Source organism: Phragmites australis, chromosome 17 (genome assembly GCF_958298935.1).
Source record: "Phragmites australis chromosome 17, lpPhrAust1.1, whole genome shotgun sequence".
In the NCBI taxonomy this organism is placed as follows: domain Eukaryota; kingdom Viridiplantae; phylum Streptophyta; class Magnoliopsida; order Poales; family Poaceae; genus Phragmites; species Phragmites australis.
In genome coordinates this window covers 26,624,803-26,685,750 of record NC_084937.1, presented here as the reverse complement: position 1 = coordinate 26,685,750, position 60,948 = coordinate 26,624,803, and the positions used below count along the sequence as shown (strand labels likewise).

Here is a 60,948-nt window from a genome sequence, read left to right as displayed (position 1 = left end):
TGGAATAATATATCTCTGGCTGCAATCAACAAAGATAATTCAAATACCATATCTGATCTAACAGTTTGCACAATGTGAAGAGTGCTGAACAAGATATACCATAAGTGTCATGATGCTGACACTGATCACTGAGTCGGTTTGTACTGGGGCTAGGGAGAGCAAATAAGGCCAAGAAGGGAACCTGGGACAAGCCATAAGGAGTGCAAAATAGAAGTAATAGGTGGTTAGATAGAAATAGAAATAACATATTGGGATCCATAATAGATTCAAGTTATGATTAAATTGATCTGATAAGAGCTTATATATTTAGAATATGAGAGAATTCGCTAAGAATCATAGGGTGTGTTTAGTTGCCCGAATTTGCCCTAGCCTAGTCTGTTGATGCGTATAATCTTTGGGAGAAGCATGTTTAGTTGCTCGTATCTACTGTTCTAACCTGGTCTAGCGGATGCAAATATACGTCTTTAGTCTAGCCCGAGAGTAAAGCTCGATTTTCACAGTCTGGTCCGACGGATGCAAGCTCATACATCTGCTCATACAGTTAGGCCTCACTTATCAGTGTCACAAAACCATCTTTATACGAGTAACCAATCACAATCTTAACTCTTGCATCAGCTCATACAGCCTCAAATTCGGTCAACTAAATAGAAACTCAGCTAAGCCTGTCCAGACAGATATAACCAACCAAACAATCTTCTTTTCAATAAATATAACTCCGCTCAAACTGCTTCCTCTCAGACCGCATATATGATATAGCTCTACGAAACCTCATCCGGGGAACCAAACACACCCATAGGAGTAGATCTAGACACATCTTCATTGTAATTATCTTGTTTTGATATTAATTAAGATAATACATGGGATAGGGCTATTATTTAAAAAAGATCTGACCCTGTATAAAATCTCATATCCACATCTTCGATACGTACAATTAATAACAAGATATCTCTACTTTAAATAAGTATTTGTATAATCTACTTTTACTCACCATTAACAACGCCATATTTTAGCAAATATACAGTCGACTAAATTTATCAATCTCTAGTTCATTTTGCCGGCCCGACTTCCGCGTGCTAATTTTTGGCTTGTTTCCCTTACCACCGTCCTCACATTGTTCTGTAACTCAGCACCTTGGGTGACACCTCATGATCTATGAAACATACAGCGTGGGGATGCAAGGATAAACTATATATTCCTTATTTAACTAAATATTTTTTCTGATTATCTCGCTAATCAGTTGACATATTTTCAAATACTTTTTTTTATAACAAGGATATGACACGTGCACGTACTATCACACCCGCAAGGACGTCTCCTGTCATGGGCTTACCAATAAATCATTTTATATACTCTCTGGGTCAAAAATATATGATTTTTAATTTTTCACGGTCTTCAACGTGCAACTTTGATCACTATTTTTTATTAGAATATAATTATAATATCTAATAAAAATAATATTATGAAAGTATTTTTAAGATAAATCTACATATATGATTTTTATATTTTCAAACTAAATATTTTGAAAACTATTGATAATCAGAGTTTTAAAAGTTTGACCAGAACTTGATTAAAGTATCTAAGTATTTATAAGCCGAGGGAGTAATTATTTTACTAAGGCCCCGTGACCCGAGCATGCAACCTCCATTTGATGCCTTCCAACCAAGGTTTCATTTACCGACCGGAGCTCGGTTACCGAGCTCCGGCGGTAACCGAAAATGCGCGATAACCGCGGTTACCGGTCAAAAATTCAAAAAAATTCAGAGAAAATTCATTCGGCAAATTTTAAATTTTTGCGAAAAAATCATGTTTTTGCCCTCTCGGTAACCGAGCGGTTTGGGTCGGTTACCGAGCGGTTTGGGTCGGTTACCGAGAGATTTTCTCGCATTTTTGGTTCGGTCGGTTACCGAGCAGTTTGGGTCGGTAACCGCTCGGTTTTCTCGATTTATCGAGCAGTTTTATCGAATTTCAGCGCAGTTCAACAAAAAACCTAAAAAAGGTTCAATCTTGTAAAATCAATAACTAATTCATCCGAGCTTCAAATCAAGTGAAACAAATTTTGTTGGCTTCCTTGTAACATGATCTACATGATAAAAGTATTTATACTCATAAAAAAGTTCAAAATTTTCTGTGAGAAATTTTATTTGTTAAACCAAGGTAAATGCATAGTTTACTCTTTGCTAATCCAAAAATCATGAAACTAATTTTGTTAGTCTTCTTACATGATCCTATATCTTTTAAAAATATATGAACTCATGAATTAGTTATTGTAACATGCATGATTGTGTAAATGTGTTGCGACTAGATTAATTCATAACTGACCCATCACACCTTAAAAATTAGTGAAACCACTTTAATTAGCTTATTTATATTATGATTTACGTAGAAAAAATAATAGTAGACATGAAAAAATTAATTACAATGATGTTTCTTAACATATTCACTTTATGCTTGTGAACTTTGTAAAAATCATAGAGAATTTAATAAAACTCTAAATAAAGTGAAATCAATTTTAAAGATTCTCTTAAAATACGTTTTATACAAGAAAAATATGTGTTTGCATGTTACACTTTTCCTTAACGTGAGTTAATAATTGAGCCGCGCGCTTCAATTTTTTTTCATTTTTTTCAAACTTCCTCCCTATAGAATATGATGCAAACGACATTATTTTTGAAATTGTTTTTCACAGAAGTTCTTAGAATTATGTCTAGTTTTTTTTGAATTTTTTTATTTTTTCAAATTTTTTGAATTCAAATTTCGGTTACCGAGCGGTTTTTGAAATCGGACCGGACCGGGAAGGTCGGTAACCGCGATTTTTGAGCGGTTACCGACGGTTTTTTAACCCTGCCTCCAACCTGCAGACCCGGATGGGTGAAATGGCAGGACCGTTGCCATATCTACCATGAGTTCTCCTCTTTGCCCAGTCTGTATTCAGCACCATTAGCTCCAATCGTCCTGAGTTAGTGTGGTGGCAGCGAGGGAAAGAGGAGATAGCGCAGGCCACACTATGGAAATGAGTATTTTTTTAAGATAATAGAAAGAGTTTTGGCTTTTTTATCCTCTGATACATACCCTATATTCAACATTACATAATTGATTCATCATTAAAGAAACAAGGGAGCCCAAACCTTCTTCGACGAGAGAGAGAGAGAGAGAGAGCCCAAACATGTATAGGTTTATCATGTATAGATTTGCTGCAATATTAAAAAAAATGAAGTGAAGAACTTTGAACGAAACCTTTCGTTCCATCCCGAGTCTCTGAGGGTTCCTGGAACTTTCGGTACCTCCGTTCTTGTTCTGCAAGTCAATGCTAGAAACGATTCGGTCCTAGACACTTTACAATCAGATTTGAGCCGATCAGAAGAAACGAATCACGAATAAGCCATACCAAACCACGAACTAAATGGGTGACGAGGCGGTCACACGACTTTTCGATCTCGTCGTCGTTATAGAGGAGTCGATCGAGTAAATTTACCAACTGAACGAACGAAACGAACGAACCCAAGAGCTGTTCAACACATCCGATTTCCAAAAAACTGATCGAAAATCCCTGTGTACATATACTAACACCGACTCTTGAACTCATAGGCCACAGCAACCTCTCATTTTTGGGCAAAATCAAATACGCATGCGCCCAAATCGATAACACGACACGACCGCTTACAATTGGAAACAACTTGCGTACGTATTTTCCAAGTCCAATCGCCCACCTTAGCTCTTGACTCGCCCACCAAACCGCCCACTACTGCAGAAAAGCAGAACTATATAAATACACACACACACCAAAATTACAAGTGGCAATTGTGTTCGTACCCCTGTTTTGAAGTGCCATTTAACGGTGTGAATTTAGCTGTAAAAAGATATATATATATATATATATATATATATATATATATATATATATATATATATATGTCCTTATACCATTGCCCCTACTTTTCTTGGTACTTTGTGATTTTGCTCCTATTTTGACATCAAGCATTTTGAAAGAATTTTAACAGCAAAACTTGATCAAATTTGCATATATTTTAAATCTAATGGAATTTTGACAGCATTTTAACAAAACTTGATAGCGTTTTGACACAATTTGCATATATTCAATTCTCAAGTCTCAGGTCAGAATCCTTCACTACTTAGTGTCATTTTGCATTTTTTTTTCTTCTAATTGCAAGTCCCCAACTGAGACTCGAGGAAATCCCCACAGGCACTGCATCAGGCCTATTGTTCTTGTCCTCTTGGACATCTACTGAAAAAATCCCCAAAACCTCTTCATAGTATGAATTCTGCATACAATCGAGATGATGTAATTCCAAGAATTGACCCACACATCAACACCTCCCAACACGTTTCATCAAACAGAGGCAGCGCAGCACCAAAGTCACCGTTTCATGCAAATCCGAACACCAGCGTGTTGCAAGGAATATGTCCGGTGTAGCATCTAGGCCCCTAGGTAAGTAGTAAGAGTTTCGGCGATTAATGACAACCGTATCATTGTGACTAACATATGTGTTTTGAACGGTATCAAAGAAAAAGAAAAACTTAGTTCACAATGATGTTTTGATACTCTTGGCCCTTTAAGCGCTTATATGGACGATCAAAGGATATATGCATGAAGATTAAGGATCTTCTAGTTCTAAGTGTCACAAGGAGATGAAGGACACTTAGAGTAGTATAGGTTCTATTTCTTTTTAGTTTTTTGACCGTACTATAAAGGGGGTTAAGAGTTGTAGCTTGACCTAGGTGAGTCTAGACATAGTTGATGCACACTTGTGAAGTTCTAGAGCTAGGTAGCTCATACAAGCTTTTGGTCGAGTGTCCAAGAAGTTAGAACTCAAGATTGTTTGAATTGGATGAATTCAGCGAAAATGCAACACACCGGATGATCCTCTGTATGAAGAGTGTACTCACCGGAGTTTATTTTGGTCGAGGACAGCAAAGTTCTTTAGCTTGGTCAGGTTGGTCCGACGCTAAAATTGTTGTCAGCACCGGAGCAATTTCCTAAGAGTTTTGAGTTGAAAAATTGTTGAAGTCCACGTCGGATGGTCCGGCGTTCGAGTGGTGAGATCGCCGGAGCAATCTTTGCAGTGCAGTCTCGACGTGATTCTACACGCCGGATGGTCCGGCGTACTGAAGAGTATTCGCCAAAGTTTCTTTTACACAGAGAGAGTCGGCGTATATGCACCGGATGGTCCGGCGTATGGTCGGATAAACGCCGGATGTTTTTATACAGAAAGGTTGCAAACGATCATCTGGCCGATTTCAATGCGCCAGATGATCCGGCGTTAGTCCGGATGAAACGCCGGAGCTTTAACGGCTAATGGAACAGTTAACGGTTATTCTATCAGGGGTATTAGCACCGGATATTCCGGTATGGAGAGAGTTATTCACACTGGACCTTCTGACGTTAAGAAAAATTCTGGGTTGTTAGGCAACGGCTAATTCTTGATGCTTAGCCTATAAATACCTACTCATTTGGTCTCATATGGTGCTCTTGCGACCCTGTAGCAGCTCATACACTTGGTATGTCATTTAGAAGCAAGAGAGAGCACTTGTGTTAATTTCAAGTTCTTAGTTGAATATTAAGGACATCTTTAGTGCTTGGAGAGTAACAATTGTGCATCTAGCTGTTGTCTAGGCTTGGTCTTTGTCAAGTGAAGCTTGAAGCTTGTTACTCTTGGTGGTTGGCAACACCTAGACGGTTTTGGTGATCGGAGGTGTTCTCGGTGAGCTCTTGGAGGACTTGTGGGAGCCCCGGGAAGAGATGATGTACTTGGTTTGATGCCCGCCAATCCGGAGATGGAGAAAGGGCAATCAAGAGGGAGCACTTGAGTCTTGGTGACTCAAGGGGGAGCTATATCCTTGGTGGATGCTCCAACGAGGACTATGGGGAAGTGCCAACTTATCGAAACCTCGGGAAAAAATTAGTGTTCTCTCCTCCAACTATTTACATTCCCGCATTTTACTTTGAGTATCTTTGTTCTTGCGAGTCTTTCTTTACCGTTCTCTCTCTTAGTTATCTTGTTTGTTTAGTTGTCTTATCCTAGTTTAAATCACATAGTTGCATTTACTTTTATATAGGCTAAGGTTGTTATTTGTTTTAGAAAGCGGTAGAAATTTTAATTAGCGCCCAATTCACTCTCCTCTTGGGTCATTCGATCCTTTCATCCGGCCGCGTCCAGCTTCCCGGTGCTGGCCTTCTCCCCGCGTGGTGCTGCATCCAACTCCCGGAGAGGAAACACATTGGCCTTCTCCGCGCGGGCTGCTCTGACCAACTCCGGCCCTCCATCGCCTGCCTCGTCGTGCCTCCTGTGGTGGGGAGTTAAAAGTAGGAGCAAACGGTTCTTTCGTTCCGAAAAAGGAGGGGCAAAATCACAAAGTCTAAAATATAGGGGTAAAATCACAGTTGCACTCTAAAATCGGGGTATGACGTAATTGCCCCAAATTACAACTAGTCGTGGTCTCAGACTGATAGTCACTACAGATTAGCTTTTAACACTTTTCATCCTTGAAGTCTTTCATTATATCTTTGTAGCTATACTTATTTACAATTTGACTCGCAATCCGTACTAACAAGCTATTGACAAGAAAATCATTTTCTATTTTATTCCGTAGCTAGCCGCGCTTGTTCATAGATAGTTTGAGTGAGCTAAACAAAATTAGACTACATGAGCTACATACCCGATGTTAATTTTTTTTAGCAAAAAGGCTAGGGGGCCACAACCCCTGTTGGCCTGTCCTAAGCTCCGTCTCTGCGGGTACCAAGATATGTCTCACTCCAAAACTACGTACTCCACGCTATATTCCTCTCCTAATCTCGTCAGATCTGTCAGAGTAGAGAGTACAAACGAGAGATTGAACTCGAGAATAGAGTGAATTAGATTGTTCTTATTGCATTGTGATGTTTTGAATATATACAAGTTCAATGGTGCCGTAGAGAAGATATCCCTCCTCCAACGAACACGAACACACAACTGTCACAGACAGTTAGGAAAATAATCCATTTGTTACAGCGCTATATTCCTCACTCCAAAACTGCGTACTCCACCTTATATTCCTCTCGTAGTCTCGGTCAGATCGACGCGCTTACACGGCTTCCCTTCCTCCTTTTCCACCGCGGCGGCACCAACCAACCGTTCCACGCTCCCGACATCAGCAAACGCGTCAGGCTCCACCCGACCCTTCCACCGACCGACCAGACCGGCCACGCCTCTATAAGTGCCGCGCCGCGCACCACCCGAACCCTCGCAAACTCGCACAAACTCGCGTGCGTTTCAGCCAAAAACACACCGCGCGCGCGTGCACGCCCGCTCTCGGTTTTCTTGGAGGACGCGACGCGACGCGCGGCGGCTCAGGCTTCGGTTGATCATGGGCTCGTCCACGACGCGGCGCGCGATTCTCGCGGCTCTCGCCGTGCTCGCGGCCGTCTTCCTTGCGGGCGCGAGCGTTGCTGGCGCCGCGAGGCCGGCGCCGACGACGGCAGCGCGGAGTGGTGCAAGTGGCGGGGAGGCCGCGGCCGCGGCCGCGCACCTGGCGATGTACTCGGAGGTGGTGGAGAAGGCGAGAGAGACGGTGGAGATGTTCATGGCGAGGCTGCCGGCCGGGCCCAGCCCCAAGGGACCCGGGCACTAGCCAAGCTAGCCTGGATACATTGGTTATTGGACCAGTATGTGGGTTAATTCGTTTAGACATTGACTACAGAAAAATGATTAGTGAGTGCAGATGCATGTATTGGGTGTTGTTGTTTATGATGGTAATATACCTACTAATTGTATATATTCTGCTGAGGCATGTACTTGATTACATGATTCTTTCATACTTCCATTTGGGAAAATGCTACACATACGTAAAGGTGCTACAAAACTTCTACATGCTGATGGGAACTGACAAATGAATGAGTCTCACGACGTGGATATGCAATGCGTCCTTGGCAATCGTAACTTCTTCCGGATGAGGCATTGGTCTGTGTAGCTGAGTCAGCACGTAAGATTTTTATAGATATTTACGTATGTGTAGCATCGCTCTTTCAATTGTACTAGATTATGATGATATTACGAATTGACGGTGCAAATTTTCTAGAACACGGAGGCGCAATTCTTTTTAAGTGATGCATGCCTCGGTTTCTTCTCTGTTCCTCAAAAAGATAAACTGCTGATCTGACCAACACAACAAGGACGATCTTCCGAGAGCGAGATGCTAAATTGTCAATGTTAATCTTTCTACAATTGCTGGCATGTTAGTTTCTGAATGTTGATGCTGCGCAACTCGCAATTACATGTGAAATTTGAGTAGATGGTGAATGATGAGTACATGAATGATGCATGGCATTGTGGCATGAAAGGAACAATGAAGTTAGCCACCGAAACCGGCGAGGTACTCACATCTAGTACATGTGCTCTGCCTGACTGCCTGTGCTCTGGTTAAGCTCTCCATGTCGATGGTGAGTGCAGTACCTTCCTCTCCCATTTTTCTTCAGGACGTCAAATCTATCTGCCCAATTCAGCAACTTAAAAAGATGAAAATTAGTATCATCTCGCCAAAATTAAAATGTGCTTTTGAACCTGGGCTAGCTTATGGTCAACAGCAGCTAGATGCAGAATTCCACACGCACCCTCCAACGATAAAATGCGTGCCTTACCTCATGCCCCTTCCCACTAACCGACGGTGACACATCCCATGCTACGCGAGTCAAGCGCATATGTTCGAGTCCTCTTCGTCTCAAACTTTTTTTAAAGACACTTTGTACAAACATACCTAGGATTGGCATGTAACGAGAGCATCTTTGAATTTGCGTGTTTTCATACACGAGCATCGATGCCATGTCATATTTATTTTGAGAAAATACTTGCATAAGGAAATATATGTAAATCCGGCGGAATTATATACTTGCACGACCGAAAAATTATGATAATATAAGTTACAAGTCTGAAGATCAGAAAATTATAGGTTACTACCGCATGCACGTACCAATAATGGCAATACAATGAGTTTGGTGAAAGGAAAATATCATCTTCCCCCATCGCCTTCCCTTTAACCTTCTCACTGATCCCAAATTAAACCCATTTTCTCCTTCCATTATCGTTGAACAAATTAACGCTTTGCCATGAGTTTACGTGTAGGTGTGAATTGTGATGATCTCATGACCGGCCACCAGAATCCTACGACGTAAAGCCGCAACACTTTTGTTCGAGTCGGCGCAATCTGGACCGTCCAATCGCAGAAAAGACACGTCTGCCGACCATTACTTTCGGAGAAAAACCAGACGAAATTAGTCTGATGGTATCTACGCCGAGATGACGGAAAAGATTAAACGACCTTAGCTGCAACGTTCCCACCATCACGCAGGGTTTAAAAAATCATTTGACAACCGAAATGCAGAGGTCAGCGAATTCATGAAATTTAGAAAATTTGGTCGAAATTCGATTAAATTCACTTGGTCAAACTGGTTTGACCACGGCAAAAAACGACCGTATCAACTGAGCGAAAAGCGACCGCATTTTCTGGTTATCAACCGCATTTCGATCGAATTAGTCAAAAACCATTCGAATTTCTAGATTTACTGAGAGCATTAGTTGAATTTCAATAAAGTTGAAGAAAAACAACAAAAAATCACAAAAAATCAGAAAAAATAGAAACAAATATGACTTGACATTTTCTATATTTTGTTTAATCTTTACCATCTACTCCACGCATATATCATACATACATTGTCGTTCTATTGTTAATCTTTTTCTATTCAATGAATGTCAAATTTTCATTTCTATTTTGTATGATTCGATATGTGTATTTGGAATCAATTTTCTAATTCAAAAATCATGAAACCAATTATGTGTAAAAAAGAAATAAGTTTGACAACAATAAAATTCAAAAATCATGATTTACAAACTTTATCACTCACCCCATCCAGCTAGGCCGAAACAGGCCGTTTGCATTGTGCATACGGCCCGTTTCAGCCTTTTAAATTTTTTGTCTTTTTTTCAATCCATCAATATTTGAGCACATATTTCCTGATAAGAACGAGATGTTTTTTGATTTTTTTTACAGATAGTCTTATAATTGTTTCTAGTTTTATGGATTTTTTTATTTTTATTTTAAATTTGATTTGAATTTTTTGAATTCTAATACGAATTTCAGTTGTATTACAAAATTGGATCGCACCGAATTGATCAAATTTCGTGGTTTTTGACCGGTTTTCGTCGAATTTGCGAACCTTGCCATCACGTCGATATCTTTTTTCGACAATAATATAACTCGTAAACCCATGCATACACTCACACTATCACACATACGCACTTACATAATCTCTACTGAAGATAAGAGATACAGAACTTAAAGATTAATAAAAAAAATTATATCTCAATGAAACATATAAAGAGCAAATCTGAAGTTTAACCCTGGTAAATAAGAAATACAATACTTCCACCGACCATGCAAGCCAAAGCTTAGACTCTCATTACGTCGATATCCAAGGGGCATGGGATGTCAACAACTTTCGAGGCATAATCTTTGACCAATATCTACAAACGCATACGGCCATCCGCACCATTAGTAGTGCGGTGCCAGTAGCTCCTTGTCGTCCTTGCAGTGCACACGTGTTACACTGTACCGTTCGTTGCGCTACACGCTATAAAAATAGCGGCAGTGACAGTCCAACCAGACCTTCGCTTCTATAAATGGCAGCCAAAGCAAGCAGCGCTGCGACCACACAGTCACGAAGGCAGCGCACCAAGTCACCACGCGGCAGTAGTAGTCGTCGCCGTCGCCGGCTCATCGGCCCGTGTCCTCGCCGTGTCACCGATGGCCACGTTGGGAAGTTGGTCGCTTCATTTCGTGCTTGCTCTCGTGCTTGCCGTCATCGTCGTCGTGCCCGCGGGCATGAACTGCGGCGCCGACGCGGCGAGGGCGGCGCCCTGCGACGGTGCCTGCTTGACGCCGGTGGTGAAGGCGAGGGAGGCGGTGGCGATGCTGGTGTCGAGGCTGCCGGCCGGGTCTAGCCCCCGTGGCGCGGGGCACTGAGATACAATGCTTTGAGATACATAAGTTTGGATGATTGTTCAGGAGATCGAAAGTTTATCACTTGTCAGATCAGAACACTCCTGATTCAATTTGCTCTTGTTGTATTGATTTGTTGTTCATACATGAGAACAAAAATATAATATCATTATTTGTGACATTTGATAAATCATGCCTCCAACCAGTCACTCACATGATATTTCGTTCACTACTGGTTACTCTGAATTCTGAAAACATTTCTTGTTTTTTCTCGAACACGAAGACATTTCTTGTTGCTAATACTAAAATAAATCCTTAGTTTTCAAGAATACAGATTTTTAGATAATGCTTTCAAAATACAGATAACCTGATACTTGCCCTGTGCATTGAACAGCGTGTGCTACGATTATCATTGAGAAACAAAATAATGAGATTGTAGCAGTGGAAAAATCAGCAGCTACAAAATCAAGGCGCAGTTCAAGTGTCTCCTTGCAGAGGTAATCTCTAGTGGCACTACCCTTGCTGCATCAGCTTATTGTAAATGAACAGCTGCATCAAAGCAGAACTCTTTTCCTGGTTCAAATGCTGCTTCAAGCTCTTCGTAGCTTTGCTGAACTTTCAGATTTTTCGATGCATTCAGGCCCTCCTGTAATATAGCAACGGAAAACAGGTTTTCTTTAGTATAGCGCTTGCTAGCCTGACATTGCCATGATTGAACATATAATGGAATATATCTCCAAAGGCTGTAGTTTGATGCTTAATAAAAACTCTATCCTGTAATACATTTTTTCCCCAAGAATCCATCCAGTGTAAAGTTGCTTGCTTTAAGTCACTACAAAAATTGCTATGACATTTGGGGGAAAAAAATAACAAAACAGTTATGTGACCTGTAATAAAGAATGTCTACATGAAGTCCAGAAATGACTACAGCAATAATAAGATGCTACCCCCCCCCCCCCCCCACCACCTAAAAAAAAAGAGAGAGAGAGAGAACAGAAATGACCTTGCGTAGCACTACTTCAAGAAAGCATCTCATCAGAGAAAACTCTCTTAGGATATTAGCCTATTAAATATTGAAATTTCCAAGCATTTTAGTATAGATAACAAATATGTGCTTAGCATCATATTGAAGCTATCATAAAATGTCCTCAAGGACGCATAGCAAACAACTTCACATTTACAATCAGGAAAGTTATGGAATACTAGTTACCTTTTGAACATACTCAGCAATTGTGCAATTAATAATTTTCTTGATGGTTTCTTTCTTCACTTTTGATGGCCCAATTAAGTGTAGAACGACTTCTTTTGGTATCTTCAGCACCACAAAAGAGTATGGGTTAAGTCAGAACTCAGAACACTATCTGCCTATGTGCAAATGAGTTCAAGCAGCTATAAAATGAAAGCATACTTTTGAATTGTCACATGGTTTGTACAAATTAGTTTTAGCATCAAGAACAGGAACTTACATCTGGGGTTTTCCCTGAGCAATTCAAGTAGCACCACGTGGAACACAATGTCAACAAAGGTAACCAGTGTTAGCTTCATATAACAAATTGAAGGAGCTGTATAGGGGCAAAATTAGGATCTGAAAAGGCTTTTAAACAGGGCAAAGTATAATATACAGTTATAACATTAGCAACTTTTATGTTGCTTAACCTAAATTGTTCATTAGTGACCATCAAGACATTTGACACATCACGAGAATATCAAGAAGGCAACCTGCTCCAATTTTTCTTTTTAAAGGCAATCTGCTCCAAAAATGCTGATATGAAAATACTGAACTGATGTGCCTACTTCCAAGGCGAACTCAGAGTTTGGAATGTGCAAGAACAAATCAAACAAGCATAGTTGCAGGCAATACTATATCAATTTTTCAACAGAGATGGATAGAAATTAGGGTTTGTAAAATTATAAGAGCAGACCTCCTTTCATTCGTCGAAAGCCAGGAAGTGGTTGTGCTGCAGCAACATTCTTTGTGAAAACTTTATCAAAGATAGAACCGGTCAGTGTTCCGTCTACATTTACTCGTATCTGCATTTTGTAAGAAACATAATGGAAAGACATAAAATTAAGAAGATATTGGTCAAAAGTGCTAAGACGCTTCGTTGAGAGTAAAATGCTAACTAACCTTTACGACACCTTCCTCTTCAGTACACAGTGAAACACAGAAGTCTTTGAAAGATACTGATGACTGCGTGGGATTTTCTGTACCTGATATCTCAAATGATAAGCCAAAATACCCAAATATTTTTGGAACATACACAGCTTCGAGGAATCATAAGAGGAGAAGCCGTACATTGTACTGGAGATACTGCCTGAAGCGAACTGCAACCTTTACGGTTAGTTCTGCAAAAGAAATTATATAAGCAATTCCAAAGTAACTCATTAGCATTAAGCAGTATATATCACTTCCATAATATGATTTAGCATAAGACAAACAACATTAGGCCAACTGCCACTGATTTGATCATCGGTAAGTCATCCCCAACTACAGTTTTAAGCATAAAACAATTGTATCCATAGGGAAAGTGATAAGCCACCGAAAACAACCAACCGTTGTGCAGGTTGTGTGTTTAACATCATCGAACAAGCTACAGATGGTAATGTATGAGAAAACTGAAGTTGAGGTCGCAGTCCCCTGGGACATTTTTGATTGGTCATCTGCAGGACAACACACATATTCAGATTTTAATCCTCAAGAGATGAGCTAAAGTAGGAAACGTAATACTGAGAGATGAAAATCTGGATGATGCATCATCAATGTTGATTTATCCCTTCCTTCAGTAATCTTCTCAAGAAATTAATTTGCAACAACGTTTTTGCCTCGCTGGACATGTTGGCTTGTAAAAATTTCATTGTGCCGAACAAAACAATATCAGATAGGACATTCCGAGTTAACTGTGCTAGATTTTTAATGCCAAATCTGGGGGAATGACAAAAGAAAGTCAGAACACAATTGAACACCTCCCAGTTGTTCCTTGAGCTCTTGAGCACACACTCCCACGAGTAATATAAGGAATCACTGAACCCAAATTTTCTTCACAAGTCCGAGGAAGAAAATAGGAAAGAAAGCGCCTAACCCAAAATCAAAACTTGCCTGCAGACAAGACCAAGAAATGCCCAAAAGTATTTTATCCTAGTCTGAACCATTCTAGCAGAATTGCCCAGAAAGTCGTACTACAACCGCACAGGATTTTCACAAGATTATCCCCTTGCAACCACGAAGAGAAAGCGCCGGCTTCAAGAGGCGGTATCCGATGGAGGGTGTAGTTCACCTTGGGGTTGGCGCTGACGAGGGCCATGGCCGCAGGCGTAGCACAGGAGCTCCGGATGGGAGTGGATAACTCCATTGCTCCTCCTCGGAGGTCGCAGCCAGCAGCAGGCCTCAACTCCCAAGTCCCAACTCCCCTTCCCAGCTCTGAGCGTGTCCGTACGATCGGCGTTCGGACGGTCGATATAGATCCGAGCAAGAAGAAGATGTCTGACTCCTGTTCCATCTCAGCCGTGAGTTCCGTATCATACGGAGAAAACATCTCATATTTTCTCCATTTCGTTTATTTTCAGATCCCCTCTTCGATTCTATATCTTTTATTTTTTTTATTTTAATTTTTTTTAAAAGAAATTTATGAAAAAAAATGAGAAAGAATAATATAAAAGGAATAGAAGAGAGATTATTTTGCAGAAGAAACCATGAAAAAACCCTTTATAGTGTTTGAAGTGAACAGGAATACTTTAACAAAACTTTACGAATGGTTTTAAGTCTATTAGTACTTTAAAAATTTATCACTATAATACTATTACAGTATCCTTTAATATTATTACAATATCTTTTATTTTTTATCTCTAACAATTATCATATTCCTTGCCATTCATTACTTTACTCCATCCAAACCTACAGTTATCCGCTCCTCCGAACAAACAGCAAATTTTTCGTTCTCGTGCTACAGTGATGGATACAATTAGCAGAGCGGCATTCGCATAGGCACAGTGATGCGGCTGGCGTTCGCCGCCTTGCTGAAGCTGGCCTAAACTGCTTCCCACTTCTAGTGTGGCCCGTTCCGCGACGCCGATAGCGAGGGTGGCGGCGGCGGCAGTGGAGGCGGGGGCGTACGAGGAGATGCTGCCTGTGGTGGAAGTTTGTGCGACGCGCATGCGGTGGCGCCTCCGCCCCGGCTCCATGCGCCGGCTCCTCAACGGTCGGTGCCCGCTCACATGCTCTCAGGGAGTCAGGGGTCGTCTCTCTAGTTCCGATCTGCTGCTCGGATGTCCCATTTCTTGCTTAATTCAGTAGCTCCACAGTATCTTGCTGATTTCTGTTGGTAAAACTTGTTTTTTTTTTTTTGTTGATGAATCATGAATGGTTAAGTCCACCCAATTGTAGAAGCCAGTTCATCCACTAGACCATTGCATGGTGGTACAGCTTGGTACTTCAATTCAAGCTTGGTTTCAACCACTGTAGCTATAGCTCATTGAGGCAGTAGCTGCAATAGTTTTGAGGTCTGGTGATCATTGATTGGTTCTAAAGTTACGGACTAGTGCGGAGTGAGTGTTGACGTATGGAATTGTGTTTGGCACCGGATTGCGGTCTGTGGTGCTGATGGAGTATGGTGGAACAATGCCTCAACTGCAAGAGAATCTCTGCAGCCAGCTGCATCACGCTCGGAAGGTGATGGTTCGATTTCGATGTATTAAATTATCTGCACTAGTGTAACACATAGAATTAGCAATTGTCAGTCGTCACCACCTCACAATGGAATGCTTGATAGAAATAATGATGCCATGCGTAACATAAACTCCTCGCATGTTGAGAAGCTATGTTCCCACAATCTCACTCACTGCTGAAATTTCACACGCATAAGCATTGATGTGATTATTGCCTTAGGTCATCTCCAATAGATACTTAAAAATTTATTTTCTGTAACACTATTATAATATTCTCTTTTTTTCTCCGAATCCACAGTCATCCACTCGATACAGTAATACAGCTCCCTCAATCGATCGGCATATTTGCCGCTTCTTGTGCTACAGTAACCGACGGGCTCCGTTGAAAGTTGAGGTGAGCAGTCAGTACAGTATTTTACCGGATCGATTTCAATTCCGTTGGAGATACTCTTAGGCTAGCAGGCAAGCATGTATCACTGTTGATCTTGATACGGGCTCCGTTGAAAGTTGAGGCGAGCAGTCAGTACAGTATTTTACCGGATCGATTTCAATTTCGTTGGAGATACTCTTAGGCTAGCAGGCAAGCTCTTGTTGTTCCATTGGAAAGTTGTGCCTCTGTATCACGAGACATAAGTTGGATGGATCTTATTAAGTGGCTAGACAAGGTATTTTGCATTGCCATCAAATTGTTACATTCAGGACTTCTGTTTCTTAAATATTCTTCGTTCTCGAATTTTATTTTTCATGGATACTTGAGAAATGCAATCTTAATTAATATCGCGTTGAAGATTATGTAAGTGCCCTGCGTCCAGGATTGCTGCTGTTTTGCTTACCTGGTGGCCTTTTCGTTTTCTTTTGTTTCGGCTCGATTTTGGGGTAATGTACTGAGGGATTGGAAATTGGAACTGCCTTTAAACCGACGAAAACATTTTTTTAGGGAACTTGTCCTTGATTTTTCTTATTCATATGACTGTATGGTCGTAATATAAGGTACTGTATTACGCCTTTTGCTATAAGTTGTTTCCCCAGTGTTGGAGCCTTGCAGGGACCCAAGCATAGTTCTTTTTTTTTTTTAAAAGCTTTATTAACTCTCATGGAGCCGTCTTTGATTGAGCATAGCACATTGCAAATTGCAGCGCGTGCTTCTTCCGGCACCAATGCGCGGCGGCCGGCGGCCATGGGCTAGGCGCTGCCGCAGGCGAACCAGAAGGTGATAGAACCAGGCGGCGCCGTTGTCGGCTCTCAGGGAATGGGATTTTTTATCTTTATATTTTTTAAATCGAAAAATTATAAAAATAAACATCCGTTTGGAAAAGCTGCACATCTAGACTAATATCGCTGTTGAAAGGAATGACATTACAAAGAGCGATAGGTTTAAAAATAAAAAAAATGTTATGTTTCATTGCTCTCAAAATTCAAAATACTAACAAATTGTCATAAAAAATCTAAAAAAATAGTATAGAAGATACTATAACCTAAATTAAAAAATTAGATAAAAATATGATATGTACAATAAGAGAAAAAACAAATTTCATCGTATAGAACCTGAAACTAAAAACAAAGTTCAGTGACAGGTGGGTACTAAACCAGGCCACGGGCCCAACGTCTCAGAGAAAAGCGGGCCAGAATCCGGTTCGGGTCGGAACCAACTCCGGCCCAACCCGGGGGCTTCTCCCTCTCGTCGTCGTCTTCGACTGCAAGAAAGAAAAGAAACAAGGCAGACCCTTCTCGTAAAGACGGCGAGAACTCAGGGCTCGAGCTCAGATCGTAAGTACTCGACCCCGACTGAGCGAGGGGGGAAAAATCGAACTTGGCGACGGAATCGGTGAGCGGCCTCCTGTTGGACCCCTCCCGCCGATTGATTCATCTTCGCTTTTCCTGATTTTTTTTTTAAAGTTTTGACACCCTTTTTGTGGGATTTCTGCTGTGGCAGCCAACAATGGAGGGATCCCACGCAAGCCAGGCGGCGGGAGGAGGGGAGAGTCAGCGGACGCAGTACGCTTTGAATCCCTTCGTCTATTTTCTCGAACATGTTTCCGTGCTCTGGGGGTGGTGTGTTGGTGCAGATCTCGATTCGTGGGAGCGAAAGTTTGCCCCTTTTCCGGGTGAAGGTGGTAGCAAGTTTATTGTTCGTTGGTGGCGTTGGTTTGGGCACTGGGGGGCAAATTTGATCGTTTAGTTGTCAGTTGGGTTTCTCTATTTGGTTTCCCCCCTGATGAAATCGTCTTGGAGAAATAGGGTTTTTTCAATTGGAGCCATGTGGGTTGTTGCTGATTAGGGTTAATAATTCGAGGTGCTGTTCGAATTCGGGAAGTGAGATGCTCAAAGTTGTTGGCGAGGATGTTTACGAGATTCTGTTGGAAATACCTGGATTTAACCTTTACCATCAGATGCCGATTAGCTTGTAGTGATTACTTGTCACTTGCATATGGTTGAGTAGTATTTAACTCTTCCAACGACATGGGTCGGAGTACCAAAGGAGTAGAAAATTGAGGATTTGTAAGCCTGTGGGTACTCGTTCTTTTTTCTTTCTTTCTGTCCAGTTATTGATCCAACATAGAATTGGTAAGTTAAATTCTTGTATATCAAACCGTAGTGTGAGCTAAAGTTCCTTACTGTGTGGGAGTTGAACTTTCCATCAGAACTTTTAATGGTCTGTATGCTTTCGGTAGAATAAATGCAAAATAGGATTCATCTAGTATGCCATTCTTGATAGCAGTCTTCACTAGTCTCAGATGTCAATTAACCATGCCTACATTTCGAATAGCTTTTCTGACGGGGCAATATAATTGTAGCATTAGTTGTGTGCTTGTTATATTTTTCAAAATACCTTTAATTTCCAAGCTTCCTTGTAATCAGGCATTTATATTCAGCTTTCTTATGGTGCTTCGCTTTTGATATATTTTATCGATTCACATGATCTACTCCTACCATTGTATCACATCAACAGGTATCCTTATGTGACTGGTACTTCGGTCATCGCCTTGAAATACAAGGATGGTGTCATCATGGCATGTGACACTGGAGGTCAGTTGCCATTTTTGCTGCACAGCTAAATATTTTATCACAATGAGGAACTTAGTCTTACCTTCTTTTGCAGCCTCCTATGGGTCAACATTGCGATACAAGAGTGTGGAACGCATTAAGGCAGTTGGTAAGCATAGCCTTATTGGAGCAAGTGGAGAGTTCAGTGACTTCCAGGAGATTTTGCGCTATTTGGATGAACTAACGTAAGTTCCCTCACTAGTCAGTGGATATGAAACTTCATAATAATTATATGGTGAACTCATGTTTTTGTTTGTATTGCTATATGGAAGTTTAAAAATCTTCATTCTCCCTGCCTTCTCAGTTTGTCTGATCACATGTGGGATGATGGAAACTCTTTGGGCCCCAAAGAGATCCACAGCTATCTGACTAGAGTGATGTACAACAGACGCAACAAGTTTGATCCTCTCTGGAACTCGCTTGTACTTGGTGGAGTTAAAAAGGGTCCGAAGGGTGAAGAGAAGTATCTTGGCATGGTATATTCTTCTTTCAAACAACAGTATCTTCTTTTTCACTGGTTGTTTTGTCGACATCTTAGGCCTAATTTTTTACCTGTTCAGGTTAACATGATTGGTACACACTTTGAGGAAAACCATATCGCCACTGGATTTGGAAATCATCTGGCTATCCCAATACTTCGTGCTGAATGGCGTGAGGATATGACTTTTGAAGAAGCTGTTAAGCTGGTTGAGAAGTGCTTGCTGGTCTTGCTGTACCGTGACAGATCATCCATTAACAAATTCCAGGTATGAACTTTATGACCCTGGTAATTTTGCATAGCTTTCTGATATTCAATGTACAGTTACTGGACTGCTGTATCCAATTCTTAATTTGACAGATTGCCAAGATCACTACTGAAGGAGCAACCGTCTACCCGCCATACTCCTTGAAGACTTACTGGGGCTTCTCCCACTTTGAAAACCCAGCTCAGGGCGCTGTAGGGTCATGGTAGGTTTACGCTTCAGCGCATGCATGTCAGGCCATGGGCTGGGAGGAAACAAACCCTGCTGCTGAAACTCTTTCAGCCCTTGTGAACGTTTGTTCTGAACATCACCAGAACTCTGCATTTGCTTTGTATGACGGTTCTGATTGAGCAAGTTTAATTCATACTTTCGATCGTTTGTTGCGAACAGTAAAATGTGGATTATGGGATCGACTTCTCTGGTGCCGTCATTATCATATTTCTTGGTCTGGAATGCTAGCTCAATACGGGTATGTAGGGCCTTTTGGTGTCTCCATTCGTAAGCATGCCTGGTTGCCATGTTTTGTACTAGCAACTAACTTCGAGAGAAGTGTGTTCGCTCGGTCACTACCACGAAAGAAGAGGGAGGTGCTTGTATTTCTGTGTGCCCGTGCTGACGGCGGAAGAGATGTTCCATTATCGCTGATCACGGAACCGATTGGTGGCAAACTCTTAGGCAGCTAAAAACACAGGCTATCAGCCTCCCGGCCGAAGCGTGAGCCTGCTACAGAGTTGCTGCTACCAGGATAGAAAACAACTGAAACCAACGATGCCATTGCCCGGCCCCTCTCCCGGAATGGAACGTCTCAACAACCATCACGAGAGTTCAAAGCCCAGGAAGGATCTCTTCTCTTAATGAACATCACGACCCCGGTGATATCAAAGCCTAATGAGAAACATAACCGGCACATGTGAAAAGAGTTCAACGAGAACCATAATTGGCACGTTATGCTGAGAAATCCTTCACATAAAGCCGTGAAGCTGAGTTCTACAAGTGCTGATCAATGTTACATGACAAATCTACAAAGGCTGCATTTGCTACACCATTCAGGGCAAAACTGTGTCACTGACACTTGTGCATTTGGCACATTTTGTTACAGGGCATGGAACGGGGATAACTCCCAAGATGGTTCACTATTCTTTCGTTCCAAAGAGAATGTACACAGGGAACAAGAATCTTATTACCCGCCGGAGTTAAAAATTGTCACTGTTCTCAACAAATGTCAACAAATACCTAATAACTAACTGCCTATGATCCTCATTGCTTTCCTTACCTGTCAACTCTATCACACCTTTCATTATCCGGGAATACAGCCTTTCGAGCTGCGGCACGCCATAACCTGCAGTGAGCTCCATAAAGCGTTGCTTTACAGTATCTAGCTGTCCGAGTAAGTCATCCCCAGTAGTCGTGATGGCAATTTCACCATTGTCAGTCTCCATGGGTTCAGGAGGAGGTTCTGGTGCTTCAGCTGCTGAAGTGTCGGTTTCTTTCAGTGTGCCATTTGAATCAGGTTCTTTTGGAGCTTCTTCTGGGGAAGTTGGCTTTGACAAATCTTCATCTTCGGGGGACTTTTCATCTCTTGATGTCTCGTCTTTATTCATGCCTGAAACAAACAACAGCTCAATAATTTCCATAATCACTACTATCACAACTGGATACACAAGTAAGATGGTTATAGTCAAGGATGAAAAACAAATCATGAGAACCAACCCTGTTCATTTTCGGCACTTCTCTTTTGCCGCTTTAGCACTTCATAACTTTGTGACAGGTTTACATCTGGCTGTACATTACGAAGCCTTGCACTCATTCTAGGTACAGAAACCAGCTGAGCAACAGGTGCCGCTTGAAGAATAGAGCTATCTTCATCATCCACAACCTGCAGTGGTCCCCCCTGTGAAGCAATTTTATCACAAAAGGACACCAAAGATGGGTCCATCTGTGACAACATACCATGCACCTGACCAAAGGGGTCCGTTAGACACAACAATCTAGTGGTGTAGCCAACAATCCAATATAGCCGAAAGTGATGGAACAAACAACATACCACATCTCGGAGTTCACACGCTCTACTGACGATCCTAGATCCATTGTAGTCATCCCCATTATAAGTCTGTAAAGGCAATACACTGGTTAGCAACAAACTATAATTAAGTGAGCAAAAAAAGAAACTATAAATGCAATAGTTGCGGAATTTGGTGATTATTTCAGCTGTCATTAGTAGAAGGCTCAGCAACGAATTGTAATGTATTTCTTACAAAATGCAGGACCAGACATGTAACATGAGTCGAAGAACTAAATTCCCCAACAGAAAATATGTACCTTCGCATTCGAGACAATAAGATCAACGTCCTTCATAAATGTTGCCCTAGTAAGGTATTGTCCAGAGTCCACCCGCTGCAAGACAGTAGCCATATCCATGGGATTGTGAACTACTGATCGATAGTCAGGCACCTCCTCTTCTGATACCGGGAAGTGAAATACATTGAACCTTTTGTTGTACAAAATGCTGAAAAGACGAGCAGTGACACCATTATTTCTATCAGGTTTTGAAAACCAAATGAGCAATACTGTCTGACAAGATACTAGTGATTTTTTGCGTATGCTACAGATGATGAAGTATGAGTGGTCTATCGAAAACATGGTATATTCAAGGCAAGAGTATAACGGAAAAGGTTTTAAAAGCCCTCTCAAATCACAGAACAGTGTATATATGGAAACAAAATTTGAAAGATAGAGTTAGATGTTTTTGGTACCAAGGAAGTATTAAACAAGTTCGCCAACATGCGCTTGCATATTTATGATTTTGAAATTTCAGAACAAATCTTTAACTTCTTTATTCGGCTGAAAATAAACTGCTAAGCTGAGTTTAAACTAGCATTCCTTGAATCACTAGATATGTACTTGAATTTTGGAACTAAGCATATATTGGCGAACCAACAAGGGTCAGTAACAGTGTGGCGTTTACTGTAGAATACAATTGCGATTTTTTCTCATTGTTCTTTAATGAAATGGTCAAGCCTATTCCTAATAACTCCATAGTTAATTGGTGAGCACAAAGTGATAAAGCTGAATAAAGGAGTAAACTGCAGACCGGTTACAAATATCTCGGAGACACATCCTCATTCGACGAACAGCATGTTGCTCAGCCTCTGCCTTAGCTTTTAGCTCAGAAGCCTTAGGGCCCTCCACTTCCTTTGGAGCTTTGGGAAGATCAATTGCAGACTTCTGTTTCTTTGACTTGCTTCTTGACTCCTCCGTTTGGAGGGACAACAATGACTCAAACAATAGATTGAAGTAACTCAATCTGTCATCATAACTTGGTTGATCCACTTGATATCTATCAAACAAAGATTTTTTTCTTGGTGAAAGACAAGACAAAGATAGGAGGAAATGCAGTGAACTTGACGTTAAGCAGGGTTCACTGATTCAAAAAAAATGTTATAAAGAGAACCAAAGTCTGCAGGTTAATATCGTATTCTCAATCATGTGTCTATCATAGTATCATTACAACATGTCCAATGCCTAATGCATGTTTTGTTGCTGGTTGTTTCCATGTTTTGTTGGTGAATGAGCAAAGATGGAATAGTAAATGACATATGCAAAGCATTTACAGAGATCAAGAGTAAAAATATTAATAATAAGCCGAGAAATAAAGAAATTGTAAATTAACTAGCACAATCTAAGCAGCAGGTCAAGGCAATGATCACTATGTATGCTACTTAAATCGGCAAGAACAAGCCAACGCAACCCAGGAAAACTAGAAAAACATTTGGAAAGGAACATGCACATCATGTTTTGTTGGTGAATGAGCAAAGATGGAATAGTAGATTACATATGCAAAGCATTTACAGAGATCAAGAGTGAAAATATTAATAATAAGCTGAGCAACAAAGAAATTGTAAATTAACTAACACAATCTAAGTAGCAGGTCAAGGCAATGATCACTACGTATGTAACTTACATTGGCAAGAACAAGCCAATGCGACCCAGGAAAACTAGAAAAACATTTGTCAAGGAACCTACACATTACGAGAAGAAAATATGAAAGCACACTCTTGTTCAAGGTCAGTGAAATCCACTGATGATGTCCCTAGCAACAGAACTGGAAGGTTGGATGGCAATTCATTCAACAGAGTCAATAACACAGCCCTAAGCTGTTCATGTGCCTGTAACATAAAAAAATGAAGTATTTAGCTAAATAACCATTATCGAACACTTCACACCAAACTTTGAACAACTTCAACAGCATATCTACTAACCGTATCCCACCAAAGATGGAACTGAGACAAGTAGAGAATGGATGGGGTTGTTCTCTTGGCTTCCCCAAAAATATGCACAAGAGCTTCTTCAGGTGTCTTTGCACTTGGATCGGAGAGAAGAGATGGCAGTCCCAAAGAGTGAACAGAAAATTTCTCAAGCTCATGCAAAACAGCTGGTCCAACATGATCCTGCTAAGCCTAAAACACATTAGTAAGTGAAAAAGATAGAAACAGAATATGATATTATCCATGTAAAAAAAGAAACAGCCCTACCAGTCCAACACTCTCACCACCACATATCAAAAGTCGAGGTCTATAAACAAGGGGGATGGAAGATCCGTAGGTAAGGGCAGAGAACTTGCTAACATCTATGGATGAAAGAAAAGGAAAAATATCAGAAATCCGTTCCATTATTTTCTCAAGATGCCTCTTCAGACATGGAGCAATAACTGATGAAAGTGGCCTTGAATGCACAATGGATCCCCTATGCGCAGCTGGAGTTATTGTAGACATAGCTTCCAAGAAGTGGTACTTCTCAACTCTGACAGAATCCACATCAATGACAAACTTGTCATCACTAGTGTAGACCTGAGGATATTTCTCTCTGAATGCTCGAATAGCTGCTTCTGTACATAATGCTTTCAAATCAGCTCCACAATACCCCACGCAGCTAGCAGCAAGCTCCATCTTTAGTTCCTTCGGTGGAGGATCCTTCCATTTCCTTGTATGAATATCCAGTATCTCAGCTCGAGCCTCATAGCCAGGTAATGGAAAATAGAACTCACGATCGAATCGGCCAGGTCTACGCAATGCACCATCGATGGCATCAATTCGGTTAGTTGCTCCAATCAAAACAACTTGCCCACGTGAATCAAGGCCATCCATCAAAGCAAGCAATGTCGAAACAATTGAATTATGAATCTGCTCTTGCTTGCTAGATCTCACAGGTGCCAGGCCATCTATTTCATCAAAAAAAATAATGGACGGCTGATTCTTTTGAGCTTCCTCAAAAAGTAATTTGAGCTGCCTTTCAGCCTCTCCCACCCATTTACTAAGAACATCAGCTCCTTTGCGCATATAAAAACTCACCTTCTGGCCAGCTTTAGAGGCAGCACAAGCTAAGGCACGGGCAATCAATGTCTTTCCTGTACCAGGGGGGCCACAGAGAAGAACTCCCCTAGGAGGGGTGATGTGATAGTTTGCAAAAAAATCTGGATACAGCAAAGGGAAGAAAACCATTTCCTTTAGAGCATCAATGTACTCCGATAGTCCACCTATATCATTAAAACTCACACTCTCGTCGACCTGCAGAGGCTGAATATCAGCTCCTCCCTTGGAACTTGGTCCAGCAGTTTGGACCCCAGGCGTGAGTGACGAACTGTCACCCTGGTGACCCCATCCTGACGCTCCAACATTCATACCCCATGCTGCTGGACTATGCATGTCCAATCCACCCAACAACCACGGCATACCTCCCCTCCCACTACGCATCCATGGCATGGATGGACCTTCATCTGGCTCATCCACAAGAAGGGAATCATCTGAATCATCTGGCAAAGAGAAACGAGAGCGCTTATGCATGCGCGACCCACCTTTTTTTAAATACTTGCTGTTCTTTGGACCAATTCCATGAACTAGTACTCTTCGAGGAGATTGTGGTCTGTGCTTCCCTTCCTTCCGAGGGGATGGTCTACGAACTTCTGAGCGATCCCTTAGATCATATCTCCTCCTTCCTTCTTGCTCTTCCTCACCATCTTCATCATCTCCATCTGCTTCAGCTTCATCACCTCCATCAACCTCCTCCTCATCACCAACATCCTCATCAATGTCATTGCCATTTTCTGTTTGATCTTCTGCACCTTGCTCTTCAGAGCTTTCTTGCTCATCTTCAGATTGTTGGTACGTATGCAGTCTTTGTCCCCGCAGAGATCTTCTAGGCCGTAAACCTTCACGGCGGGGTATGGAGTTAGATAACTTCTGGCGCTTTGGCCGAGCTGACACTTCATCATGCCCAGCATTATTTTCCCCTTTACTCTTTGAAGATCGATATCTGGGTCTCTGAAACATTTAAGGGAAAAAGAGAGATAATTAAAACAATAGTCAGTAAATTTAGTTGTCAGTTGGGGTACTAGTGTGAATGAGCAGAGTAACCTTTCAGGAACTGCAGAAACTCACCATAAGATCATCATCTTCCATACTGGAACTATCTGTATCATAGCCCTCCAGATTTACAGAAATTCTTCGCTTTCGTGTTGAACGGCGCAAATTTGCTGCAATAGACTATAAAGGATATCATTATAATCAAGCCAACTCAAGCCAATTGAGCATAAACAATAAAGTCCTTACAAAGAAAAGGCCTTCATACTGAGCTATAAGACGTGACTCAGATTTTAATATCAACATGAACCCTAGGAATAAAAGCCTAATGACAGTCTAGTGATTTTTTTTTTGGTCAACAACCAGGGTAATCATGGATACAAGTTAGTGCAACAGTGCAGCCTTTATAAAAAGCAACATATTCCTCAGAACAAAAACTACCGATAACTATAAATTAATAACTGGTCAAATCATATATAAAAAGGCATGGTAGACCAAATTACAACATATTAATTATGACAACTGCCATTTTTGGACTTATCTTGATAAGCAAGGAAGTAATAGCATTTTTAGCGAAGCACCAAATCCAGAACAACTAGCAACACAGAAACAACTTTGATGATTTGTTTCAACCTTATGGGAATAGTGATGTCATCACCTCTTAATTGCACACTGAACATTTTTCCAAAACAGTTCACCATTAATGTTCCTTAAAATTGGTTCCTGGAGGTTGATGAGATGGAAAACAGAGCTTTTCTTATAGGTTGATACCCCACTACAGAAGAATGCATGTACCGAGGCTATACAATTTATGTGATGCATGATTGCACCAAACATAGCACACAAAATATATGTACAGAAATGAAACAAAGATGCAGGCATTCAACCAAAGGTCCAAACACTACATGCATGCAGGACTCCAGATTATGGATTATCCAACAGGCCAACATAACAACACCAGTAATGCATGCCTTAGCAGTTAGCACAATAGATGTGATGTTTGATCTCTCTGGTGTATATTAGCTGACTGTTAATTGGAAAGCTATCTAATTACACCTACCACTGATAGTTAGACCAGGTGAATCCAGCATTACTCTATCAACCCCACTCAGGAATAACCCCATCAAGCCAGCACATCAAAGCTACCAAAGTCACCACTACATGCACATGATTTACAAGCCCAAAATGATGCATAATTAACATGTATCAAAAGCATGCACGCATTGCCAATCCCATACATGCAGTTACCTATACAAACAGATCACTACAAAAGAACAAGTGAGATCACAGGCTCATTAAGCATAGGCAGACGAAGTAGCTTACATCGGTGAGTGGTGCTCGTGCAGCTGGCTTGCGAAGCAGTTTCTTAGCAATCTGTGATGCAGCTGTTCGCTTCTTAGACTTGACCTTCTTGCGCATACCTGGCTTATAGTACATATACCCACGGGCGTAGTACTTAGGGCGCTGCCGCAGCCGGTCACTGGTCCTCACCGGCGTCACCGACGCATCCCCCTTTCCCTCCATCAGCACCATCTCTCCGTCCTCCTCACGCCCACTTCCAAACCATGTTGACCATTGCTTCTTAAATCAGGCCAAACAGTCTCACTATTTTAGCCAATCCCCAAACCCTAGCCCCGAATTCACCTACATACATACACAAATAAGATATCAAATTTACCGCTCGTACATTACATAATGGAATCAATTGCTTATTTTCCATACTGAAAACTCCCCCCAAAAAACACCAAAAAAATCAAACCCCATGAACAATAATACGAATCCACCGCACCAAACTCCAATCAGCCAACCACGAATCATCCAAAATTCATACAGCCGAACAAAGCCCCGCCCCCACGCCAGAACCCCGAGCTAAAACCCCCTAAGGTGGGCCCAAAAACAACGTAAAAAATCCGGGCAAAAATCCAAGTCAGGCGCCGCGGGCAGCTGACCTCCGGGATCCGATCGGCGGGGGCACCGCGCCGCGCGAGCCCGGGCAGATACGAGGCGGCGGTGGGCGGCGGAGGCGAGACGAGGCGACTCACGAGGGTTTCGTCTCCTCCTTCGCGTCGGGGGTTTCGAAGCGGAGGGGGTGCCGAGACGACGCGAGGGTTTCGGACTTCTTTCCTGTCCGGGGCCGCACGCGCGGGGCACGTGAGAGTGGGTGAGGGGGGGACACCTCGGCGGCGACATTCACACGAGAGTGGTGCGTGCGGCTTCTGACAGGTGGGCGCGATGGTCGCGGCGGTCCCGGTGGCAGTGGGTGGAGAGGAGGCCTGGACTTGGGATTGGAGGTTTTGCGAATTCGTGGGTGGGATTTTCCAGGGGGTTGGATGGGGATCGGACGGTGAAGAGGGTTTTTCCAGGTTTATTGGGAGGTCTATTTTAACGAACTCGTGTACCGTTGGAGAAAACGGGCTTTAAAGTAGGAGTGGGTGTCTACACGTGTCTCTTTGTTTCCCTCTGCGGCTCTGCCCTAGGATCCTCTAAAAGAAAAACATTTCCATAGCCTCTCGAGAGAGAACACTTAAAAAACCTATATAGAAGAAAATTTTAAAAAGATCATCAATATTCCATTACCAGGTTGATCATCCATGTGAAATATGTTTCTCCCATCACTCTAGTTTTTACGGAGCATATTTGACAACCATACTCCAACGTAGCGGTCTAAAAAAAAGTCACTTTGGCTCCATAGGGGCTCGATGGCCTCAACACAACGAGGATAACTTCTTAAAATTTTGATTTAAGATAAAAACCGAAATTAGTCAAAGAAAAAGCATTCTATAAATTGTAGAAAGTTACGTGTCATATATAACGATGACTCTCTTGATTGTCACAATATTGTGAAAGTAAAGGAGACTGATTTAGGATGATTTTCAATATTTCGTCTTGGTTGCTTTATGGATTTGCACTGCAAGCTAAACTTATTGTTAATGACGTAAAATAAAATATAATCGCTTGTTGGAATCTGGCCTTTTATGATCTAATTGCAACCATGAACAGATCATCTATGAAGCTAACAGAATCCATCATCGCTTTTAACAACCTTGCCGTAATATCAATAATTTTTTATGCATATTTAACATAGAATGTTCGTAGGAAACTATCATTTTTAGGAATCGAGAAATACTCACACGTATCAAACGGGGCCTTAATGTTGTGTATCTGATAAGACAATGGTAGACAAAAAAAAACATTGTGCACCGACGAGTATTTCAGACTGCACCGCTGCACGACATATGCCGTAGAGAGACCGTGGCAAGAAATCGTATGGAGTATGTCACTGTCACAAACCAGACAATACGACATGTTCGCTGAACTCAAACAACCACCGAACGGCCAGGTTTGTTGCACTTGTTCCCTCCAAAGACGGCACTAGTGCCCAGTTTCTTTTCACCTTTGGAAGCTTCCTCGTGCGTTTGGTGCTCAGGCCTGTGACTCGACAGAGCTGAGCCATACCCTACCAATGACCATCATCATGCACGCACAAAATCGAGTACAAATCGCAAATGGCCGGGTGCGTCGTACCATCTTAACACTCTGCTGCTTGCCTGCATCATGCGAGCACAAAATCGAGTACAAGCAGCAGCAACTGTGCAGGGGGTAATGGAAACCTGCAAGGAACATGAGGTATAATATTTGCATAAACAGCCATTCAAATAAATTTCTACAAATATCTTGATTAAACCCTTTTACATAATGGATCAATCACCTGACCTTAAGCAAAGCTACAACATAAATGATATGGATCAGCTGCGGAATTGGCAAAAAGTAGAACGAGGATGGTACTTGTACTCTCATGTTTCGGACCCAACATTGAAATGTAACGTCTCAATTTAGCGAATCAGCTATACATGTATAACCCTTGGCAAGTAGCAATACCATGGAAAATACAAGACACTCGCTTCTGATGGTTATTTGAGGATTGGGATGGTTATTTGAGGATTGGGCAGGCAACGCAATGGTTAGCACTGATTTTTCTTGATCATCATCAATCACAGGCAAGCATCCGGGTGCAATTGTGAGTCCATGCAGCTTGATGCGTCCAACTGATCAGTCACCATTGTTTTCGTCATTTGCATCATGATGATTGTCACCATAGTCTACCCAAGGGAGCAGTGACTCGAGGAAGACCATCGCAGGATTGCGACCAGCAACTTCCCGAGGAGCACGGAGTCTCTCAGGCCCAGCTTCTTGTTCAGGAGGTGGCATCTCATGCACCATTCCTGGACCAACCATAAATGGACGTAGTTCTTCTGGGGGGAGCGATGGTGTTATGTCGGAGAAGTCTGAAACAAGCAGATGAGAGTACCTGCAAAATAGGACACAACTTCCTCAAATCATCATCTTTGTATCTCGAAAGATAGTCTGGGATAACTTTTGTAAACATATATCATCCCGTTAATAAGCATGAAAGGGGTACTGCCAAAACTATCTTACCATCCCATAAATATATATATGTCAGTTACCTCTAACCCCACCCCCAGTTACGATCCCAAAAACAGTATAGTTGCGATCCATAAGATATGTCAGTTACTATAAATATATATGATCATAACTAGGTAACTTCTCTAGTCGTAATTATACTTAGTATCATGTGATCGTAACTTGTTCACCTCTGTACATAACCCTAGTTACAATCCCAAAAGCAGTATAGTTACGATCTAAAGTTACTACAAATATATATCGTAACTCGGTACCTTCTCTAGTCGTAATTATGCATTTTTGTCATGTGATCGTAACTTGTTCATCTCTGCGCACATCCGCAGTTATGATCCCAAAAGCAGTATATTTGTGATCATAACTAACTTTTTATCATATGATCATAACTCAACTATTTGTGCCGTCATAACTAACTATTTTCTTAGTCGTAACTAGGGTGGCGCAGCAATAAACTACAATGCTCATCGTAATTATATACTTTTTGTCATGTGATCGTAACTCAACTATATGTGCCGTTGTAACTGACTATTTTCTAAATCGTAACTTGGAGGGTGACGCTGCAGTGAACTACGTTGCGTCTAGACGTAAAATAGACTCATCCAAACTAAGAGAACTGTAGTCATAAACAGTAATCTGCTATGTCCAAACTAAGAGAACAAAGGACGTAATTAAAGAAGAATCATCAAGAAAATTCAGACTGTAGTGCAAAGATGGAGCAACTTACTCATTCTTATCTGAAGAAAACACCTCTTTTCTAACGCATGCCCAGTCTTGCGCTTCTCTGTTATCCTGCTTCAGTGATTCAATCACCAAAAGAGCAGCCTCTTTCAGTAAGATCTGCAGTTCTGGGAACCTCCACATGATATAGTGACGTTCAACATATATGTTAATCATATGCTCGAGTGAAGGGCTTCCTGGTTTTGCCATTCCAAAGAACACATTTTTGAGTATTTGGGTCCATGATGAATCTTTCAGAGGAGCCTTGTCAACTATCTTTTGAAGCACCGATGGATGAAGCATCAGAGCTTGCTTCATGAGATCAACAGATGTTGACTTGTCAGCATGATCAGAACCCTCCTCAGATGCTGCATCACGCTCAAGGTAAAACCGTGCAATAGGAAGAGAAAACGAGAAATTTGGGAATAACCACAGGGAGCTATCGCACTGGTACTCTTCTGCAAATTGCTCCAACCATTTGTACTGTTGTGATCTTAGAGCAAAGTAATCAATGCAAAACAAAGCACCCTTTGGATCATCAGTATCCAGTGACAAGAGAAACTTGCAGATCTCTAAAGCAGATCGGTGGCAACCACGCCTATCCAAATTTTTCATGTGACTAAAGAGTGCTGTGAAAAATGGCTTGTTTGTGTCATGGCTGTATTTCAACTGGTAGTTACCCTGCAGTGGGCTGAACAAAGGATGCCAAGCACACTCCAATGCAAATAGACACTTCTCAACTGCATCTGCTGATGACTGATGTTCTCCAGAATATTTGAAAAGTTCAGCAAATGTCAACAATGATTCTGGATGATATGGATATTTTCCTAATACTGATGCAATAGCATTGAGATCATTGGCTGCTTTGGCAGCTTCAAATAATTCCTGCACATGGCTGACAGAAGGATCATACAAGTACCTGCAAACAATGAAGAGTTGGTTATTGAAAAGGTTAATTCCTGTGGAACTGAAAAAGGTCAAGGCGCTTGCAAATTCAAATAGAACTACCTCTGACACTCATTCCGCCTTACAAAGAAAGAAAACAAAAAACAAAGACCATAACTGTGGGGCAGAGGTCAGTAAACATGATATGCAATACAAATAATAACTACAACTGTACGTTGTAACCAAGCAAACTAGTGTGCAGAAATCAGACGTTACCCAGACAATCCTGAAAACATGCCACATTGAATTTAAGACACTCAGTCCAGCCCAAGTCAGAAGATTAAGTGCTCATGCATAACAACTTATGATGCGTACAAAGAAACCTCGTGTTACCAAGAGGTTGGTTCATAGAGCATTAGAGGCGGCGGGAGGACTGAGCATCGCATGGAGAATAACTGCACACCATCTGAACATTATTTACTTGTATGTTAAAATTTTTTGACTACCAACCATATATGAATCAAATAATAGTTTGTCCTCCAAATATCACACCCCAAACTCCCAAAGATGGAGGTGTACATATCTTATACACTGCAGAATTCATAAGCTATGACCTCACCTGAAATAATTCAAACCACTCTTCGTCTCAAGAAGATCCATTGACATCGATTTGTCCCATGGTGGCCAGTAGCTAGGTGGAGAAACAAGAAGAGTCCTTCTTGGATTGTAGGCAACTCGCCTAACACCACGTACTTGCCTCGAACTGCTAGGTACATTCCGTTGATTTTCAAATGAACCCACTACCTTTGATCCAAAAATGCGTCTCATCTCATTTTCACCCTTTAGATGTTTGGGATCAATTGCGAGAACTGAGGACGGCCCATGAGTGGTTTCATTTGTCTCAATTTCCTTTCCAGCTGCTCTGTCACTTTGGTGAACTCTTTGTTGCACAGGCTTCTTTTCAATAGATAGATCTTCGAGTATTGAATCCAGCGACTGTTCATCATTCAACTTTCTTAGCGATGGTTCCACCTTGCCCTTTTTCTTTTTTTTCTTAGATTTCTTGTTTGTTTCAGGAACAACGTTCATACCTTTCTTTTTCACGGAATGTTTCTGTTCTGTGTAACTGTCAGGTTGACTTCTTTCCACTTCATCTTCCTGCAGCAGGGTAACCACATAAGAGTAAGACTACCATCATGCCATTGATAGCCATGGATACTGGGATATATTCATCCTGACAAACAAACTACCATGAAAAATACAGACAGCAATACAATACGACGCAATGAGGAAAGGCTACAGCACAGAAGCTGGGTCTTTACAGATTTCACAACCGTTATTATTTATGTTTCTTTCACCTTAGGATAATGGTTCCATCCAAGCATGCACCATGACCTGCAATACTTAAACATGAATGTCCTAACACCTTGAATGAATCAAACCAAGATGAAAATTAAATACTATTAAGTCCGAAGTTTACAGATATGGTTTAATGAGAAACATCTCTTTTCTATGTATATTCAGCCAGTTTCTCACTTTGTGGTAAAGCGCAACACATAATCAATTCTTAAGAGATAAAACAAACCTCAGATTCCATTCAACAACCTGCTCTATGTTAAGCAGTGGAAAAGTGGCAGCTCAACTGAGACCCCCACAGTGCAACAATAATTTACTGCTGATGATTCTGAATATTAGCACCGTGCAACATTAATCATTTCCTGATTCTTTCAGGAGTTGCCACAGTTGTACCCGTCCTCAAAACAACCACATGCGCAGAATCATAACTTGTGCCTCATGCCTCCTTCCACAACACTAACAACCAACATCAAGAAATTACAACAAAAGGATCGTCTCTATTTGCGCCTAACTATTTTACCACTGACGTAAAATTAAATCGGACACTACGAACGCAGCACGATTGCACCCGAGAGCAATCAGGTCGAAGAAGTGCTCTTACTAGAAGTACAGAACTCTAACGAGCTGATCAGAGGTGAGGCACGGACCTTGTCTTCTTCTTCGTCGTCGTCGCCGCCACCGTCGAGGAGATCGAAGAGGTTCCGCGCGGCGGCGCGGGGAGGAGAGGCTTCATCCTCCTCCTCCTCCGGCTGCTCACCGACGGCGACGTTGGGTTCCTGCGGGGCGGCCTCCCGCTCCTGGAGGACTCGCCGGAGCAACCTAGCGGACATGCCGACGGCGAGCTGGAGCGAGGGTTAGGGTTTGGGTTTGGGCGGCGAGGCCGAGGCGAGAGAATTTTCAGATGGAGATTGGAGAGGAGAGTTTTGCCTTTTCCTGCACTCGAGAGGGGCTTTTGAAAATTTAATGTTAGCGATTTTTTTTAAAGGGTCTTTTAGCGATTTTTTAAAGGGCCTTTTAGCGAATTCGCTAAGCAGCCTAGAGAAGCTTAGGTAAATTTGTAGGGATAAATAAACCTTACATTTGGGAGATTTTTAAGATTCCGGTTATATTACGAGTCATTGTTTTTTTTTACTTTTTTGTGAGGATTGGAATTTTAGAAAGAGGACCAGCTTAATAGCAAAGTAAAGTATTTTTTCAAGGGTTTCAAATCCGAATTTTGTTTCTGACATTGTCTCTTTTCTTTCCCTTGTTAACAAAACTATTGGTTCCTTTTTTTTTTTCTCTCGAAGGAGTTAGATCAAGTTAAACCTACGAGGCTATGACACATGATCAGAGCAATTGTGCATTCGACTATTCGAGAAGTCTGGCAAAACTAGTATCGAACTGGTAGAGGAAACGGTTTTTAGTATGTCATTACAGTTCTTTATTTAATACTAACCTATCAGTCACCAATAGCCCCTATAGCTCAGTGGTAGAGCGTCAGTCTTGTAAACTGAAGGTCCGTAGTTCGATCCTGCGTGGGGGCATTTTTTTTCCTTGTTTTACGCCGGGCCATTCTTTTTTCTTGTTATACGCCATTGCCGTTGGGAGACAACTCTTTGCTCTTCGTTTTCTCCAGAGGAGTTACCCTCTTAGAGCATCTTATGATTCATCCAGCAATTATCGCAATATAAACAGAGCTCAAACTGCAAATACAAACTTTGCATGATAATCCAGACTGAAACTAAATAATAGAAACACCAGTGAAAATACCAGGCAAGACAAGCTTACTCCTGCACGAATAGTTACATTGCACTGACGTAAAACATACGACATCATCCAGGGAAAGTTGCAAACCAACAGCTGTGACAGTACAGAATTTCTGTAAAATTATGCCTCGTTTGTACACTGGTGTATGAAAACTAGACATTACATCAACTATAACAGATGTTGTAGAACAGGAGGAAAAAACATCTGGCAGTGCTAAGCTCTGGAAACCAAGCTACTCAATTGGCTAGGAAGAAAGAATTAACCCGAACAGACAAGTTTGAAACCAAGCTACTCAATTGGCTAACAACTGTATTCTGCCCATTCAGCCTCATGGAATCTGACTAAGACGGTAGTTAAGCTCCGCTCGCAATGGGCCGCATCTGTATCATTTAGAGTGGTTACTGCAAGAAAATAAAATATGTTAGTGTAAACTCCTGAACATGAAGCAAATATAAGACAACATATAAGTGCATGGTCCACCACACATTGATGTCCTTAATCCATGTACTATCATATCAATGAAAATGACTACTATCAGTTTATAGTATAGGTGATTATAGTCAATGACAATGTACACAAACCTTTGGAACAAGCCTTGCTGACCGTCTCCGTAATGTAGAAGGCTTGGTCTGTCTAGCAGAAGCACTTCTTAAGCTAAGTACTATATTTCTGGGAGGCTCACCATATGCTGGTGGCGTCTTACCCTCTAACTCAAGCTCCTCAGGATCACACACTCTATTTTTGTCAGCAGAGTCATGACTTTGGGCTGACCTGCAAAGCAAAGGAACTCTGTAAGTAGGTAACAAGTTGCCAAAAACAGAAGTATGAGCAGTGTTTGCAAAGAACATACTCTGCACCGCGCTTTGAAGTCAGGGGGTCAATAGCATTGTCCTGCAGAAAGAGGAAAACGCTTAGTCAATAATTTGCTCTAGGACCACCAAGTAACTTCACACACCAAACAAAAATTCCATACATCGTTATATGTTAAGAGAACACAACCCAACGAAAACACCACAAATTCCAATAATAAAGCACCCTTCATCATGCACACAGAGCATCATAACATCATATACAAAACAGGCAGCCACATAAATGGAATGCTATTTTATAATAAATGAAGTTTTTTTTCCTTCAAAGAAACATAGCCAGTACAAGGCAATGTAGTTAAATAAAATGATAACAGCACAGTGCAGGAAAAAAAAGACCGGCACTGGAGTTGGTAAATGTAATTTCTTAATTTGTTCCTGGTTTTCTGAGTGGAAGCTGTAATGCGCTGGAAGTTTCGCCAAGTCAGTACATGAAGGCACTGGTAATTAATACCAAAAATGCCAGCTAAAGAGGTCAGTGGAATATCAATTACCAAATATGCAGGTTTGCAGTTGCAGAGCTAAAAGTGAAACATGTAGACTTTGCCATGGACCGAAATAATACATTTACCAGCTTTCCTTCTCTTCCCCTTTTACTACAAAGTGCAAACCAGTAAGATAAGTCAGCCATGCATTTACTAGTTGGTGAGAGTTGACACTAAAACTAGTTGAAAGTGAATCTTGCATGGATGACTACAGATAGAAGACACAAACATCTAACGATTAGTTGAAAACAGGCAAGTAAGCATGAAATGATCATTTTGTTCACAAAAAAATAAACTAGGAAAAAGTGATGCAGGGAAAAAATATTGCATCCGTGCCTTAGGTGATTTAGTTAAACAAGAGGAACATGATACTTCAAAGAAGTGCTTGCATGGCCCATAAAGGCATTCTGACAAGTGTGAACAAAGTTAACAATTTGAGGCTAAAAGAAGAGCTCAAGCAAGGCTAACATTGTATAAGGCCATCAATCTTGTAGCTGCTAGCTGGAATGTTCCCTTTGGAAATAACAAAAATAATGCCTGATCGGCACATGAATATGAGCATTATTGTACTATTTTCAATACTATCAATTCTAGGATTTTTCGAATCCGCATTTTATTTAGAAACTCCACATCCAAAACTTCTACGGAATTTAGTCCATCAGTCTATTCCACCGCTATTAAAAGAGCTGTGTAAAATCACAATTTTTCCGAGTTCCGAAAACCCCAGAAGGAACCTTGCCTGGGTTGTTCCATCTAGTTTATCATTCCGCTCTTCCATGCAAGTTTTTGATTGATCAGACATGCAGCACCTTCCAGTTACATTAGTTGGTACCAGGGTGGATCTTGGAAGTCTGTGGCTAGGAAGCACAAGATCTATCTACACGCTGCACTGTTAGAAGCGCAGCATGCTGAGAAGGCTGGCTGTTCTGCTGAACATGGAAATAAGTTCTTGTGTGGTGGTCCTGAACACTACCAATGCGTAGAGGGTATTAATGGTGATTTGACATATCATAGGTTTGGGCCGAAACCCTAACAAAGCAATTAGTGGCCATGAAGGTTCAGATCAAACAGCACGTCCGCACTAGGAGACGGAGAAATGCACCTATTGATCATGGATATGGAGGTACTCAAGCCCTTTGGTTCAAGAGCAAGCCAAGTCAACATATTCCATGTTGATTACCCATATGGTCAGAGTGTTACAAACATGCTGGACCAAGATTGCTGTTGCAATATGTTTTAGCAAGTCATGACTCCTACAGTGCCTAAGAAGTGGTGCTTTTGCATCCTAATGAATAATTTGATTGTTTTCACGGTTAAACCAACTTACACGCTTTAATTAAGTTTATCAAAACTTAGGTTCACTTACAAGTCACAGATCACTACTATCAGAGTGACATAGAGAAGGTTGTTACAATCATAATCTAGAAGATGAACTCAGGGATGAGTTTCGACAAATTGAGTTCTTCTAGCCTAGAAAAAATGGTGCACTAAAAACACATAACATATGGGTACCAGATGATTTAGCTCAACTATGAGACACGAAAAATAAAAGAGTGCTTCCTTGGCCATATAATCCTTATGTGTTTGTACTTTGTACCACAAAAATGAAAATATGACATCATAATGATTCAGAAACAGAGAAAAAGAATTCAGGCGAAAGAGAAGGGACATGCATGGCTGACATCAAAAGGTCATTAATGATGGATTCCGAGTTTAGGGAGATTTATCACCCTATGTGTTTGTACCAGAAAAATGAGACATAAGAAACAAAGAAAAAAAAACAGGTCGAAAGAGAAGGAACCATGTCATTAATCATGGATTCCAAGTTTAGCAAGATTTCTTGCTGAATATAAACGTTATTTAGTACTTTCGAGTCCACTTATTTTTGGTACTTTGAGCTTCTCGAGGTCGTTCGTCCTGCAATATTAGACTATTCCTTTATTAATTAAACTACCCAGTAGAGATTTTTTAAATCCTAGATGTGGGAAATTTATCTAGTTTACCCTTTTTCATTCTTTTCGCCCCTCTTAAATTTGCCCACTGTGGGACACCGTCCTGCTGCAACAAAATGGATGCAAAAGAGGCTCAAACCAACATCTCCTATATTCTGCTCTCTGGATGTTGTCCTTCACAAGCCACATGGTTGCATAGTTGGGCCAGGTGCCCAGGTCTGAGAGGATCCAGTTTGAAAGTTGATATTTGATTCTAGTCCAATTTACAATGGCACATGGCTATTTGTTACAAAAGGCCGTCAAATGTTACAACTAAGTGGCTCAACTATGGATTAGTGATAAGAGGAACAAAGTGGTAAACATGATTAGTATAGCCCTGATGTGGACCTTATGGAAGATGAGGAATGATTTGCACTTTCAGAAAGTCACATGGTCTAGCTTGCAGGTGATTTGGCACAGATTGTGGAGTACTATAAGTCATTGGCAGATGCTGTGTCCGGTCATGGCGATGAAGAAGCTCAAGACTGAGAACTGACAAATGCGCTGCATTGCTATGTAATAGGATAATTGTTTGCAATTGTACTTTCCGGGGTCTCCTTGCTGGCAAGACACGTTGTATACCATGGTTTTCTTGCAGCACTTTTGTGGTTATGGAGATAAAAACTGTATGAGCTAAAACTGTAAACTCGTTTCATATTAATGGAACTGGGGAAACACCCTTTTATTCTTAAAATGTTAAAATGTTACAACTAAGAGCTTGAACCAAATTACCAATTAAAATATGTAGATTGAACCTTACTTGGTGAAACACAATGTCAAATTCTGCCAACTTGATCACTTGTTGGGTGCCAGTAGAAAGGATTGAAGGAAGAAGGGCTATAGGATAACAGAAAAAGCACCATGGTAAATTACATGCAAGACCCTGATTGTGTGAAACTTGAAAACACAGAACGCACGCTCATGTGATTCATGCATAGTTGAAATTGTTAAGTAGAAGGCCTAGAAGCCAGAAACACATCCAATTTAATAGCAGTTTCCAATGCATCATCTGCTGCTACATCTAATCAAGCTATTCAAATATTGATCTTAAGCAGAAGACTGATTGTACCGTCATGAAATAAAGCTAAAGACAAGATCATAACATGCTCTAAAAGGACCATGAGAAGAAGCTAGAACATGGCTAGTTAAGAAACGTGTATCATAAAATATCAGCACCACCAACACACATATTTTCTTAGGCGGCATTAAGGTACATCTAATTGTTTAATTAATATCAAGTACAATGAAGTTACCGAAGCAGCAGATGGTGATGTTGGGTTTGTGAGGTCAAAATTCCTGGCAATACAATAATCCGCCAAACTAGCATCTGATTGGGCATCTGCAACTGGCACTTTTGCTACCGTCTGCCTGGCTAATTGACAAGAAATTGACAACCTGTCACCAACACCTGTATCCTTTTTCAATGCTGCTGCCTCCATTGGTTCCATTCGGACTTCATGAGTATCACCATAGTGAGCAAGTTGAGCTCCTCCAGGAATATCTACAGTTTGTTTTCCATCAGATTTTGGACAGGAGTCCTCATTGGAGGCACTTCTAATGACATCCCCCGAGGAAAAGGCAGAAAGACTGTCAGTATCAGCAACTGAAACATTTTTAGTACAACCAATCTTGCCAGAAACTTTGGTTTTTCCGGGACTCATCGTGTCTTTATGTCCAGTTGGTTGTACAGAAGCATCAACCAGGGATGCAGTGATTCTTTCGGACCGCATGAAGACAACAGCAGATTCTGGAGGAACCACTTCATTATCCAAAGCACCAGCTATCATATCAGATGTCATATTGTTCTGAATGTCAGCTGTTAAACATGGTGAAGATACCACTGGAGCTCCCTCCTGATATCCATAAAGTACAATTGAAGTACTAGGCAATGTGGATGCAGATGACACTGAGTTTACAGTTGTTGTATCAGCTAGATAAGGCTCTGAGCGAGAATTATCACCAACGTCTAAACCAAGTGATGAGTTAGTGGAAGGAGCGATGCTCTCAGCTCCCTTGCTTTGTATGTCTACAATGATATCCCCAGATGGCGAGATAGTGATATGATTATCCTTACTTACCAAGCTGCTAATAAAGCTGGAGGAATTCCCAGGTTCACAATGAGGGGGAATGCACACTTCTGCCTTGATGTTCTTGGCCCAAGTTGAGGGAGTGGAGTCCAGATCAACAACAAGGTTGATACCCTCATCTGACATTACAAAAAATTGAACAGGAGTAGCATTTTCTGATATCATATCAGATGTTCCAGAACCCTTATCTATGGCATCTTCTGTATTTCTGAGAGGAGTGGAGACCAGACCATTATCATTTACAGGACATTTATGGATAATAGGGGCTGAAGTTTGATCAATAATGTTAGCAGGTGGACCATGATGTTCATTAGCAAGTTCTGGATTTGTTGACTTATTTGCAATACCATCAGCACTTTGAGATTGTATATTATGAGCATTCCCTGGTTCAGAAGATGAACGACCATGACAGTATGGTCTTCCATAGTTGATAGAAACTGGAGATATACTAGTACTGGTATCAATCCCCTGCTTGAGGAAACAGAAATAGAATTATGAAATCTATTTACAAATGAGCAAAGCATTGCGTAGATACATGGTGAAACAGTCTTACATGTCAAACTAAAATAAACCAAAAAACTTATTGTTGTAAATGGGAAAACATAAATCCAATAATATATCAACGATTAAGCGGCAGAAAATAAGGTCTAAATCGGATATTAGAATCCTAACATTCAAGCTTATTGGACAAACCAAAAGCATTCACTACTACAGCTGCACTGTAAACATGAAAATCAATACTTTAATTCAGATCCAAGCACAAATAAACAATCACGGAACAAATCTTTCTCCAGACATAAATGTTAAGGATTCTTTACAAAACCCAATAAGCACTGCAGAAGAAGTGTCACTCTCATATTTAGCTTTGTAAGTTAGAAACAATATTTATCAGTAAATCAAGTCCATTTGAAAGAAAAAAATATTTATATGTAAGAAGTCATTAGAACTGCAACACGCATTAGCAGGATGCATGAAAACCCATCCTATATATAACTGTAGGCCTGGGCCAGTGTTCATAAAATGATATGAATTCCCAAGGAAATCAACATCTCTGATGACTTTCAAAATTATCAAAACTGAAGTTCTTAGTTACAACTATCATATTTTTAAGACTTGCAAGGGAAAAAAACCAATGATCAGAGTTTCTTACCCTTTTCGATGTTTCATCAACTGCTGTTTGAGGTCCTTTTTTATGTTTTGCATGCACAAGTGGCCTATCATCATCTCTGCCACTACATGGGCTTCTTTTATGGTTAATCTGGCTGCCTGCAATTAATTAGGCTGTCTGTAATTCATACAGTACCATCTTCCTGAGCAGAAGTGTCTGGCAAAATGAACCGTTGAGTAAACATTGGCAATCCGCCAACTATGCTTAATATAAGAAAGATTCTGCACATACATGTGGATGCTTCTTTGACACTTGTTAACAGGGTAGAAGAGGTAGCAAGAGATGCCTGTGTAAAACAAAACAATTATTTCCTTTCAGATTCCGAATTTAAAGTTCCCTTAATTTCTTCTGACAAAAGAAAAATGATACGAATAGGTACTAAATTTTAATTAAACCTAAAAGAGGGGAAAACAATGATGAAACTAGCTCGATTTCTTTGTGCCAAACTCGGAATTAAATATAATAGATTCAAACACCACATATTGCTTACCTCAAGCAGCAAGGCGAGCGAGCTTGCTAGCTGAGTGTGAGTCTTGTTTGCGGGGAGTTTATACCTTTTGCACAAAGATTGGAGCTCCTGGTAACTAAGTCTGAGGAGATGTTTTTTGCTCTCCTCATACCCCATCAGATTGGCTATAGCAACACAAAGAGACATTGCAGAATCAGTCCACTTTACTGTCATTCATCAACAGTGCAAGTAAAATTATCACACAAGGAAAAAAATTGTCGCTCGTAATTGCGCTAGAACTAATTCACACAACGGCCATCAGGCACAGACCACCAGTTGTGCATACAGTACCTATCAGAAATAATGAAGGGGTAGGGGCTCCGAAGCAGTGGACCATACAAAGAAAATAATAACACAGAATCCGAGCACAAGACTAGGTTCGACAGAGCAATACACCAGATGGCACGCCAACAGAACAAGCAGTCAAGCACCTTCCTGATTTGCTCGTCACACTACCCACCCTAGGATAGAATTGAAGACAACTGGGCAAAACCTACGAAACACACCACATCACATTCACCAAGGCAGGTAAATGATCGTAATTATAAGAAGAGTACTCTTATAAGAACATGCATCCCTCGCTTCCGTGGTCCAGTCGCAGACGAGCAAGCCTCTCTTCTCACTCCACCATCATCACGCACGCGCGCACAGAGAGAGAGGGGGGGGGGGGGGATTACAAATTCCCGAACGATCCGAACAAACCTGGAGCAAAGCAGATATAAGCAAGCGGGCAAGCCAGAGGAGGCGACACCCGAATCGGCCGGAACCGCCGAAACCAACCAAACAGCCAAACGGGATGACACGCGAGAGGGAGCAGGCTCGCATGCCTCGGCCCCAGCCCGCCCGCCGACCAGCGGCGAAGGGAGTGGGCGGACGCCGAGCGAACGAGCAGCGGGGTCAGCGCGGCGCCGTCGAATCGAAACGAGAAAGAAAGGGAGGCGAGCGCTGGCGTGGGGATACTCACGGTGGAGGCGGAGGCGGCCGACGAGCGGCGAAGGTAAGGCCACGGCGCCGCACGGACGGGGAATGGAATGGAAGGGAGGCCCGGCGCCCGGGGCTGGGGCTGGGAAGGAAAATTTCCTTCCCCGGGGCTGGGGCTGTGGTTTGGATTCGGTCGGATGCGAGAATGGTCAGGGTCAGATGGGCTATTCGGAGCGTAGGATAAAATAAAATAGTAAATTTTACGAACCTACACCTATTTATATTAAAATATCGTAAAACTACAATTATTTATGTCATGACTAACGTAAAATTACAATTTTTCACTCTAGACCTACAAATCAACCACATATTTTATTTTAGTTCCAAGTAAATACCATTTCTATCAAAATTTACGCGAATTGCAGACGAGAAGAAAGTAAGGTTGCGCTTTGCAATCGGCCGAGCATGAGCAATGTACCGCCACTTCCAAGCTGCCGAGGAGGACGGTAGCACGCGCCAGCCCGCCGCAACGCCAAGAGGTAGGTAGGAGCCGAAGTGCGCAAGACTCGCTCGACGCCTGGAATGCGCCGCTTGTGGACTGGGCTGGCAGCGGAGGGTATTTTGTTTATTGGTATTTTCGGTTTTTACAATTTTTACACTATATATACCGTAAAAACGGACGCCTAGATCTCAGTGATTTGATGATACCGCACAGAACTCCGATTACTGATCAAATTGAGTTCACCAGTTTGGTTTGGCAATTGCGGTGTGATCTTTTGGGTTTCGGTGATAAAATGAACAACCCTAGACATGGGCTCATGGCGCTGCCATAGTGCGTAAAAAAATTTTGGCTGATGCGTTCACATGCCGCACCACTTAGCGCCTGCCAGATCGAGCAGGTTTTACGATGAGTCTGGGCTCGTCAGCGGGAATCGGTGGGCCAGAGTTTGGGCTTTGGCTCGACCGAGCCAGCGGGTCGTGTGCAGAGCCCATCACCCATCCACTGTGCAGGGGATCCCCTGGGTTGGAATTTCAATTTGAGTGTTGACGACGTTTCCAAGAAGTCAACGCTGCTTCAGTTTGGAAATCATTTGTATGGGCAAATTCGGCTTGAGAGCACTAATTTCTTTTTCTTTTTTTTAAGACACTAAGTATCAATTTTTAACTAGCGGACACTACATAGCATTATTAAAAAACAAAATGATGGAGTATCTGATTAGTTTAGAATTGAGAAGGAGGAGAAAAGATTTCCCGATTATGCCACTATTGATGTATTTTGAGCACATCCATTACGTGATTTCAAGAAGTTATGTGTGAAAATGTTGAGGTGGGATATGGTAACTTGGAACTACACGACGTGCGGCATAGCTATCTTGAGCATGTGGGGACGAGATCCTCTAACTTCGTATGTTCAACGTCATGGTGTGCAATGGACCAAATGCGTCGTTAGTTCCATCTAACAGCTAGATTGACTTTGGCTCCACGCGTGGCTCACGTGACTTGATCGCATGGTGGAAGCAGAGGCGGCAAGGGGCATCACAAATGATGAGGGATTGAAGGAAAAGGTGGTAGCGCCAAGGTTTTGAGGACAATAAGAGGCGACACGGGCGGTGAAAATGGAGTAGGCCTCAAAGATGCAAGTTGACCCCTGTCTTTGATTCACTCACTCCCTGTACTTCATCGTGCTTCGCCGATGCCTAACGCCCGGCGCCATCACAAGCTCGCAGCATAGCAACCACAAGCACATAAGAGCAGATGAGGAAGCGAAGCAGCTCAAGAAGATTCGTTGCGGCAAAGATCGCATGGGATGATGTCGTTACCTTCCTCGAGGGCAAGGGTGCCTAATTAGTACCTCAAATTAGCATAAAATTCAGAAATTTGGAGAAGGCTTGGATGTTGAGAGTAAAGGTGAATTCATTTATGGTGCTGGTCGGAGTTGGAGGAGAGAGGTGACGTGTGGCGGGCTTCGTTGGTGGTAGCGCTAGCTAAGGTGCGACACCTCGCCGTAAGAGGTTGAAGATGTCTCTGGGAGTTGCGCGCATGAAGAATTGGTGCTGCTCCCCTCGTCCTAGCGTTTGAGAGGTAGGTGCAGGCGTGCAGCGGTGGGAATTTTTCTTGGCGAAGTGTTATGGGGAGAACGAAAGCAAGGGAGGAAAGTGAGGCCGTTGGATGGAACAAACGGTGGATCCAAGTCGACTGCACACCGTGACATCGAGGGCCCGAAGTCAAATGATCCTGATCCGAGCATGTATCGAGAGGTAGTTTTGACAGATGATGCATTAGACCGATGCCCACGCATATGTTAGAGTTAATTTTGTTTTATGGTAATGTTTTATGGTAAGTTTAATTTTGGTATGCATGATAGTACATATAAAAGTTGAAGCAGTGTCCTAATAGTAGTAAAATACGTGGAGAGTCAGAATAGAAGTAAGAGTCTGAGTATAATTAAGATTATATCATAGTAGGATTCATAGTCTAAGTATTTAGTTCTTATATAATGAATAGTGGTGACACCCTACAATATGATATGATAAAAAAAATTATGGTTGTGAGTTGTAATATGTACACGTGTGAGAAAATAAAAGAGCAGTGTGTGTTTGGCATTCTTGTGTTATATGTGATTGTGTCGATCCTGCGAGAAACCAAAAGCAAAGCCCCTCTCGTTGGTGCTAAGTAGGTGCCGCTGGTGCACCGAGACCTCATGCCATCAGCCTCAATTCTATGGATGGGCGGTGAAACCAAAGAAGCTAGGTAATGATTTGTGTTTGAATAATGAGTTGATTGACATACGTTCTAGCTACGATGATCAAATGACTGCATTTTGAGACATTGAACTCGATTCCTCTATGTAGTTCAAGGTTGAGTTCTCAAGAAAAAAACAACAATTTTGCCTCTCATTTTCTATAAAACAAACGAGATGCCAAAATTCGAATTAGGAATGTCCCTAGAGTTAAAAGCAAAATAAATTGAAAACATTGTTTTCTTTAAATTTTGTGTTCTACAGCAGCAACCACACCTGTTCTTGTGTTGAAAACAAGACAGACACAGACAGTTAGGCCCACTAACATTTTATACCCAGAACCCTGCGAGCTCATTTCTCAGCGACCCAGCACCTCTCCCACAGTAGCATAGTCTGTCCCTGTGCCCCTAGTCTCTGGAATGGGAATTTAAACTGGTGAAGTCAGTGATTTTATATTTATGTGATCCGTATGATTTAAAATAGACGAATCAGATCTAATACTATAGCACCGTTACAATATTAATGCTACAGTATTTATAGTTACAATATCATATTACGGTGCTAAAGTAACGGTACTACTCATTCCCTAGTCTCTGCGGAAGTCAGCTGATTTCGATCATCCTCTCCCAGTGTCCCACGACCCCATCGACCTCCCCTCCTCAGATCTCCCAACCCGAACCCTAACCAAGCAGCACCATGGCGATCGCGGCGCGCGTCCTGCGCCGCCTCCCGCTCCATCTCTCCCCTTCGCTCACCCGCCCCTTCTGCGCGGTCTCCCCGGCCCCCGCCGCCGCATCCGCCAAGGTCGCCGACCGCATCGTGCGCCTCCTCGCCATCGATCCCGACGGCGGGCGCCGCGATATCGTCGGCCTGTCCGGGCAGACCCTCCTCCGCGCGCTCGCCAACGCGGGGCTTATCGAGCCGGCCTCCCACCGCCTCGAGGATATCGAGGCGTGCTCCGCCGAGTGCGAGGTCCACATCGCGCAGGAGTGGCTCGAGAAGCTGCCGCCGCCGTCCTACGAGGAACGGTACGTCCTCACGCGAGCGTCCAGGAACCGCGAGCTCAACAAGCACGCACGGCTGGGCTGCCAGGTCGTGCTCACGCCGGAGCTGCAGGGGATGGTCGTCGCCGTCCCCGAGCCCAAGCCATGGGACATCCCGTAATGGCGCAGAAAGGTGCGGCCTTTGACGATGCGAACCTTCGTTCCTTTCCCGGCTCGGCGGTGCCATCCCTTTTATGTTTCGGATTTGATGGAAGAATAATGATTTGATGGGCAAAACTTAATGTTGTTTGTTAACTTCTGCCTCCTTTGAATGTGGATTATGTGGATGATGTTATGTGGAATCCCCTTGCAATTATCTCAGTTTAATTTTTCATGGTTTGCAAATGTGATAAATGGTTGGTCTTGCAGCGCAACATAGCCTCCCTTTTCCATTTGATATCAAGTATTAACGCCAGTATGACTAAATGCTATGATCTATTGTCCCTTGTGTTTGAATCGTTACAAATAGTAATCAACTTGATAGAAAGGTTCTCAGCCCTCTACTGGGTTAAAAATGCTGTTAATCGCAAATGTGCCTATCACGGAGTATGGTTTTCAGGTACAGCCAATTTCAACTTTTGCTACAACTTGCAACCAAGGTAAATAGAGTTGGTAATATAATCCATCTTTTGTGGATGTCTTGTTTTGGGGAGGATGGTCGATTACTCGATTTAAGTTGAGGAGGGAGGCAATCTTCAGAAAGATCTGAACAATATGGTCGATTACGCGATTGAAGTTGAGGAGGGAGGCATCATGAGCCTGAATGAATTAACTGTCGACCTAGTCCCTTATTTCGTTCATTCTTGACGACATATGAATTAGAAGAATGTTAATTCTGAAGGGCCAAAATCCGTCGTGGCCTTGGTTCTGTTGCATTTGTGATCCTAGTCCCATTGACAGGTTAATAAGAGTTGAAAATGTGAATTTTACAGTAGCCAACAAATTGGACATATTTAACACTATTGCACATGCATTATGTTCTGCATATTGTGAAAATGTGCTACTTGGAGAAGAAAAGATTACGGGAGTCGGGAGCTAAAACTTGTAATATATGCTTGCACTATCAGAGAACTAACAATGAGAGACTCAAAACACAAAAAATGCAGAGCCCACATGTTGTCATACCATTTTAATTGAACAATTGTTGGGTTAAAGAACTAGCCTGTGGCGATTGATCATGGTCTTTTAGATGTTTGAGGCAGGTTTGTTGCCATTTACTGTTATCTTCACTATCACGCTTAGGCTCCTATTTACTATTTTTCCTACAATTCTAATTGCTACGAGTTCTAATGCCTAAACCCTAGCTCCACGTGACTACATCTAAATGTTCATTCTTAAATATAAACCCAAAATATTCATGCCTAAATTTAAACCCAAAATATTCATTCCTAAATCTAATTCCTAAATGTCTCCTAAATTTAAACCCTAATTCTAATTGTCTAAACTCTATACAAACCTATTCCTAAATATAGTGTCTAACCTACATTGTTTGGAAAAGAAGAAAAATTACCGTCGGGCTAGTGGAAACATGGCCGCCGGTCATCATCGCGGTTGGGGCCGCCCGCTACCTCCCTGTCCCATCGCCTCCTCTCTCTCCAACGCGCCTCTATTTAGCCGTCGGGATCCGATGGGTCTTGCTGGGGTGGGCCGTGGACGGAATGTGCAGAGAAAATCGATATGTTGAGGCGAACAGGGTACATGAGTGGAGCCCACATGATGAGGAAGGCTCAATATTCGGCCCAAGAAATGAGCAGTTGGGCCGGTCGGGAGAAAGCACTGGCCGGTTGGGCTGGGTTGCAGTGAAGCTTCGCCTGTCGCTGCCCCGCTGGCCCTTGACGTTCACGAGCGCAATGTCCTAATTGTATCGGACTGCATGGAGGTTATCCCTAACGAGTGTAACGACAATTTAAGCAGCTGTTGAATGCTCTTGATTCAGATCACGGAGAAATCAAAGCAGTTCCAAGAGGCCAGGTTCTGCCGTGAGGGATGGCAATCCGAATACTGAAGCACATAGTTTAGCAAAAGGGTTTATCTCCTCCTCAATTAATTGAGATAGTGTATTTCTCTCAGTCACATTTCTATAACGTTTGATCATCCAGCGTTCAGATCGAGTACACCTACTAACCTTATCCCTCCACTTCTCTCTCTCACGTTTAATCTTCCTCAATCGGTCCATCTCGAGTCTCGACACGAAACACAAACACCGCCATCGATCCCTCCTGGAGCGCCACTTCCTGGACTCACCGTCACCCTCGTTGTGACCGGAGAGCCTCGTCGGCTCTCCTCCTCCCTCCCCCGGCGCACCTCCTTCCTCATCCTGTCATTCTTCTTTGAATCCGACTCGACGCCCCACCTTCACCGCTATCCACGACCGCCTCCATCACTAACCACTATAAGTGTGACGCCCCCACTGACCTTCACTATCCGTCGCCCACCACCACCACCACCGGTCGATCGACCTCCCCGGCGATCCCTCTAAGGCTGCCGACAAGCTGCCGGTAAGAGGTAAATCCCTAAACCCTACAACCCCAAATCCCTAACCCTAACTCTTAATTCTAGTTCAAATTTAGATCGTTGATAGCTTTGCAAATTTTCATTTAACTGATGAGGAGCAAAACTGTTAGCAAAAACGGTTGTTAGCCTTTCAATTGGACGTCATGTGTGGTATGTGTCACCACCTGACATTTGCTTCGTACCTATGAACATCTATATGAAATAAAGTCCCTTAATTCTGCTAAAAAGGAAAACTTGATCCAACTAAATTGTAGAGTTCTTTTACGGTGGTCCATACTAACTAGATGTGGGAGGTAGTATAAACTTAATCCGACGATCTACGTAATTAGATATTTTAGTAATTATGATAGTTTTATTAAAATTACCCACTATGCTATTCAGAGCTACGACAGTAATTTGCATGTCCATATTCTATCTATACTTCCATGCCATTTATTTTTTTCTAAAAATACCATTATACTATATATACTTCTACCCAGTGGCAAAGCTTGGGCCAAAACTCAGTATGGGCCGAAGACTGGGCCGTTAGTATGGGCCATAGTAGGGTCAAATTCTAGCCATAGCCATTTCAATGATGAATTGAAGCTTTTTTTGTTAGGCCAGGGGGCCACAGCCCACCTTGACCTTATTGAAGCTTCGTCCCTGCTCCTCCCATATACTACCTACACTACCTCTAGATAATTATTAGTGTTCTAACCGATCTAGACCGTCCGATCCAAAAAATAGATGGCTTGTTGCTTGTCGAGGAACAGAACAACAGAGCCACGACATCCATGCCATGGCTGTCTCCCTTCTCCTCTTGGTAAGTGCATTCCATGGTAGGAAATCCACCGGCGTCTGTTGGATAAGCTCCAGAGAAGAGAAAGGGAATTTCTTATTATACTGTTATATGTAAGAATTGGAATGACAGGAATGCTATCACACACGGTAATGCGCGATTCTCGGAAGAGGGTTCGCTGAGAACTCTATCGGCGCTATGCCGAACACTGTACCAAATCCGAAAACCGGTGGATGTTGTATTGAAGGGGAAAACAGAGCTGGGGGTTTCTCCTAGAGCGAGAGAGTGTGTCCAACAGGGAGACAACGTGTCCATAAAGGCCAAAATAAAGTGGAGACCACTAGATACAGGTTGGTTAAAAGTGAATGTTGATGGAAGTTACATAGCAGCCGCCGGAGGGGCGCGTGCCGGCATCATTATCAAGAAAGCTAATGGAGAGACCCTGTTGTCAGGTTGGCATATGTTGTTCAGCTGTTTCTCAGCAGAAAGTGCAGAGATGGAAGCATGCAAAGAAGGCTTGTCCCTTGTTCTTAATTGGTTCAACGAGAGATCATAATGTCATTGCTCATGAGGTGGCGCAATATGCTAGGCGAGCCAACAGCTCTGCGGTTTGGCTAGCGGGTGTTCCAAGCTGTATTGACCATCTCTTAAATATTGATTGTAACCCATCTATTCCTTAATCAATAAAGATCACGTTCCCCTCGCAGAAAAAAAGAAATCCACCGATGTCTCCTCAATTTGTGAAGCGTGAACCGACGGTGAGGTGAGCCCTCACGGGCTGGCGCACAAACTACCCCGAGGTCACCGAAGAGCTCCTCCGCGGGCACGTGGATCCTCGTTCGTCAGTCTGTCATGGTGCCGAGGCAGACCATACCGACAGCGGTCGAGGAGCAAGTGGGCGGTCGAGAGCCTAAGCTCGGGTTAGGGCAGCTCCAGTAGAGCCCTCAAACCACTATGTCAACATCCCTGTTGTACTTTTTGCTGATCAAAGGGGGTGGCAACTATCTCCAGCAGCTCTGATTTCCCAATGCTACAGGGATGAGGGGAAGAGAAGTACCTCAAATTTGAGGTACTCTCTCTCCTCCTCTTATTGTTAACAGAGATTGACATGTGAGTCTGAAGGAAGGAGAAGAGTAATAGAAAGTAAAAAAAATAAGTAGCTGCTGAAGATAAAAAAATAAAAAATACTGTAATAATATTAAGAGATACTACAATAATATTATAGAAAATAAAATTTTAAAATACCTATTAAAGATGACCTTACTAATCAAAGAAGAAATAGATCCAGGTACCGATGGACCAACAAAGAAAGCTATGGTGGAAGGAGGCTTGATTCCAAGACCAGCAATAGGATCGGATGGGCACCCCACGTCCCCAATCTGCGGTCGACTCGGCTGGCTCAACAACAAAGAACCTGTGAAGAGCACCGCATCGAGCCGTGTCATGCATGGGCCTAGTGGGGCGTGTAGCCCGTAGCTGGGCCAGTCCAGGTGCTTCTACGTCGGCCAAGTCCAGAGAATTTTTTTAAGGAAAATCCAGATAATTTAAAACACCTGAAAGTTGCATGTTCATGCAGCCATCCCTAATCAACATAAGGGACGGTGTGCTCCAAAAAAAAAAAAAACATAAGGGACGGAATGCGTCCAACCATCAACGGCCATCGTCTCTGCCTCTAAGTTGTGGCGGTCATCGGGGAAATGAAAGAGCAGATTCACTAGTTTTGATTTACTTCATGTTAATCGCGTGCATCTATAATGTTTCTGATAATTCAGGAACCGGCATTTAAACTTTAGATTTATAGATAGATAAATTAATCATCCATGTCAAAAACAAAAGACAACATTGTGCTTGCGACGCGACTTGACCAACTGAGAGCATTTAGCTCAAGTCAAATATTTGAGCAAACTTGTAAATTGCAACAGTCCCATTGACGACCCTACAGCAACACCAGTCCAACTTATATATATTCTTAAGACATAGACAGGTCTGTCAAATACTTGCTAGACAACGATAGCACTGCAGGTCTGTAAGATAGTACTTGCCAGATGAGCAGAACAAGGACCACAATAACCAATACTACTCCAATAGTCTAATTGAGAGTCCTTCCCATAAGCTCAGGTACATCAAACCTATCCACATCAAGTCCCCCATGATACCAATACGGCTCGGGCACAGGCCACCTGTCATCCAATATATATTTTTCCAATGTAAGTTTGTTATTGAATATATAGTTTATGCTACCACAATTGAGAAAACAGAAAGAATACTTGTTTTTCCTTTTCTTTGTCCTTCCACCATCTTCTACGTAAAGAGGACGGGGACCGAACATCCCACTGTCATCCAACATATTTCTTCAATGTAAGTTCATAGAATAAGTATTATGCCTACCCAGTTAGCATTGAGACATGACAGAAAAAAATTACCTTTCATACAATGGTAGTGGGTATTCAATCGCAGTCCATAAAACTTCGACAATCGTACTCTCTGGCAGGAAAGGAGTTACCTCACTTCCATCATAAAAGTTCATGCCAACAAAACTCCCATCAAAACTAATAAGAGGGCCTCCAATCCCAGCCTAGTACAAAAAAAAAAGGAAAAGAAAAGCAACAGAAGCAAAGAGATAACTCAGTTAGATTCTGATACAACCATATACACTGACTACCATGTAAACAGTACCTTCTTGATTTGACAAGTGGACAGCTGAAGATCTTTGCAATCAAGTTTGATATCCTTCTTTCTGGGCTTCACTTTCACTTCACCAATTGAGGCCATTAATATACCAAATACAGGGTCACGCCCTATAGCTACTACTTTTCCAGATGACTTTTGCTCTTTGTAGAAAATGTCTAATGGACGAATAGCATGGAAACTCTTCTGGACACTGACAATAGCAATATTATAGTTTAAATTATACCATTCCAATCTCCCACTGCCACGTTGATTCGGTGGGAGAAACACCTCAATCTGCAATGATAAAGTGAGCTCAGCTAACCATCATATACTTAAAAGACCACGAAATGATTAGGAGCACCAACCCTCAAGTTCTCATCAATATCATCTTCATTATAACGACTTCTAACCAAACTGGCTGAAGTCAGCACAGCAGTGAGCTTGGCTCTGCCTCCATGCCACTTTATAAGCAAGCCTGTGCATGCAAAAAACCTCTCGTCTCCTACACATCATAACTTTAATATTAGTTAGTGAAGATGAAATACTTGCATGGAAAAGTAATGAGCATACAACTGTAAAAATCACCATCGAATGAAGCAAGTGAGACAACACGACGGGATGTATCTATCACAACTTTTTTTTCAAGTCGCGCCCAGACACGCTCGCAAGAACCACGGGGTAGACGACCAAAAGGGTACCCTTTCCAAGCAAGTGAGTCACCAAACATTTCTTCAAATTGATTAAGCAAACGCCCATTGACTAGTTAAACAAACAAGCTCAGAAGTTAGCTATAAAGAAGTGCACAAGGGAGACGTCAGCAATATCAACAGCAATACTGACGTTCTAGCACAAGTGGTGGTGGCATGGGATAGCCGAGGGCTTTTATCCGGTTAACAGTGGCCACAAATCCTGATGCAATAAAGTGATCGATATTAGTACGCACATGATATGTATGATAACATTCACATAACATTCTGCACGCAATGATCAATAGGTAACACTTAGAATGATGGCTTGGATGATTATTCACACCTGAAGGGACTATGCGATATACACCTGAAGGCAACGAATATCCACGGAAGTGGAGTTCTTTAGGACTGCAATAGAACACAGTAGTTGTTATGACAAATAAACAAATACACAGAATAACTAGCCCAACAGCAAAGCGGTCATACCAACACATGAACCACATCGTACGAAAGGAATATATGTATGAAAAAAAGACTTGAAATCAGGCTTATAAATATTCAACAAAAGACACGGGATTGAGCAGATTCAGATGTCACAAATATAAGTTGCCCTGTTCATATTGTCCGAACAAATTGTTTTAACACTTCAAAATTAAGCACGCGCACTAATTTAGCTACAGGAGATGTGGCCTGACGCAGGTATCCACCAGGTAGAGGTAGCAAGAACAAAATTGCTCTCAATCAACAGGTTAGTGGAAACACCTAAGCTCCAATGCTGTTAGTATTGAAAAATGGCTTACCTTAAAAAGGGGAAGAGGAATCAGGAGAGGGGGTTTGGAACAAATATAAATAAGCTAACAGGGAAAGATAGCTCATAAATACTGGAAGTGCAGAAGACATACTTGAGTATCTGAAAATGCTCTATGCGTTCACGAAGTAAATTCTGTGATAGGAATGTCACATTCTGATCACCATGAAGTGTAAGGTTCATCCCAACAAATCTTGCACCATTTCCTATAAGTGGCCCTCCAAGTACAGCCTAGAACAAAAGCAAAGTGGTACGGTTTATAAAGGAAAATTGCATATTTACTTCAGTGCACATAGATAACATTAGACCACCGACATCATAATGCAATTATTTGTTTCAAGTCTTCCATCATGCATGAAAAAGTAAGAAACAAATCAACAGCATACCTCTGTGAGATCTTGACTATCAGAAACCCAGGTGCTGGGACGTTCTCTATTCAGAGACCCATGTGCGGCCATCAAACTGCCCGACTTGAAGGCACGCCCAGCAGCTAGTACCGAATAGACAGGTGTTGCCTGAAAATCCAGATCTACAGGACGGACAGCTAGGAGGCCGAAGGACGTGACAATAGCAATATCTTCATCATATAGTCCCAAGAGCCCACTGGTAGTTCTATTATTAGGAAGGCGCACTTCAATCTATAGTGGTAAAAACAGTACATGAGGAATAGCAATATCTTCATCATATAGTCCCAAGAGCCCATTGGTAGTTCTATTCTTAGGAAGGCGCACTTCAATCTATAGTGGTAAAAACAGTACATGAGGACAGAATGGGCACAATTAGCTTGAATAAACAAAGCAAAAATGGAGGACACAATGATTAGCAGCACCAACCCTCAATTTATCATCTCTATATCTGTTGGCATTGAATTCTTTAGCCAAACGTGCTGAAGTCACAAATCTTGTTAGGTGTAGTCTAGTTGTTCCGTGTGGTAGAGGTATACCCGAGCATGCAAATAACATCTTATCTCCTGCACAAGATCATGATTCAAATAATTAACAGGTGACGAATAAATACAAAATAGAAAAATACATAAGCATATAGCAGCACAATCACCATCAAACAAAGCAAGCGAGATGACAACGGAAGACAACTCTTTATCCTTGGCACTAGTTTCGACTGTAAAGCCAAATGGTTTCTCTTCAAAAGCACTGTTCGAAACAACTTGATCAGGAATTTTGTCATATCGTTCTGCCTCAGCAGCACATTCCTTGTTATCAAAATCAGCCAACGCCGCCCGAGCCGCTTGAACTAATTAACGAACATGATACACCACAACTGTGAGTGTTCTATTAGGGCAATATTTGCAAGAAAAGGAAGAATCAGCAAATTCAAAATCAATGACTCACTTTTTCTCATTTGTTTTATGGCACGGCTGAAGCCTTTGGGGCCAAAACTCGAGCGTTTTGGGCCATCACTCCCACTTGAAACCAATGATGACTCAAGCCTGTTCCTTCTATTTATGGCTCTCTGCTCCCTACTCACGCCTCTTGTGCAATCAATACCCCCCTTGTTTCCCAGGGTTTTTGCAGTCCTGAAGCAGAAAGTAAATCCAAATGCTTAGTCGAGCAACTAAGGCATCGTTGTAAGGTTTGATCATGATGCCCCAACATCAATTGGAAACCAACAAAAGTGAAGTACCTTGCTACCTTTTATTTTCTCAGGTTCACTGATAATACTATCCATAACAATACTATGAAACATTATGTATTTTGATGGGAAAAATATATATGAAATGCCTTGCTACCTTTTATTTTCTCACGTTCACTGATAATACTATGAAACAGTATGTATTTTGATGGGAAAAATATATATGAAGTGCTCAAAATTAGTATAAAATTGACCTGATTCTGTGCATATAAATGTAAAAAGGCTCCAATTTATCCAAACCCCAGTGTCGTATGGCAAATTAGGAAGTGGTGAAAATATCGGCAGCCGGTTCCTAGCAGCTGCTTAAGATTGCCACAGCGTGTGCAACACAAAAGATTCAAACACAGCAATAATCCAATTAAACAAATATGCGTTAAAAGATGGATCAAGTGAGCAAGCCCAAACAAAATTATTTAACTAGCCACATACGTACATGGTTAGAAAGAACAGAAGTCGGAATTAAACAAGAAAAAAGGCCATAGTATCTGTATGGATTAGCTTAAAGGTTATTTACAGATTGAAATAGAGCCCCATCCAAAATCGGTTAAGTAACTTAGTTGATGTGAATAGAGAGGGGGACTATGATGGATAAACACTATTTAATGGACCAACATGAACATGGATTTTACTTGGACCAACACAAAAAGATACTTGCTTCGAGCCACAATCCAAACATAACCCACTCCAGTTAGATGTATAGTAGAAACTCAATTTGAACTGCTCCGTGAGCAACTGCCCCTAGAACAGCAAGCAAATGAGAAATAGACACTTACATCGCGCAACTTGTCCCGACTGATTCCACGCGCCGAGCAAGGGAGAGTGCGCAGCTTAGCTGGGGAGGGAGGCACGACGGGCACGGGATGCGCCGGGGGTGGATCAGTGAAGAGTGCCGGCGAGATGAAGCAGGCGAATCGAGGATGGATTTTGGGATTTTGGGATCTAGGGTTGAGGCTTGAGGGGCAATCACGGCCTCGGGGTGGCTTATTTTTTTTTTTCTTTCGAAACCAATACGGGAACGGGAGTCGCTTCTTTACAGGGGAGCCATCGAATCGGATAGGAGATCGAATCTGCACCCGTGCGAAGGTCCACTGCGAAGTCCCAGGTGCGGTCCAACTCGTGCGAGGGTGAAGCGGTCGTTCGGCTCCGAATCAACATTAGGAAATACTATAGACCAACAGCACAAATTGAGCAGTTATGCAGAGCCACCCTCCGGAGGCTCAGCGGAGCCGTGCACCGGAGTTCCAGCGAAGTCGGCGCTTTGCAGACCCAGCGGAGCCACCCTCCAGAAACCCAGCGGAGCCGAGCTCCGGATGGCCAGCGGAGCCGGTGCTCTGGAGGACTAGCCTCCGCACATATCTTCCTAAGCTCCGAAGTCACATCGGAGCCGCGTGGAGGTCCAGCGGAGCCTGTTCTCCTGAGCTCGTGCTCGGACCAGCTGGCGAGGAAGCCACTCTCCGCACCCGGACGAAGCGAGCCTCCGGCCTTCACATGCGGAGGGGTCCGGTGAGCTCCGGAGCCTACTCACATGCGGAGGGGTTCGATGCGGAGACTGGACCTCCGGATCCTAGGCCATCGGAGCACAGAAAGAACCATCCAAACAGTATTTAAATTAATTATTAAGTTGATTATTTATTTAATTACGACTTTAACGATTAACCCGAACTGCTCTGATAGTTTTGATACGTGTTTTGTGTTTAAGATTAGAATACATGCATTTCAACATAATACATCACAATATAGCTTAATAAAGAACGAGTAATTAACATTATATTACAAGTTCTTTAAACATACAATAATTTTCAACAATTTACAGCAAAAGAGAAACAACAACTACGCAGCGGAAGAAACCTATACAACAAAAGATAGAGCGGTGTCACATGCCCTTAGGTACCGTCCCAAAAGCACGACCTCCTAAGTAGGATGAACTACTCTTACCTGCCACCCTGATCGGCAGGCATGAAGTAGCCAAAAATAACCTCTTCCTCGGCAACAGCAATACCTGCATCAACTTAAGAGCGACACCCTGAGTACGAAGGTATTCGCAAGACTTACATAATATGTGTATGTAATATTCCGACTCCAAGGATTATGCATTGAGTTGTTAGTAAGGACAGACCATAAAGTTAAGTAAAACATATGTGGTAAGCAACCTAGATATATATGTGTGAGCACATATACTTAACTAAACATGCTATTCTACCCTGCAACAACCAACTAAATATAAATAAAACTGTAATATAACATAAGTAATTGAACATATAAGTAATTGAACCAACTCGTCCATCACCATAATAACCGAACCATCAACCACATATCCGAACCATCAACTACATATCCAAACCATCACCCACAAACGAGAACTCTACAACCGGATACAAATTAAACAATAGCATGCCTATGACCGAGAGCGCGGTAGTTTGAGCTGTTTATACACCATGTAGGGGATACTCTTGTGCCCACACAACACGAGGACCATACGGCTTGTGCCACCTGCTAAAGTGCACACAAGGGGTACTCGTGACAACTTTTCTCAACCAGTCCCAACCGTGTGGATCGTGCATCGCTCGACGCGGTTGTACTAGAACTACTCTCGGAGCAAACTAGTACCACTTACACCGTCGATGTTCAGGCCCACAAAGCCACAGCTGCGAAGGTATTCTGCTCGCATTACCATTAGATCGGCATGTGGTCAATAAGGTAAGTGCTAAAGCCAACTACCTCGACGATCGGTCTTAAACGATTCAAGCGATTTACGGTGCCCAGGTTCCTCTCCCAGACTGCCCCCATGACTTACCTTCGAGGCAAACGTCACCCCTAACACCGCTCATATCTCTTCTTATACTCACCACTCATCCAACCAGCATCCACATAACCATATACGTGAATAAGTAGTAAGTCCTTCCGCGAACAACGGTCGAACCATTGCACGTCTTCTATCGAGGACCCATGCATTGCTAAGCATTTCGATCGACTCTTAGACATTTACCATATTACAAGGCTACAAGGATATAGATAGACAATTCAAAGTAGAGATTATGCAATCAATATAGGTTCTACCCATAAAAAACCCAACATTGACTCCCTATATATGCAAACCTATACATAAGCATAATTTATCAATATTTAGATTTCATTCAATTCGACAAAGGTGCAATATGATGGATACTTGCCTTGATGCACTGGCTCAAATAGGTGGGGCGCGTCTGGATCGTCCTCGGCATCCGGGATTGAAAGCGCATCTAGCCCCTATGTGCGGTTTTGGTAATTAATGACAATACCTATGGACTAACAATGGTGTTGAATTTGTTAGTAGGTTCTTCCATAGGTGATGCATAGATGAGAGATATGCATGAGCTCTAGGTGAATGGAGAGATTGAAAATACATCAAGATGAATGAGCTCTAGGTGATGCTTGGGTAAGTGATGACAATGTCTATGGACTAACAATCATATTGAGAATTGCTATTAGGTTATTCCATAGGAGATGCATAAATGATGAAGTATGAATTCTTTGAGAAATGTCATGAGTTCAAAGAATTGCATAAAAAAATATTGAGATTTTAGTGATGCTCATAAGAAGAAGAAGAAGCTTAATAAGATTAGTAATAAGCTTGAAGGCTAAGTTACTTGTGGAGATTAAGTAACTAAAGGTATGACTTGTTAATAGAGTTTTATGGACTAACCCGTGTGCTATGTGTTTAAGAATGAGTGGGGTTATGTTCTATATGAAGATTGACAGTATGCATTAATGCTAATAAGTTATTTGTGGAGATCAAGTAACTTAAGGTATCAAAGTTGTCATTTAAGTGTTATGGACTAATCCATGTGCTTTGTGCTTGAGAAAGTTGGGGTTAGGATCCATAAGAAGGTATAAGTTGAATTGAAATCATATGTGCAAAGAGTGAAGAACAAGAGTGGACTCCATATTTGATAAAGTGAATTCCTTGAATATGTCGAATACAAAATGGTTTCTATGGCAAGACAGTGAAAGACAAGCAAGACTCGGCTACGATGGACCATCCGGTGGTGAAGGGTAAGCAAATGGTTTGGTGCTGAAGGACCAAGGTGGTGGTGAAGAGTGAGTGAAGACTTTGCGCTGATAGACCGTGCGAGGCCATGGGAAGCTATGGATGATTCACATCAATCATATGAAGAATCAAGAAGAGATGGAGTGAAGAATATATGGAAGTTGGCAATCCTCAAGGTTTGAAAGAAAGAAGCGGTACTTGAAAGTTTTCAAATGCTCAAAGTGGTTTAAACTAGTTTTACCTTTGAATTTGAGTATAGATATGCCGCACTATTAAGAGGGATACAACGTGAGCTAATTGTCGTGTCTCAGTGCTCAAGAGTTTCTAACCAAACCCAAGTGAGAGTTCTTTTTTAAAAATCCAGAGCGGAAAGTGTGAAAGTGTCCGAATTGGGTTTTGGAGTGTTCCTAATTTGAAACTATATGTTTTAGGTCATGAATTCAGTTGGAATGTGTAGACTTCTTAATAAGCTTTCTATAGAGTCCAAAATCGTCGGAATCGGACTCCGGGATCAAAAGTTATCACCTTTTTTCATAGGTCAATTGTGCTGAACTCGGATACTCCGGTGAAGGCTGGATACTCTAGGCTAGCCGGAGACTTTGAGTGAGTCTCTGCCAGAGGCTCTCGGTTTGGGCTGTTCCAGTTGACCCGAATACTCCGGTGCACCCCGAAGATTTTGGGTAAGACCAGAAAAGTTAAGTAACGGTTAGTTTTTTGAAGTGGGCTATTTATATCCCCTCACCCCTATCCTTTGGGGCTGCTGCAAGGGTACAAAAGAAACACTTTTTAGAGCCAAAAGAACTACATCCCACTCCATTCTAGTGTGTGATTTGAGAAGAAAAGTGAGTTGGATTGAGAGATTGGAAGATTGAGTGTAAGTGAGCTAAATCCAATCTTGAGCACTTGAGTTCTCGGCAAGAAGTTCGTCGTCGTGTTTGTTAATCTTGAGCACCCAAGGTTGTGGGTTGCAGCGGAAGTTTGTGAAGGGCTCGATTTCGCCTCCGCAAGGGAAGAAATCAAGAGTGGATCGAGGAAAGCGGTTGAAAGAGACCCAGTTCGTTGGA

At 42.1% G+C, this 60,948-nt stretch overlaps 8 protein-coding genes and 1 non-coding gene across 25 annotated transcripts; 4 read left to right on the top strand and 5 right to left on the bottom strand.

Moving 5' to 3' along the window:
* Window positions 1-7,224: 7,224 nt before the first annotated feature.
* Window positions 7,225-7,835, top strand: LOC133897525 (uncharacterized). Its single transcript, XM_062338288.1, has one exon. It carries the CDS (start codon window positions 7,363-7,365, stop codon window positions 7,624-7,626), a length of 264 nt encoding a protein of 87 aa, XP_062194272.1. The 5' UTR covers window positions 7,225-7,362; the 3' UTR covers window positions 7,627-7,835.
* Window positions 7,836-11,091: 3,256 nt separating this feature from the next.
* On the bottom strand, window positions 11,092-14,428 carry LOC133897786 (uncharacterized). Of its 2 annotated transcripts, XM_062338610.1 has the most exons (9): window positions 14,262-14,428; window positions 13,541-13,647; window positions 13,283-13,332; window positions 13,115-13,197; window positions 12,909-13,017; window positions 12,453-12,466; window positions 12,197-12,298; window positions 11,990-12,049; window positions 11,092-11,632 (listed from the first exon to the last, which is right to left on the bottom strand). In XM_062338610.1, exons 1-9 carry the CDS (start codon window positions 14,334-14,336, stop codon window positions 11,519-11,521), a joined length of 714 nt encoding a protein of 237 aa, XP_062194594.1. In that variant the 5' UTR covers window positions 14,337-14,428; the 3' UTR covers window positions 11,092-11,518. The 2 variants fall into 2 exon arrangements, with proteins under 2 accessions (XP_062194594.1, XP_062194595.1); XM_062338611.1 differs by lacking the exon at window positions 11,990-12,049 and having other exon boundaries at window positions 14,262-14,425.
* Window positions 14,429-17,318: 2,890 nt separating this feature from the next.
* On the top strand, window positions 17,319-19,874 carry LOC133897570 (proteasome subunit beta type-4-like). The gene is made up of 7 exons (XM_062338342.1): window positions 17,319-17,473; window positions 17,582-17,643; window positions 18,599-18,675; window positions 18,749-18,878; window positions 18,998-19,169; window positions 19,254-19,439; window positions 19,532-19,874. The coding sequence occupies exons 2-7, from the start codon at window positions 17,588-17,590 to the stop codon at window positions 19,643-19,645; spliced, it is 735 nt and encodes a 244-aa protein (XP_062194326.1). The 5' UTR covers window positions 17,319-17,473; window positions 17,582-17,587; the 3' UTR covers window positions 19,646-19,874.
* A 489-nt stretch (window positions 19,875-20,363) lies between these two features.
* Window positions 20,364-27,939, bottom strand: LOC133896750 (ATPase family AAA domain-containing protein At1g05910-like). Of its 3 annotated transcripts, none has more exons than XM_062337357.1 (11): window positions 27,835-27,939; window positions 27,116-27,436; window positions 25,871-25,975; window positions 23,969-25,753; window positions 23,696-23,884; window positions 23,460-23,602; window positions 22,528-22,773; window positions 21,756-21,942; window positions 21,481-21,546; window positions 21,147-21,393; window positions 20,364-21,039 (listed from the first exon to the last, which is right to left on the bottom strand). In XM_062337357.1, exons 2-11 carry the CDS (start codon window positions 27,323-27,325, stop codon window positions 20,630-20,632), a joined length of 3,588 nt encoding a protein of 1,195 aa, XP_062193341.1. In that variant the 5' UTR covers window positions 27,326-27,436; window positions 27,835-27,939; the 3' UTR covers window positions 20,364-20,629. The 3 variants fall into 3 exon arrangements, with proteins under 3 accessions (XP_062193341.1, XP_062193339.1, XP_062193342.1); XM_062337355.1 differs by having other exon boundaries at window positions 27,742-27,930; XM_062337358.1 differs by lacking the exon at window positions 27,835-27,939 and having other exon boundaries at window positions 25,871-25,965; window positions 27,116-27,255.
* A 1,483-nt stretch (window positions 27,940-29,422) lies between these two features.
* On the bottom strand, window positions 29,423-34,142 carry LOC133897316 (uncharacterized). Its single transcript, XM_062337999.1, has 4 exons — window positions 33,838-34,142; window positions 32,454-32,992; window positions 30,957-31,868; window positions 29,423-30,101 (listed from the first exon to the last, which is right to left on the bottom strand). Exons 1-4 carry the CDS (start codon window positions 34,018-34,020, stop codon window positions 29,843-29,845), a joined length of 1,893 nt encoding a protein of 630 aa, XP_062193983.1. The 5' UTR covers window positions 34,021-34,142; the 3' UTR covers window positions 29,423-29,842.
* A 502-nt stretch (window positions 34,143-34,644) lies between these two features.
* TRNAT-UGU (transfer RNA threonine (anticodon UGU)) lies at window positions 34,645-34,716 on the top strand. Its single transcript has one exon. It is a non-coding gene; the product is annotated as a tRNA-Thr (tRNA).
* A 223-nt stretch (window positions 34,717-34,939) lies between these two features.
* Window positions 34,940-43,178, bottom strand: LOC133896777 (uncharacterized). 9 transcript variants are annotated; one of them, XR_009905832.1, is made up of 10 exons: window positions 43,009-43,178; window positions 42,336-42,746; window positions 42,027-42,169; window positions 41,768-41,822; window positions 41,519-41,634; window positions 39,535-40,836; window positions 39,042-39,118; window positions 36,300-36,401; window positions 35,790-35,830; window positions 35,608-35,710 (listed from the first exon to the last, which is right to left on the bottom strand). XR_009905832.1 is itself a non-coding variant. In XM_062337398.1 (9 exons), exons 2-9 carry the CDS (start codon window positions 42,379-42,381, stop codon window positions 35,338-35,340), a joined length of 1,896 nt encoding a protein of 631 aa, XP_062193382.1. In that variant the 5' UTR covers window positions 42,382-42,746; window positions 43,009-43,178; the 3' UTR covers window positions 34,940-35,337. The 9 variants fall into 9 exon arrangements, 6 of the variants coding, with proteins under 6 accessions (XP_062193382.1, XP_062193385.1, XP_062193386.1 ...); XM_062337398.1 differs by lacking the exons at window positions 36,300-36,401; window positions 39,042-39,118 and adding an exon at window positions 34,940-35,340 and having other exon boundaries at window positions 35,521-35,710; XM_062337401.1 differs by lacking the exons at window positions 36,300-36,401; window positions 39,042-39,118 and adding an exon at window positions 34,940-35,340 and having other exon boundaries at window positions 35,521-35,710; window positions 42,476-42,746.
* A 3,102-nt stretch (window positions 43,179-46,280) lies between these two features.
* On the top strand, window positions 46,281-47,087 carry LOC133897973 (uncharacterized). Its single transcript, XM_062338813.1, has one exon. It carries the CDS (start codon window positions 46,402-46,404, stop codon window positions 46,867-46,869), a length of 468 nt encoding a protein of 155 aa, XP_062194797.1. The 5' UTR covers window positions 46,281-46,401; the 3' UTR covers window positions 46,870-47,087.
* Window positions 47,088-51,821: 4,734 nt separating this feature from the next.
* On the bottom strand, window positions 51,822-57,242 carry LOC133897142 (uncharacterized). Of its 6 annotated transcripts, none has more exons than XM_062337733.1 (15): window positions 56,631-57,242; window positions 56,052-56,156; window positions 55,557-55,741; window positions 55,264-55,458; window positions 55,041-55,177; window positions 54,594-54,845; window positions 54,302-54,438; window positions 53,743-53,807; window positions 53,551-53,619; window positions 53,296-53,469; window positions 53,076-53,212; window positions 52,717-53,004; window positions 52,464-52,615; window positions 52,319-52,391; window positions 51,822-52,222 (listed from the first exon to the last, which is right to left on the bottom strand). In XM_062337733.1, the coding sequence occupies exons 2-15, from the start codon at window positions 56,063-56,065 to the stop codon at window positions 52,130-52,132; spliced, it is 1,971 nt and encodes a 656-aa protein (XP_062193717.1). In that variant the 5' UTR covers window positions 56,066-56,156; window positions 56,631-57,242; the 3' UTR covers window positions 51,822-52,129. The 6 variants fall into 6 exon arrangements, with proteins under 6 accessions (XP_062193717.1, XP_062193716.1, XP_062193720.1 ...); XM_062337732.1 differs by having other exon boundaries at window positions 51,822-52,220; window positions 52,308-52,391; window positions 56,631-57,240; XM_062337736.1 differs by having other exon boundaries at window positions 52,319-52,373; window positions 56,631-57,239.
* Between the last annotated feature and the right edge of the window lie 3,706 nt (window positions 57,243-60,948).

What these genes read in the sequence shown, in the direction of transcription:
- LOC133897525 (XM_062338288.1), top strand. Translation starts at nt 7,363, where the DNA reads ATGGGCTCGTCCACGACGCGGCGCGCGATTCTCGCGGCTCTCGCCGTG.
- LOC133897786 (XM_062338610.1), bottom strand. Translation starts at nt 14,336, where the DNA reads ATGGAGTTATCCACTCCCATCCGGAGCTCCTGTGCTACGCCTGCGGCC. An exon ending in AACACACAACCTGCACAACG is followed by an intron (nt 13,333 to 13,540) that starts GTTGGTTGTTTT and finishes TTTCTTTTGCAG; the next exon opens with AACTAACCGTAAAGGTTGCA. An exon ending in GGCAGTATCTCCAGTACAAT is followed by an intron (nt 13,198 to 13,282) that starts GTACGGCTTCTC and finishes TTGAGATATCAG; the next exon opens with GTACAGAAAATCCCACGCAG.
- LOC133897570 (XM_062338342.1), top strand. Translation starts at nt 17,588, where the DNA reads ATGGAGGGATCCCACGCAAGCCAGGCGGCGGGAGGAGGGGAGAGTCAG. An exon ending in CATGGCATGTGACACTGGAG is followed by an intron (nt 18,676 to 18,748) that starts GTCAGTTGCCAT and finishes CTTCTTTTGCAG; the next exon opens with CCTCCTATGGGTCAACATTG. An exon ending in CATCCATTAACAAATTCCAG is followed by an intron (nt 19,440 to 19,531) that starts GTATGAACTTTA and finishes TTAATTTGACAG; the next exon opens with ATTGCCAAGATCACTACTGA.
- LOC133896750 (XM_062337357.1), bottom strand. Translation starts at nt 27,325, where the DNA reads ATGGTGCTGATGGAGGGAAAGGGGGATGCGTCGGTGACGCCGGTGAGG. An exon ending in CACGAGCACCACTCACCGAT is followed by an intron (nt 25,976 to 27,115) that starts GTAAGCTACTTC and finishes TATCCTTTATAG; the next exon opens with TCTATTGCAGCAAATTTGCG. An exon ending in TCCATCTTTGGTGGGATACG is followed by an intron (nt 23,603 to 23,695) that starts GTTAGTAGATAT and finishes TTTATGTTACAG; the next exon opens with GCACATGAACAGCTTAGGGC.
- LOC133897316 (XM_062337999.1), bottom strand. Translation starts at nt 34,020, where the DNA reads ATGTCCGCTAGGTTGCTCCGGCGAGTCCTCCAGGAGCGGGAGGCCGCC. An exon ending in ACGACGAAGAAGAAGACAAG is followed by an intron (nt 32,993 to 33,837) that starts GTCCGTGCCTCA and finishes ACCCTGCTGCAG; the next exon opens with GAAGATGAAGTGGAAAGAAG. An exon ending in AGTGGTTTGAATTATTTCAG is followed by an intron (nt 31,869 to 32,453) that starts GTGAGGTCATAG and finishes CATTGTTTGCAG; the next exon opens with GTACTTGTATGATCCTTCTG.
- LOC133896777 (XM_062337398.1), bottom strand. Translation starts at nt 42,381, where the DNA reads ATGGTCCACTGCTTCGGAGCCCCTACCCCTTCATTATTTCTGATAG. An exon ending in CCCTTCATTATTTCTGATAG is followed by an intron (nt 42,170 to 42,335) that starts GTACTGTATGCA and finishes GTGTTGCTATAG; the next exon opens with CCAATCTGATGGGGTATGAG. An exon ending in TTGATGAAACATCGAAAAGG is followed by an intron (nt 40,837 to 41,518) that starts GTAAGAAACTCT and finishes TTCCTCAAGCAG; the next exon opens with GGGATTGATACCAGTACTAG.
- LOC133897973 (XM_062338813.1), top strand. Translation starts at nt 46,402, where the DNA reads ATGGCGATCGCGGCGCGCGTCCTGCGCCGCCTCCCGCTCCATCTCTCC.
- LOC133897142 (XM_062337732.1), bottom strand. An exon ending in ATATTGATGAGAACTTGAGG is followed by an intron (nt 53,005 to 53,075) that starts GTTGGTGCTCCT and finishes TTATCATTGCAG; the next exon opens with ATTGAGGTGTTTCTCCCACC. An exon ending in CCACTTGTCAAATCAAGAAG is followed by an intron (nt 52,616 to 52,716) that starts GTACTGTTTACA and finishes TTTTTGTACTAG; the next exon opens with GCTGGGATTGGAGGCCCTCT.